At 52.4% G+C, this 58,216-nt stretch overlaps 3 protein-coding genes across 8 annotated transcripts; 2 read left to right on the forward strand and 1 right to left on the reverse strand.

Annotated features, from left to right (window-relative positions):
* Window positions 1-6,707: 6,707 nt before the first annotated feature.
* Window positions 6,708-24,873, forward strand: NEK9 (NIMA related kinase 9). 2 transcript variants are annotated; one of them, XM_056552850.1, is made up of 23 exons: window positions 6,708-7,030; window positions 10,555-10,732; window positions 10,809-10,864; window positions 10,938-11,008; window positions 11,369-11,474; window positions 11,547-11,678; window positions 11,747-11,857; window positions 12,809-12,873; window positions 12,964-13,014; window positions 13,090-13,282; window positions 13,360-13,504; window positions 13,582-13,776; window positions 13,855-13,901; window positions 15,481-15,636; window positions 15,716-15,824; window positions 16,713-16,874; window positions 16,944-17,114; window positions 17,192-17,251; window positions 17,324-17,502; window positions 19,342-19,476; window positions 19,547-19,699; window positions 19,773-19,823; window positions 24,248-24,873. In XM_056552850.1, exons 1-23 carry the CDS (start codon window positions 6,866-6,868, stop codon window positions 24,377-24,379), a joined length of 2,823 nt encoding a protein of 940 aa, XP_056408825.1. In that variant the 5' UTR covers window positions 6,708-6,865; the 3' UTR covers window positions 24,380-24,873. The 2 variants fall into 2 exon arrangements, with proteins under 2 accessions (XP_056408825.1, XP_056408824.1); XM_056552849.1 differs by having other exon boundaries at window positions 6,709-7,030; window positions 19,770-19,823.
* Window positions 24,245-40,043, reverse strand: LOC130317707 (uncharacterized). The gene is made up of 3 exons (XM_056552848.1): window positions 37,680-40,043; window positions 36,184-36,443; window positions 24,245-24,380 (listed from the first exon to the last, which is right to left on the reverse strand). Exons 1-2 carry the CDS (start codon window positions 40,041-40,043, stop codon window positions 36,189-36,191), a joined length of 2,619 nt encoding a protein of 872 aa, XP_056408823.1. The 3' UTR covers window positions 24,245-24,380; window positions 36,184-36,188.
* On the forward strand, window positions 39,962-48,862 carry LOC130317710 (acylphosphatase-1-like). Of its 5 annotated transcripts, none has more exons than XM_056552851.1 (3): window positions 39,962-40,065; window positions 48,175-48,299; window positions 48,396-48,862. In XM_056552851.1, the coding sequence occupies exons 2-3, from the start codon at window positions 48,216-48,218 to the stop codon at window positions 48,609-48,611; spliced, it is 300 nt and encodes a 99-aa protein (XP_056408826.1). In that variant the 5' UTR covers window positions 39,962-40,065; window positions 48,175-48,215; the 3' UTR covers window positions 48,612-48,862. The 5 variants fall into 5 exon arrangements, with proteins under 5 accessions (XP_056408826.1, XP_056408827.1, XP_056408830.1 ...); XM_056552852.1 differs by having other exon boundaries at window positions 40,063-40,103; XM_056552855.1 differs by lacking the exon at window positions 39,962-40,065 and adding an exon at window positions 42,847-42,869.
* The last annotated feature ends 9,354 nt before the right edge of the window (window positions 48,863-58,216 follow it).

Consider the following 58,216-nt stretch of genomic DNA (forward strand, 5'->3'; position numbering starts at 1 on the left):
TTGGGCGGGTACAGTAAGTATTGGGGGGTACAGTCCAGTATTGGGCGGGTGCAGTCAGTATTGGGCGGGGTGCAGTCAGTATTGGGGGGTGCAGTCAGTATTGGGGGGTGCAGTCAGTATTGGGGGGTGCAGTCAGTATTGGGGGGGTGCAGTCAGTATTGGGGGGGTGCAGTCAGTATTGGGGGGTGCAGTCAGTATTGGGGGGGTGCCAGTCAGTATTGGGGGGGGTGCAGTCAGTATTGGGGGGGGGTGCAGTCAGTATTGGGGGGTGCAGTCAGTATTGGGGGGTGCAGTCAGTATTGGGGGGTGCAGTAAGTATGGGCGGGTGCAGTCAGTATTGGGCGGGTGCAGTCAGTATTGGGTGGTGCAGTTAGTATTGGGCGGGTGCAGTCAGTATTGGGCGGGTGCAGTCAGTATTGGGTGGTGCAGTTAGTAAGGGGGGGGTGCAGTTAGTATTGGGGGGGTGCAGTCAGTATTGGGTGGTGCAGTTAGTAGGGGGGGTGCAGTCAGTATTGGGTGGTGAAGTTAGTAGGGGGGGTGCAGTCAGTATTGGTGGGGTGCAGCAAGTATTGAGTGGTGCAGTTAGTAGGGGGGTGCAGTCAGTATTGGGGGGGGGGTGCAGTCAGTATTGAGGGGATGCAGTCAGTATTGAGGGATGCATCAGTATTGGGGGGGGGTGCAGTCAGTATTGGGGGGGGTGCAGTCAGTATTGGGGGGGGTGCAGTCAGCATTGGGTGGTGCAGTTAGTAGGGGGGGGTGCAGTCAGTATTGGGGGGGGTGCAGTCAGTATTGGGGGGGTGCAGTCAGTATTGGGGGGGGTGCAGTCAGTATTGGGGGGTGCAGTAAGTATTGGGTGGTGCAGTCAGTATTGGTGGTGCAGTTAGTAAGGGGGGGGGTGCAGTTAGTAGTTGGGGGGGGTGCAGTCAGTATTGGGTGGTGCAGTTAGTATTGGGGGGGTGCAGTCAGTATTGGGTGGTGAAGTTAGTAGGGGGGGTGCAGTCAGTATTGGGGGGGGTGCAGTTAGTATGGGGGGGGTGCAGTTAGTATGGGGGGAGGGGTGCAGTTAGTATGGGGGGGGTGCAGTTAGTATGGGGGGGGTGCAGTCAGTATTGGGGGGGTGCAGTCAGTATGGGGGGGTGCAGTCAGTATGGGGGGGTTGCAGTCAGTATGGGGGGGGTGCAGTCAGTATGGGGGGGGTGCAGTCAGTATGGGGGGGTGCAGTCAGTATTGGGGGGTGCAGTCAGTATGGGGGGTGCAGTCAGTATTGGGGGGTGCAGTCAGTATTGGGGGGGTGCAGTCAGTATTAGGGGGGGTGCAGTTAGTAGGGGGGTGCAGTCAGTATTAGGGGGGTGCAGTTAGTAGGGGGGTGCAGTCAGTATGGGGGGGGGTGCAGTTAGTAGGGGGGGTGCAGTCAGTATTAGGGGGGGTGCAGACAGTATTGGGGGGGGGGGTGCAGACAGTATTGGGGGGGTGCAGTCAGTATTGGGGGGGGGGTGCAGTCAGTATTGGGGGGGGTGCAGTCAGTATTGGGGGGGGGGTGCAGTCAGTATTGGGGGGGTGCAGTCAGTATTAGGGGGGGTGCAGTTAGTAGGGGGGTGCAGTCAGTATGGGGGGGTGCAGTCAGTATTAGGGGGGTGCAGTTAGTAGGGGGGTGCAGTCAGTATTAGGGGGGTGCAGTTAGTAGGGGGGTGCAGTCAGTATTAGGGGGGTGCAGTTAGTAGGGGGGTGCAGTCAGTATGGGGGGGTGCAGTTAGTAGGGGGGTGCAGTCAGTATTAGGGGGGTGCAGACAGTATTGGGGGGGGGTGCAGACAGTATTGGGGGGGGTGCAGTCAGTATTGGGGGGGGTGCAGTCAGTATTGGGGGGGGGGTGCAGTCAGTATTGGGGGGGGTGCAGTCAGTATTGGGGGGGGGGGTGCAGTCAGTATTGGGGGGGGGTGCAGTCAGTATTGGGGGGGGATGCAGTCAGTATTGGGGGGGGGGTGCAGTCAGTATTGGGGGGGGGTGCAGTCAGTATTGGGGGGGGGATGCGATGCAGTCAGTATTGGGGGGGGGATGCAGTCAGTATTGGGGGGGGATGCAGTCAGTATTGGGGGGGGGATGCAGTCAGTATTGGGGGGGGGGATGCAGTCAGTATTGGGGGGGGGATGCAGTCAGTATTGGGGGGGGGGATGCAGTCAGTATTGGGGGGGGATGCAGTCAGTATTGGGGGGGGAGATGCAGTCATTATTGGGGGGGGATGCAGTCAGTATTGGGGGGGATGCAGCCAGTATTGGGGGGGGGATGCAGCCAGTATTGGGGGGGGGGATGCAGTCAGTATTGGGGGGGGATGCAGTCAGTATTGGGGGGGGGATGCAGTCAGTATTGGGGGGGGGATGCAGTCATTATTGGGGGGGATGCAGCCAGTATTGGGGGGGGGGATGCAGTCAGTATTGGGGGGGGGGGATGCAGTCAGTATTGGGGGGGGGGATGCAGTCAGTATTGGGGGGGGGATGCAGTCAGTATTGGGGGGGGGGATGCAGTCAGTATTGGGGGGGGGGATGCAGTCAGTATTGGGGGGGGGATGCAGTCAGTATTGGGGGGGGGGGATGCAGTCAGTATTGGGGGGGGGATGCAGTCAGTATTGGGGGGGGGATGCAGTCAGTATTGGGGGGGGATGCAGTCAGTATTGGGGGGGGGATGCAGTCAGTATTGGGGGGGGGATGCAGTCAGTATTGGGGGGGGGTGCAGTCAGTATTGGGGGGTGCAGTCAGTATTGGGGGGTGCAGTCAGTATTGGGGGGTGCAGTTAGTATTGGGGGGGTGCAGTCAGTATTGGGGGGTGCAGTCAGTATTGGGGGGGGGGGGGGTGCAGGCAGTATGGGGGGGGGGGGGGGTGCAGGCAGTATTGGGGGGGGGGTGCAGGTAGTATTGGGGGGGTGCAGTAAGTATTGGGGGGTGCAGTAAGTATTGGGGGGTGCAGTAAGTATTGGGGGGTGCAGTCAGTATTGGGGTGGTGCAGTTAGTAAGGGGGGGTGCAGTCAGTATTGGGTGGTGCAGTTAGTAGGGGGGGGTGCAGTCAGTATTGGGTGGTGAAGTTAGTAGGGGGGGTGCAGTAAGTATTGGGGGGTGCAGTAAGTATTGGGGGGTGCAGTAAGTATTGGGGGGTGCAGTAAGTATTGGGCGGTGCAGTAAGTATTGGGCGGGTACAGTAAGTATTGGGGGGTACAGTCAGTATTGGGCGGGTGCAGTCAGTATTGGGCGGGTGCAGTCAGTATTGGGGGGTGCAGTCAGTATTGGGGGGTGCAGTCAGTATTGGGGGGTGCAGTCAGTATTGGGGGGTGCAGTCAGTATTGGGGGGGGTGCAGTCAGTATTGGGGGGTGCAGTCAGTATTGGGGGGTGCAGTCAGTATTGGGGGGGGTGCAGTCAGTATTGGGGGGGGGGTGCAGTCAGTATTGGGGGGGTGCAGTCAGTATTGGGGGGGTGCAGTCAGTATTGGGGGGTGCAGTCAGTATTGGGGGGTGCAGTAAGTATTGGGCGGGTGCAGTCAGTATTGGGCGGGTGCAGTCAGTATTGGGTGGTGCAGTTAGTATTGGGCGGGTGCAGTCAGTATTGGGCGGGTGCAGTCAGTATTGGGTGGTGCAGTTAGTAAGGGGGGGGGTGCAGTTAGTATTGGGGGGGTGCAGTCAGTATTGGGTGGTGCAGTTAGTAGGGGGGGTGCAGTCAGTATTGGGTGGTGAAGTTAGTAGGGGGGGTGCAGTCAGTATTGGTGGGGTGCAGCAAGTATTGAGTGGTGCAGTTAGTAGGGGGGGTGCAGTCAGTATTGGGGGGGGGTGCAGTCAGTATTGAGGGGATGCAGTCAGTATTGAGGGGATGCATCAGTATTGGGGGGGGGGTGCAGTCAGTATTGGGGGGGGGGTGCAGTCAGTATTGGGGGGGGTGCAGTCAGTATTGGGGGGGGGTGCAGTCAGCATTGGGTGGTGCAGTTAGTAGGGGGGGTGCAGTCAGTATTGGGGGGGTGCAGTCAGTATTGGGGGGGTGCAGTCAGTATTGGGGGGGTGCAGTCAGTATTGGGGGGGTGCAGTCAGTATTGGGGGGTGCAGTAAGTATTGGGTGGTGCAGTTAGTAAGGGGGGGGTGCAGTTAGTATTGGGGGGGGGTGCAGTCAGTATTGGGTGGTGCAGTTAGTATTGGGGGGGTGCAGTCAGTATTGGGTGGTGAAGTTAGTAGGGGGGGTGCAGTCAGTATTGGGGGGGGTGCAGTTAGTATGGGGGGGGGTGCAGTTAGTATGGGGGGGGTGCAGTTAGTATGGGGGGGGGTGCAGTTAGTATGGGGGGGGTGCAGTCAGTATGGGGGGGGTGCAGTCAGTATGGGGGGGTGCAGTCAGTATGGGGGGTGCAGTCAGTATGGGGGGGGTGCAGTCAGTATGGGGGGGGGTGCAGTCAGTATGGGGGGGTGCAGTCAGTATTGGGGGGTGCAGTCAGTATGGGGGGTGCAGTCAGTATTGGGGGGTGCAGTCAGTATTGGGGGGGTGCAGTCAGTATTAGGGGGGGTGCAGTTAGTAGGGGGGAGCAGTCAGTATTAGGGGGGGTGCAGTTAGTAGGGGGGTGCAGTCAGTATGGGGGGGGGTGCAGTTAGTAGGGGGGTGCAGTCAGTATTAGGGGGGGTGCAGACAGTATTGGGGGGGGGGGGGTGCAGTCAGTATTGGGGGGGGTGCAGTCAGTATTGGGGGGGGTGCAGTCAGTATTGGGGGGGGGTGCAGTCAGTATTGGGGGGGTGCAGTCAGTATTAGGGGGGTGCAGTTAGTAGGGGGGTGCAGTCAGTATGGGGGGGGGGGTGCAGTCAGTATTAGGGGGGTGCAGTTAGTAGGGGGGTGCAGTCAGTATTAGGGGGGGTGCAGTTAGTAGGGGGGTGCAGTCAGTATTAGGGGGGTGCAGTTAGTAGGGGGGGTGCAGTCAGTATTAGGGGGGTGCAGTTAGTAGGGGGGTGCAGTCAGTATGGGGGGGTGCAGTTAGTAGGGGGGTGCAGTCAGTATTAGGGGGGTGCAGACAGTATTGGGGGGGGGGGGTGCAGACAGTATTGGGGGGGGGTGCAGTCAGTATTGGGGGGGGTGCAGTCAGTATTGGGGGGGGGGGTGCAGTCAGTATTGGGGGGGGGTGCAGTCAGTATTGGGGGGGGGGGTGCAGTCAGTATTGGGGGGGGTGCAGTCAGTATTGGGGGGGGGGTGCAGTCAGTACTGGGGGGGGGTGCAGTCAGTATTGGGGGTGCAGTTAGTAGGGGGGTGCAGTCAGTATTGGGGGGTGCAGCAAGTATTTGGGGGTGCAGTCAGTATTGGGGGGTGCAGTCAGTATTGGGGGGTGCAGTCAGTATTGGGGGGTGCAGTCAGTATTGGGGGGTGCAGTTAGTAGGGGGGTGCAGTCAGTATTAGGGGGGTGCAGTTAGTAGGGGGGTGCAGTCAGTATGGGGGGGGTGCAGTTAGTAGGGGGGTGCAGTCAGTATTAGGGGGGTGCAGACAGTATTGGGGGGGGGTGCAGTCAGTATTGGGGGGGGGGTGCAGTCAGTATTGGGGGGGGGTGCAGTCAGTATTGGGGGGGGGGTGCAGTCAGTATTGGGGGGGGGGGGGTGTGCAGTCAGTATTGGGGGGGGGGGGTGCAGTCAGTATTGGGGGGGGGTGCAGTCAGTATTGGGGGGGGGGTGCAGTCAGTATTGGGGGGGTGCAGTCAGTATTGGGGGGGTGCAGTCAGTATTGGGGGGGTGCAGTCAATATTGGGGGGGGGGGTGCAGTCAGTATTGGGGGGGGTGCAGTCAGTATTGGGGGGGGGTGCAGTCAGTATTGGGGGGGGGGGGTGCAGTCAGTATTGGGGGGGTGCAGTCAGTATTGGGGGGGGTGCAGTCAGTATTGGGCGGGTGCAGTCAGTATTGGGCGGGTGCAGTCAGTATTGGGCGGGTGCAGTCAGTATTGGGGGGGGGGGTGCAGTCAGTATTGGGGGGGTGCAGTCAGTATTGGGGGGGGGGGGTGCAGTCAGTATTGGGGGGGGTGCAGTCAGTATTGGGGGGGGTGCAGTCAGTATTGGGTGGTGCAGTTAGTAGGGGGGTGCAGTTAGTAGGGGGGTGCAGTCAGTATTGGGGGGTGCAGCAAGTATTGGGTGGTGCAGTCAGTATTGGGGGGTGCAGTCAGTATTGGGGGTGCAGTCAGTATTGGGGGGGGTGCAGTCAGTATTGGGGGGGGGTGCAGTCAGTATTAGGGGGGGTGCAGTAAGTATTGGGGGGGGTGCAGTCAGTATTGGGGGGGGTGCAGTCAGTATTGGGGGGGGTGCAGTCAGTATTGGGGGGGGTGCAGTAAGTATTGGGGGGGGGTGCAGTCAGTATTGGGGGGGGTGCAGTCAGTATTAGGGGGGGTGCAGTAAGTATTGGGGGGGGGTGCAGTCAGTATTAGGGGGGGTGCAGTAAGTATTGGGGGGGGGGTGCAGTCAGTATTGGGGGGGGTGCAGTCAGTATTGGGGGGGGTGCAGTCAGTATTGGGGGGGTGCAGTAAGTATTGGGGGGGGGGTGCAGTCAGTATTGGGGGGGGTGCAGTCAGTATTAGGGGGGGTGCAGTAAGTATTGGGGGGGGGGTGCAGTCAGTATTAGGGGGGGTGCAGTAAGTATTGGGGGGGTGCAGTCAGTATTGGGTGGTGCAGTCAGTATTAGGGGGGTGCAGTTAGTAGGGGGGCCCCTAGGTGTCGCTGTGATAGTTCCTTTCATAAATACAAGACAGAAGGGAATCTCTCCTAAAGAAATGGCGCCCGTCGTGTGGTCACATGATCCGTACGCGCCTGCGCCTCAAGCATGTGCTCTTCCAGGTCAGGGGTGACCAATATGGCGGCTGGCGGTGGCCGCTGATTCCGCTATGTCTGCCCTTAGCCGGTATGACCGGCACTGCGACTCCATCAACTCCGACTACGGGGACTCGGTGCGGAGCTGCGGGGCGGAGCAGGAGGAGCTGCACTACATCCCGATCCGGGTGCTGGGACACGGGGCCTACGGCGAGGCCACCCTGTACCGGAGGACGGAGGTCTGCGGGGCCCCGGGGAGAGGGGTATACTGGGGGGCCACCCTGTACCGGAGGACGGAGGTCTGCGGGGCCCCGGGGAGAGGGGTATACTGGGGGGCCACCCTGTACCGGAGGACGGAGGTCTGCGGGGCCCCGGGGAGAGGGGTATACTGGGGGCCACCCTGTACCGGAGGACGGAGGTCTGCGGGGCCCCGGGGAGAGGGGTATACTGGGGGGCCACCCTGTACCGGAGGACGGAGGTCTGCGGGGCCCCGGGGAGAGGGGTATACTGGGGGCCACCCTGTACCGGAGGACGGAGGTCTGTGGGGCCCCGGGGAGAGGGGTATACTGGGGGGCCACCCTGTACCGGAGGACGGAGGTCTGCGGGGCCCCGGGGAGAGGGGTATACTGGGGGCCACCCTGTACCGGAGGACGGAGGTCTGTGGGGCCCCGGGGAGAGGGGTATACTGGGGGGCCACCCTGTACCGGAGGACGGAGGTCTGCGGGGCCCCGGGGAGAGGGGTATACTGGGGGGCCACCCTGTACCGGAGGACGGAGGTCTGCGGGGCCCCGGGGAGAGGGGTATACTGGGGGGCCACCCTGTACCGGAGGACGGAGGTCTGCGGGGCCCCGGGGAGAGGGGTATACTGGGGGCCACCCTGTACCGGAGGACGGAGGTCTGCGGGGCCCCGGGGAGAGGGGTATACTGGGGGGCCACCCTGTACCGGAGGACGGAGGTCTGCGGGGCCCCGGGGAGAGGGGTATACTGGGGGGCCACCCTGTACCGGAGGACGGAGGTCTGCGGGGCCCCGGGTATACTGGGGGCCACCCTGTACTGGAGGACGGAGGTCTGCGGGGCCCCGGGGAGAGGGGTATACTGGGGGCCACCCTGTACCGGAGGACGGAGGCCACAGGGGATATACTGGTGACTTCACTGTATCGGAGGATGGCTGTCTGAGGGGCCCTCGGAGGAAATGGGCATACTGGGTCACATTGTACTGGAGGTCTTAGGGGCCCAGGGGGAATCTAGGGGCCAGACTGTAATGGTGGACAAAGGTCTGTGGGACCGCGAGTGAGGGGGGGGGGGGGGGGGGTGAGATATTGGGGGCCATGCTGTGCCAGAGGATGGAGGTCTGCGGGGCCCTGGGGGATACTGGGGGCCACACTATATTGGAGGAGTGAGGTACTGGGGGCCACTCTGAGGGGCCTTTGGGTTAGGAGGGATACTGGGGGCTGCACTATACCTGAGGACTGATGTCCACCCCGGGGGGTCCACTGTACTGGAGGTCTGCAGGGCCTGGGGGATATCGAGGGCCACACTATACGGCTGCATTCACATCTCGGTTTTACATTACAGGTAGAGATGAGTGAACTTACAGTAAATTCGATTTGTCACAAACTTCTCGGCTCGGCAGTTGATGACTTTTCCTGAGTAAATTAGTTCAGCTTTCCGGTGCTCCGGTGGCTGGAAAAGGTGGATACAGTCCTAGGAAATAGTCTCCAGACACCGGAGCACCGGAAAGCTGAACTAATTTATGCAGGAAAAGTCATCAACTGCCGAGCCGAGAAGTTTGTGACGAATCGAATTTACTGTAAGTTCACTCATCTCTAATTACAGGTGTCGGATCCGGCTGGGGGAGGGGAAAAGCGGGCTCTCCCGTACCCCAGCAGGACCAGCGCTCATTCAGTCAGTGACTCCGGTCGGCTCGTTTTTGACCCGTATCCAGTTTTGTGACCGGACCTAAAACCGAAGTGTAGTTCTGGTCAGGAAACCGCATACGGGTCAGAAATGAGCCGACCGGAGTCACCGTTTGACTGAATGGAGTTCAGCGCTGGTCCTGCTGCGGGTACGGGAGAGCCCGCTTTTCCCCTCCCCCAGCCAGGACAGAGGTCTTCAGGGCCCCGGGGGGGTACTTAGGGCCATACTGGACCCGGAGGACAGAGGTCTTCAGGGCCCCGGGGGGATACTTAGGGCCATACTGGACCAGAGGACAGAGGTCTTCAGGGCCCCGGGGGGTACTTAGGGCCATACTGGACCGGAGGACAGAGGTCTTCAGGGCCCCGGGGGGTACTTAGGGCCATACTGGACCGGAGGACAGAGGTCTTCAGGGCCCCGGGGGGATACTTAGGGCCATACTGGACCAGAGGACAGAGGTCTTCAGGGCCCCGGGGGGATACTTAGGGCCATACTGGACCAGAGGACAGAGGTCTTCAGGGCCCCGGGGGGATACTTAGGGCCATACTGGACCAGAGGACAGAGGTCTTCAGGGCCCCGGGGGGATACTTAGGGCCATTCTGGACCAGAGGACAGAGGTCTTCAGGGTCCCGGGGGGATACTTAGGGCCATACTGGACCAGAGGACAGAGGTCTTCAGGGCCCCGGGGGATACTTAGGGCCATTCTGGACCAGAGGACAGAGGTCTTCAGGGCCCCGGGGGGATACTTAGGGCCATACTGGACCAGAGGACAGAGGTCTTCAGGGCCCCGGGGGGATACTTAGGGCCATACTGGACCGGAGGACAGAGGTCTTCAGGGCCCCGGGGGGTACTTAGGACCATACTGGACCGGAGGACAGAGGTCTTCAGGGCCCCGGGGGGATACTTAGGGCCATACTGGACTGGAGGACAGAGGTCTTCAGGGCCCCGGGGGATACTGGGTGCCATACTGGACTGGAGGACAGAGGTCTTTAGGGCCCCCGGGGATACTGGGTGCCATACTGGACTGGAGGACAGAGGTCTTTAGGGCCCCCGGAGATACTGGGTGCCATACTGGACTGGAGGACAGAGGTCTTCAGGGCCCCGGGGGGATACTTAGGGCCATACTGGACCAGAGGACAGAGGTCTTTAGGGCCCCCGGGGATACTGGGTGCCATACTGGACTGGAGGACAGAGGTCTTTAGGGCCCCCGGGGATACTGGGTGCCATACTGGACTGGAGGACAGAGGTCTTCAGGGCCCCCGGGGATACTGGGTGCCATACTGGACTGGAGGACAGAGGTCTTCAGGGCCCCCGGGGATACTGGGTGCCATACTGGACTGGAGGACAGAGGTCTTCAGGGCCCCGGGGGGATACTTAGGGCCATACTGGACTGGAGGACAGAGGTCTTCAGGGCCCCCGGGGATACTGGGTGCCATACTGGACTGGAGGACAGAGGTCTTTAGGGCCCCCGGGGGGATACTGGGTGCCATACTGGACTGGAGGACAGAGGTCTTTAGGGCCCCCGGGGGATACTGGCTGCCATACTGGACTGGAGGACAGAGGTCTTTAGGGCCCCCGGGGATACTGGGTGCCATACTGGACTGGAGGACAGAGGTCTTTAGGGCCCCCGGGGATACTGGGTGCCATACTGGACTGGAGGACAGAGGTCTTCAGGGCCCCGGGGGAAGTGGGGGATTCTGAGGGCTACATTGTACTGGAGGATGGAAATTTGCGTGGCTCTGGGGCCACACTAGAATGGAGGTCTGTGCTCCCCCTTGCCACATCTATACTGTACATGATCTGTCCATGACCCCCCCCCCCCCCTCTGATCATTGGCTCCTCCCCTTAGGATGACTCCCTTGTGGTGTGGAAGGAGGTGGGCCTGGCCCGCTTGTCGGAGAAGGAGCGTCGCGATGCCTTGAATGAGATCGTCATCCTGTCCCTCCTCCAGCACGACAACATTATCGCTTATTACAACCACTTCCTGGACAGTAACACGCTGCTCATCGAGCTGGAGTACTGTAATGGTGAGCGGGGCTCTCTGCTGTCCGGGGTCCTCTCAGGGGCCCCGCAGCCGCTCTGACATCAGCTTCATCTCCACAGGTGGGAATCTGTTTGACAAGATTGTGCGGCAGAAGGAGCAGCTGTTCCTGGAGGAGGTAAGGGGGCTCCTCGGGGGTGGGGTTAGTAGCTGCCTGTAGGTGTGGTGTCATGCTCCGCCTCTCCCCACAGATGGTTGTCTGGTATCTGTTCCAAATAGTCTCTGCAGTCAGCTGTATCCACCGGGCCGGAATCTTGCATCGGTGAGTACCAACCCTGTGCTGGGCGGGGCTATTTGATCAATGTGGCGATAAGGGACGGGGCTAACAGGTGGTCACTATGAATGAGGGGCGGGTCTAACAGGCAGTCACTGGAGATAAGGGGTGGGGCTAACAGGTGGTCACTGTAGACATGAGGGGTGGGGCTACCAGGTGGTCACTGTGTAGATGAGGGGTGGGGCTAAGAGGTGGTTACTGTGGAGATTAGGAGCGGGGTTAAGAGGCTGTAACTGTAGATGAGATGTGGGACTAACAGGCGGTTACTGTGGAGATGAGGGGCGGGGCTAAGATGTGATTACTGTTTAGATGAGGGGCGGGGCTAATAGGCGGTTCTCTTCCTGGCAGAGACATTAAGACGTTGAACATCTTCCTCACTAAAGCCAACCTGATAAAGCTCGGGGACTACGGACTGGCCAAACAGCTCAACTCTGAGTTTTCAATGGCAGAAACGGTGAGTGCTTGGGTGTGGGCGGGGCGCTGTGTTGGGTGTGGGCGGGGCTCACCTCTCTGTGCTCTGTTGCAGTGTGTCGGCACCCTATACTACATGTCTCCAGAGCTGTGCCAGGGAGTGAAGTACAGCTTCAAGTCTGACATCTGGGCTGTGGGCTGCGTGCTGTACGAGCTACTCACACTCACCCGCACATTCGATGCCACGGTGAGTGCCACTCACTTCTCACCCCATCTCCTCAGGAGCCGCCGTCTCACTGTTCACTCTGCCCCCAGAACCCGCTCAACCTGTGTGTGAAGATCGTGCAAGGAAACTGGGCCATGGAGCTCGACAACAGCGTCTACTCCCAGGAACTGATAGATGTAGTGCAGCTGTGTCTCCAGCAGGTGAGTGTGCACTCAGGAACTGATAGATGTAGTGCAGCTGTGTCTCCAGCAGGTGAGTGTGCACTCAGGAACTGATAGATGTAGTGCAGCTGTGTCTCCAGCAGGTGAGTGTGCACTCAGGAACTGATAGATGTAGTGCAGCTGTGTCTCCAGCAGGTGAGTGTGCACTCAGGAACTGATAGATGTAGTGCAGCTGTGTCTCCAGCAGGTGAGTGTGCACTCAGGAACTGATAGATGTAGTGCAGCTGTGTCTCCAGCAGGTGAGTGTGCACTCAGGAACTGATAGATGTAGTGCAGCTGTGTCTCCAGCAGGTGAGTGTGCACTCAGGAACTGATAGATGTAGTGCGGCTGTGTCTCCAGCAGGTGAGTGTGCACTCAGGAACTGATAGATGTAGTGCGGCTGTGTCTGCAGCAGGTGAGTGTGCACTCAGGAACTGATAGATGTAGTGCAGCTGTGTCTGCAGCAGGTGAGTGTGCACTCCGGAGCTGATCGATGTAGTGCAGCTGTGTCTGCAGCAGGTGAGTGTGCACTCCGGAGCTGATCGATGTAGTGCAGCTGTGTCTGCAGCAGGTGAGTGTGCACTCAGGAACTGATAGATGTAGTGCGGCTGTGTCTCCAGCAGGTGAGTGTGCACTCAGGAACTGATAGATGTAGTGCGGCTGTGTCTGCAACAGGTGAGTGTGCACTCCGGAGCTGATAGATGTAGTGCAGCTGTGTCTGCAGCAGGTGAGTGTGCACTCAGGAGCTGATATAGTGTGGCTGTGTCTGCAGCAGGTGAGTGTGCACTCAGGAGCTGATATAGTGTGGCTGTGTCTGCAGCAGGTGAGTGTGCACTCAGGAGCTGATATAGTGTGGCTGTGTCTGCAGCAGGTGAGTGTGCACTCAGGAGCTGATAGATGTAGTGCAGCTGTTAAACCTGAGGTCATAATCTTAAATACTGTTGTTTCAGGACCCGGAGAAAAGGCCGAGTGCGGATGAGATCCTGGAGCGGTCATTGCTGAGCCGCCGTCGGAGGTAACGAGAGCAGGTGCTCAGGGGCGGGGCTGGTGCTCAGGGGCGGGGCTGTACCGAGAAGCCGTGACATTTCCACTGATTCTTCTACAGGGATATGGAAGAACAAGTGTCTCTCCTGAACAAGTCCAGCAAGAGACCCAGGTGAGGATTGGGCACTGGGCGCCGCTCACTCCCACATCAGTCCTTGCACTCATTGTTGCTCACGTTTCCGCTCAGGCCCGGCACGGTCACTGAAGCCCCGGTCGCGGTGGTCACATCTCGAAGCAGTGAAGTTTACGTGTGGGGGGGTGGAAAATCCACTCCTCAGAAGCTGGATGTGTTTAAGGGGGGGTGGCGGGCGCGGCAGGTCTGTGCCGGAGACGCTCACTTTGCGGTGGTGACGGTGGAGAAGGAGCTGTACACCTGGGTGGTGAGTGCCAAGAATGAAGACCAGTGAAAGCCGCCATCTTGTCTTGTAGCTGATGCAGGATTCTCCTCCCTCCCCAGAACATGCAGGGAGGATCTAAGCTGAATGGACAGCTGGGACATGGCGACCGCGCCTCGTACCGACAGCCCAAACACGTGGAGAAGCTGCAGGGCAAATCTGTCCAACAAGTCAGCTGTGGTGGAGACTTCACCATGTGCATCACCGGTGAGCGAGCGGAGGGGCCCCACCTGGTCAGGACCCTCAGCCCCGCACCACTAGTAACCGCTTGTTCTGTCCTGCAGATGAGGGGCAGCTCTACTCCTTCGGCTCGGATTACTATGGCTGCCTCGGTGTGGGGCAGGGCTCGGAGGTCCTGGAGCCCGTCCTGGTGGATTTCTTCCTGAATGAGCCCATTGAACAGGTGTCCTGCGGGGACAGTCATGTCATGGTCCTGACACGCAGCAAGTGTGTGTACTCGTGGGGCTGCGGGGAGTACGGTAGGTGTGTGCCCCGTGGGCTCCGGCTCACACTGAAGTCTAGAGGGGATGGCTGTGACCTGTGTTTCCTCTGTGCAGGGCGCCTGGGTCTGGACTCGGAGGACGACATCTCCACCCCGCAGAAGGTGACTGTCCTCCCGTCTGTCTTTGTCTGTGGCTCCTCTCTCGCTGTCCTGTACGTGGCTCTGTTGTGACGCACCCTCTCGTCTCTCCTGTACGTGGCTCTGTTGTGACGCACCCTCTCGTCTCTCCTGTACGTGGCTCTGTTGTGACGCACCCTCTTGTCTCTCCTGTACGTGGCTCTGTTGTGACGCACCCTCTCGTCTCTCCTGTACGTGGCTCTGTTGTGACGCTCCCTCCTGTACGTGGCTCTGTTGTGACGCTCCCTCCTGTACGTGGCTCTGTTGTGACGCTCCCTCCTGTACGTGGCTCTGTTGTGACGCTCCCTCCTGTACGTGGCTCTGTTGTGACGCTCCCTCCTGTACGTGGCTCTGTTGTGACGCTCCCTCCTGTACGTGGCTCTGTTGTGACGCTCCTTGTCTCCTGTATGTGGCTGTGTTGTGACTCTCCCTCTCGTCTATCCTGTACATGACTCTGTTGTGCTGCTCTTATGACTCTCCCTCTCGTCTCTTCTGTACGTGGCTCTGCTATGACACTCTTTACCCTGTACGTGGCTCTGTTGTGACGCTCCCTCTCATCTCTTCTGTACGTGGCTCTGCTATGACACTCTTTCCCCTGTACGTGGCTCTGTTGTGACGCGCCCTCTCGTCTCTCCTGTACGTGGCTCTGTTGTGACGCGCCCTCTCGTCTCTCCTGTACGTGGCTCTGCTGTGACGCGCCCTCTCGTCTCTACTGTACGTGGCTCTGCTGTAACGCTGTTTCCCCTGTACGTGGCTCCATTGTGACTCTCTTGTACGTGGCTCTGTTGTGACGCGCCCTCAGTCTCTCCTGTACGTGGCTCTGTTGTGACTCTTCCTCTCAGTCTCTCCTGTACGTGGCTCTGTTGTGACGTGCCCTCTCGTCTCTCCTGTACGTGGCTCTGTTGTGACGCGCCCTCAGTCTCTCCTGTACGTGGCTCTGTTGTGACGCGCCCTCTCGTCTCTCCTGTACGTGGCTCTGCTGTAACGCTGTTTCCCCTGTACGTGGCTCCATTGTGACACTCTTGTCTCTCTTGTACGTGGCTCTGTTGTGACGCGCCTTCTCAGTCTCTCCTGTACGTGGCTCTGTTGTGACGCGCCTTCTCAGTCTCTCCTGTACGTGGCTCTGTTGTGACGCGCCCTCTCAGTCTCTCCTGTACGTGGCTCTGTTGTGACGTGCCCTCTCAGTCTCTCCTGTACGTGGCTCTGTTGTGACGTGCCCTCTCGTCTCTCCTGTACGTGGCTCTGTTGTGACGTGCCCTCTCAGTCTCTCCTGTACGTGGCTCTGTTGTGACGTGCCCTCTCAGTCTCTCCTGTATGTGGCTCTGTTGTGACGCGCCCTCTCGTCTCTCCTGTACGTGGCTCTGTTGTGACGCTGTTTCCCCTGTACGTGGCTCCATTGTGACAGTCTTGTGTCTCCTGTACATGGCTCTGTTGTGACGCGCCCTCTCGTCTCTCCTGTACGTGGCTCTGTTGTGACGCGCCCTCTCGTCTCTCCTGTACGTGGCTCTGCTGTAACGCTGTTTCCCCTGTACGTGGCTCCATTGTGACACTTTCTCGTGGTCAGGTGGAGGTGCAGCGTGGTCTGTGTATCGTGAGCGTCAGTTGTGGCTCGGACGGCAGCTTCCTCCTCACACAGTCTGGTAAAGTTCTCGCATGTGGCTTGAATGAACACAACAAGCTGGGCCTAAACCAGTGCACGGCGGGCATCATTAACCACGAGGTGAGTGCGGGTGCGGGGTGACTGTACACAGCTGGGGTTCTGCTGCTCTGTGTGATGGAATCTCCCTTCTTGCCCTCAGGCTTATCGTGAGGTCCCGTACACCACTTCACTGACACTCGCCAAGCAGCTCTCCTTCTATAAAGTGCGCAACATCTCGCCAGGAAAGACCCATACAGCCGCCATTGACGGTAAGGAGTGGACAGCGTGCCGCACCCCTTCCTCCTCCTTGGTCCCAGCTCTCATTGTGCCGCACCCCCTTCCTCCTGTCTGGTCCCAGCTCTCATTGTGCCGCACCCCCTTCCTCCTGTCTGGTCCCACCTCTCATTGTGCCGCACCCCCTTCCTCCTGTCTGGTCCCAGCTCTCATTGTGCCGCACCCCCTTCCTCCTGCCTGGTCCCAGCTCTCATTGTGCCGCACCCCCTTCCTCCTGCCTGGTCCCAGCTCTCATTGTGCGGCACCCCCTGCCTGGTCCCAGCTCTCATTGTGCCACACCCCCTTCCCCCTGCCTTGTCCCAGCTCTGTGTGCCGCACCCCCTTCCTGGTCCCAGCTCTCATTGTGCCGCACCCCCTTCCTCCTGTCTGGTCCCAGCTCTCATTGTGCCGCACCCCCTTCCTCCTGCCTGGTCCCAGCTCTCATTGTGCCGCACCCCCTTCCTCCTGCCTGGTCCCAGCTCTCATTGTGCGGCACCCCCTGCCTGGTCCCAGCTCTCATTGTGCCACACCCCCTTCCCCCTGCCTTGTCCCAGCTCTGTGTGCCGCACCCCCTTCCTGGTCCCAGCTCTCATTGTGCCGCACCCCCTTCCTCCTGCCTGGTCCCAGCTCTCATTGTGCCGCACCCCCTGCCTGGTCCCAGCTCTCATTGTGCCACACCCCCTTCCCCCTGCCTGGTCCCAGCTCTGTGTGCCGCACCCCCTTCCTGGTCCCAGCTCTCATTGTGCCGCACCCCCTTCCTCCTGCCTGGTCCCAGATCTCATTGTGCCGCACCCCCTTCCTCCTCCCTGGGCCCAGCTCTCATTGTGCGGCACCCCCTTCCTCCTGCCTGGTCCCAGCTCTCATTGCGCCCCCTGTCTCTGCAGAACGTGGCCGTCTTCTGACGTTTGGGTCTAACAAGTGCGGTCAGCTGGGTGTGGGAGACTACCGCAAGCATCTGGGCATCAATCTCCTTGGCGGCCCTCTTGGTGGGAAGCAGGTGATCAGAGTGTCCTGTGGGGACGAGTTCACCATCGCGGCCACAGACGGTGAGTGGATGACGCCTGTGCGGGGCTCACGTGGACTCTCGTGGTCTCACCACAATCTCTCCTCTTCAGATAATCACATCTTCGCTTGGGGAAATGGTGGAAATGGTCGTCTGGCTATGACACCCAACGAGCGGCCCCAGGGCTCGGACATCTGCACCTCCTGGCCCCGCCCTATCTTTGGCTCCTTACACCATGTGACCGACCTCTCTTGCCATGGCTGGCACACCATCCTTATTGTGGGTGAGTGTTCCTCCTGGTGGTCCCCATGGCATCTGCGCTCAGATCTTACAATCTTTTTTTTTTTTTCTTTTTAACAGAGAAAGTTCTGAACTCGAAAACAATTCGTTCTAACAGCAGTGGGCTCTCCATCGGAACGCGTGAGTGTCACCGCGGGCGGGAAGGGTCATTCCACTTCTGTGCTCAAGTCTGATAAATTAACCCCCCCCCAGTTGCACAGAGCTGCTCATCGCAAGGGTCCGCAGTGGGTGAAGGGGACAGTCCCAGTGAGTCCATATCCTCCGAGCCCAGTGATGGCTTCCGGGGAACTATAGAGGCGGAGCCAGAGATGAGCCCATTCAATACCACCGGGAACATGGAGAGCAGCGCGTGCCCCAGCTGGCTGCGACAGGTAATACCCCCGTGTGATGACTGCTCTGTATTGTATCCTCAGGGGCGCCCCTGCTGGTGGTGACTGCTCTGTATTGTATCCTCAGGGGCGCCCCTGCTGGTGGTGACTGCTCTGTATTGTATCCTCAGGGGTGCCCCTGCTGGTGGTGACTGTCCTGTATTGTATCCTCAGGGGCGCCCCTGCTGGTGGTGACTGCTCTGTATTGTATCCTCAGGGGCGCCCCTGCTGGTGGTGACTGCTCTGTATTGTATCCTCAGGGGCGCCCCTGCTGGTGGTGACTGCTCTGTATTGTATCCTCAGGGGCGCCCCTGCTGGTGGTGACTGCTCTGTATTGTATCCTCAGGGGCGCCCCTGCTGGTGGTGACTGTCCTGTATTGTATCCTCAGGGGCGCCCCTGCTGGTGGTGACTGTCCTGTATTGTATCCTCAGGGGCGCCCCTGCTGGTGGTGACTGTCCTGTATTGTATCCTCAGGGGCGCCCCTGCTGGTGGTGACTGTCCTGTATTGTATCCTCAGGGGCGCCCCTGCTGGTGGTGACTGCTCTGTATTGTATCCTCAGGGGCGCCCCTGCTGGTGGTGACTGCTCTGTATTGTATCCTCAGGGGCGCCCCTGCTGGTGGTGACTGCTCTGTATTGTATCCTCAGGGGCGCCCCTGCTGGTGGTGACTGTCCTGTATTGTATCCTCAGGGGCGCCCCTGCTGGTGGTGACTGCTCTGTATTGTATCCTCAGGGGCGCCCCTGCTGGTGGTGACTGCTCTGTATTGTATCCTCAGGGGCGCCCCTGCTGGTGGTGACTGTCCTGTATTGTATCCTCAGGGGCGCCCCTGCTGGTGGTGACAGGTAATACTCCTGTGTGATGACTGCTCTGTATTGTATCCTCAGGGGCGCCCCTGCTGGTGGTGACTGCTCTGTATTGTATCCTCAGGGGCGCCCCTGCTGGTGGTGACTGTCCTGTATTGTATCCTCAGGGGCGCCCCTGCTGGTGGTGACTGTCCTGTATTGTATCCTCAGGGGCGCCCCTGCTGGTGGTGACTGCTCTGTATTGTATCCTCAGGGGCGCCCCTGCTGGTGGTGACTGTCCTGTATTGTATCCTCAGGGGCGCCCCTGCTGGTGGTGACTGCTCTGTATTGTATCCTCAGGGGCGCCCCTGGTGGTGACTGCTCTGTATTGTATCCTCAGGGCGCCCCTGCTGGTGGTGACTGCTCTGTATTGTATCCTCAGGGGCGCCCCTGCTGGTGGTGACTGTCCTGTATTGTATCCTCAGGGGCGCCCCTGCTGGTGGTGACTGTCCTGTATTGTATCCTCAGGGGCGCCCCTGCTGGTGGTGACTGTCCTGTATTGTATCCTCAGGGGCGCCCCTGCTGGTGGTGACTGTCCTGTATTGTATCCTCAGGGGCGCCCCTGCTGGTGGTGACTGTCCTGTATTGTATCCTCAGGGGCGCCCCTGCTGGTGGTGACAGGTAATACTCCTGTGTGATGACTGCTCTGTATTGTATCCTCAGGGCGCCCCTGCTGGTGGTGACTGCTCTGTATTGTATCCTCAGGGTGCCCCTGCTGGTGGTGACTGCTCTGTATTGTATCCTCAGGGGTGCCCCTGCTGGTGGTGACTGCTCTGTATTGTATCCTCAGGGGCGCCCCTGCTGGTGGTGACTGCTCTGTATTGTATCCTCAGGGGCGCCCCTGCTGGTGGTGACTGTCCTGTATTGTATCCTCAGCGGCGCCCCTGCTGGTGGTGACTGTCCTGTATTGTATCCTCAGCGGCGCCCCTGCAGGCATATATTTGTATTGCAGTGACTTCCCCCAGCACATGTTCAGGATGTGGCTTTCTGTGTCTGCAGGAGCTGGAAGAGGCAGAGTTCATCCCGATGCCGGATACGCCGGCCTTTCAGAGTATGGATTTCTCACAGGATGCGTCTCCGCCATTGGAGGAGCTGCAGACGACCTCCTCAGATGCCCCAGCTGTGGCCCCTCAGGTAAGGGGCTCCTGAGTATGTGGGGGCTCTCCTGTGGTGACATGACATGATGACTCCATCTTTTCTGCAGCCCTGTGTGTGCAATGCTCTGCAGGAGGAGGTGAGGAGGCTGCAGGCCCTGGTGGGCACCTGTATGAGTGAGCAGGAGAGTCTGCGCAGGGACAACACTCGGCTGACGCTGCAGGTGCAGGAGCTGGAGGAGAAGCTGCAGGCGCTGGTGCAGGTAGGTAGGGGGCGCTGTGCGGGGTGCCGGCCGTCCATCCTGGAAATGTGACCACCTGTTTGTCTTCCAGCAGGGTCAGATGGTCAGTAAACAAGGGGAGGTCATCCAGGTGCTGCAGAGACAGGTAACATAAAGGAGCGCTCCGGGCGCTGCATGGTCACGCTCCGCACATCTGACTCTTACGGGTAGTTTTTCCTGCAGTGTTTTTTAACCCCTTAAGGTTTTCCGTTTTTGCTTTTAAATTTTTTCCTCATCACCTTCTAAAAAACATAACGCTTTCAATTTTCCATCTAAAATTCCATATTATGGCTTATTTTTTGCGTCGCCAATTCTACTTTGCAGTGACATTAGTCATTTTACCCAAAAATCTACGGCGAAACGGAAAAATAAATCGACGTGCGACAAAATGGAAGAAAAAATGCCATTTTGTAACTTTTGGGGGCTTCCGTTTCTACGCAGTGCATATTTCAGTAAAAATGACCCCTTATTATTCTGTAGGTCCATACGGTTATATTGATCCCCGACTTATATAGGTGATTTTGTCTTCTGGAAAAAATCCTAACTACATGCAGGAAAATGTATACGTTTAAAAATGTCATCTTCTGACCCCTATAACTTATTTTTCCGCGCACAGGCCGGTATGAGGGCTCATTTTTTGCGCCGTGATCTGAAGTTTTTAGCGGCACCATTTTTGCATTGATCGGTCTTTTTGATCGCTTTTTATTAAAAGTTTTTATGATATAAAAAGTGACCACAAATACGCTATTTTGGACTTAGGAATTTTTTTTTGCGTGTACGCCATTGATCGTGCAGTTTAACAATATATTTTTATAATTCGGACATTTCCGCACGCAGCGATACCACATTTTTTAATTTACACTTTTTTTTTTTTTTTTTCATGGGAAAAGGGGGGTGATTCAAACTTTTATTAGGGAAGGGGTTAAATCACATTTTACTTTTTTTTTTGCAATATATATACCAGACTATAACACTGCATTCACTGATCTCTTATACTGATCATTGTTATGCCATAGGAGACTATAACACTGCACACACTGATCTCTTATACTGATCATTGTTATGACATAGACTATAACACTGTACACACTGATCTCTTATACTGATCATTGTTATGCCATAGGAGACTATAACACTGCACACACTGATCTCTTATACTGATCATTGTTATCCCATAGGAGACTATAACACTGCACACACTGATCTCTTATAGTCTCCTATGGGATAACAATGATCAGTATAAGAGATCAGTGTGTGCAGTGTTATACTGATCATTGTTATCCCATAGAAGACTAACACTGCACACACTGATCTCTTATACTGATCATTATTATCCCATAGGAGACTAGAACACTGATCACACTGATCTCTTATACTGATCATTATTATCCCATAGGACACTAGAACACTGCACACACTGATCTCTTATACTGATCATTGTTATCCCATAGGAGATGATAACACTGCACACACTGATCTTTTACACTGATCCCTGCAAAGCCATAGCTTTCCATGGATCAGCGTAATAGGGGGTTGATTGCTCAAGCCTGTAGCTCAGAGCAATCAAAATCCGATCGGACGCGACGGAGCAAGGTAAGGCGGCCTCCGCTCGCATCCTAGCTGATCGGGACATCACAATTTTATCGCGATAGTCCTGATCAGCCCGACTGACCTGCCGGGAAGCTTTTACTTTCAATTTCTGAAGGGTTTATAGCGCACGGCTTAACAATTGTTGTGCCGTGCGCTATTAGCCCAGGGTCCCGGCTATCATTAGCAACTGGGACCGACCCGATGTTTTAGGGACCGGGCGCAGAGCGTACAGGTATGCCCTGCGTCCTTAAGAGGGTAAGGGCTGCTTCCATCTTTTTGTGAGCTCGTATATCACCAGACTGAAAAATGACACCAGTCATGTGTGAGCGGCGCCCGCGCTTCATGTGTGAGCATATTTTCTCTCTGGACCCCTATATTTCTTGATCATTATAATAAATGAATCCCAATAGCTGCAGCTTCACCTCTGACTCCTATACAGATCACTCGGGTCAGCAGTCATGGCGTCATCAATCATTAGGGGGCGGCAGAGTCATGGCGTCATCAATCATTAGGGGGCGGCAGAGTCATGGCGTCATCAATCATTAGGGGGCGGCAGAGTCATGGCGTCATCAATCATTAGGGGGCGGCAGAGTCATGGCGTCATCAATCATTAGGGGGCGGCAGAGTCATGGCGTCATCAATCATTAGGGGGCGGCAGAGTCATGGCGTCATCAATCATTAGGGGGCGGCAGAGTCATGGCGTCATCAATCATTAGGGGGCGGCGTAGTCATGGCGTCATCAATCATTAGGGGGCGAAGTCAGTAGTCATGGCGTCATCAATCATTAGGGGGCGGCAGAGTCATGGCGTCATCAATCATTAGGGGGCGGCAGTCATGGCGTCATCAATCATTAGGGGGCAGCAGAGTCATGGCGTCATCAATCATTAGGGGGCGGCAGAGTCATGGCGTCATCAATCATTAGGGGGCGGCAGAGTCATGGCGTCATCAATCATTAGGGGGCGGCAGAGTCATGGCGTCATCAATCATTAGGGGGCGGCAGAGTCATGGCGTCATCAATCATTAGGGGGCGGCAGAGTCATGGCGTCATCAATCATTAGGGGGCGGCAGAGTCATGGCGTTATCAATCATTAGGGGGCGAGGTCAGTAGTCATGGCGTTATCAATCATTAGGGGGCGAGGTCAGTAGTCATGGCGTTATCAATCATTAGGGGGCGGCGTAGTCATGGCGTTATCAATCATTAGGGGGCGGCGTAGTCATGGCGTCATCAATCATTAGGGGGCGAGGTCAGTAGTCATGGCGTTATCAATCATTAGGGGGCGGCGTAGTCATGGCGTCATCAATCATTAGGGGGCGAGGTCAGTAGTCATGGCGTCATCAATCATTAGGGGGCGAAGTCAGTAGTCATGGCGTCATCAATCATTAGGGGGCGGCAGAGTCATGGCGTCATCAATCATTAGGGGGCGGCAGTCATGGCGTCATCAATCATTAGGGGGCGGCAGTCATGGCGTCATCAATCATTAGGGGGCGGCAGAGTCATGGCGTCATCAATCATTAGGGGGCGGCAGAGTCATGGCGTCATCAATCATTAGGGGGCGGCAGAGTCATGGCGTTATCAATCATTAGGGGGCGAGGTCAGTAGTCATGGCGTTATCAATCATTAGGGGGCGAGGTCAGTAGTCATGGCGTTATCAATCATTAGGGGGCGAGGTCAGTAGTCATGGCGTTATCAATCATTAGGGGGCGAGGTCAGTAGTCATGGCGTCATCATTAGGGGGCGGCAGAGTCTGTGCTGTGGGCTGCATGAAGAGTTCTGCTCGAGAGTAGTTCAGTCCCCTTCATTAACCCATTGCCCTGTATCTTTCTCTGTGCTCTACAGCAGCACAATAATGGGGAATGAGCAGGTAGAACCCCCATTGGGCGGCCTCACAGTCTGGCAGTCTTAGCCATCTCTATGGAAAATCACACTGTGTATGAGTCATCACCTGACCAATAAGCAAACAGAAATTTTTCATCTGACTGGAGTTACTGCTCATGTGTGATATTCCACTGTGGTCACACAGCATGCTCACTACACTCTCCTACAGAAGTGTATAGAAAATGACTACACATCCCCCTCCATATCCTTTATGCACAGGTCACACAGCATGCCCACTACACTCTCCTACAGAAGTGTATAGAAAATGACTACACATCCCCCTCCATATCCTTTATGCACAGGTCACACAGCATGCCCACTACACTCTCCTACAGAAGTGTATAGAAAATGACTACACATCCCCCTCCATATCCTTTATGCACAGGTCACACAGCATGCCCACTACACTCGCCTACAGAAGTGTATAGAAAATGACTACAAATCCCCCTCCATATCCTTTATGCACAGGTCACACAGCATGCCCACTACACTCGCCTACAGAAGTGTATAGAAAATGACTACACATCCCCCTCCATATCCTTTATGCACAGGTCACACAGCATGCCCACTACACTCTCCTACAGAAGTGTATAGAAAATGACTACACATCCCCCTCCATATCCTTTATGCACAGGTCACACAGCATGCCCACTACACTCGCCTACAGAAGTGTATAGAAAATGACTACAAATCCCCCTCCATATCCTTTATGCACAGGTCACACAGCATGCCCACTACACTCGCCTACAGAAGTGTATAGAAAATGACTACACATCCCCCTCCATATCCTTTATGCACAGGTCACACAGCATGCCCACTACACTCTCCTGTATAAGTTATTGAGAAATTGTAATCGGGGATTTAAAACCAAATGAGTTTAATTAGTAAAATAATGTCATCAATTTGCGTAGAGAACCACTCCTGTAACACAGAAGCAGTGGCTGCTGGGCCCTGGCTTCATATCGAGTTCTGCTCTGGCTGGGCCCATTTGCCAGCTTTCAGATGCTACATAGGCTCTCTCTATCCCAGGACCTCATCCCCTGACCACGCTTTTCTTCCTCCAGGTGGCGCTTTGTATGAAGGGCATTTCCTCTGCTGGTGGCAGCACAGAGACTTCCAGAGAAGACTGTGATGAGGGATCGTGGTGTTTCTTGGGCGCAGACCCCTGCCGCGTGGCGTCTGGGACTTCAATGTGATCTGTGGATTAACAGAGACTTGTCAGTGCCTTATATGAGCACAGTGCCCCCTATGTGTCTGGTGTCATGGAGAGCCCTGGATGTGGGGAGGGGTATTTTATTGCCAGACTGGACGGTTTGTTCTGCACGGTGGCCCCTTTACTTTGCCAAAGATGTACAGGCTGTGAGTGAATGTGGAGCGCGGCTCCCCCCCGGCCGGCAGGCCACTGCAGTATTGCGCCATGCTTCCAGGCCTTCTCACACTAAATGTGAAATAAAACACTGTGTGAAGCTGAGCGGCGGATGTCTTACTCCTGGAAGAAGTGGACGCGGCGGTCAGGAATAGGTGAGGTTTATGGCGTCACTTAAGCTGGGAAGGGTTTGGATAGACGGGAGCCGACTCCTGCAATAGCACCTCTTCTGGTTATATCTAACCATAGGGATGCGCCAAAATTCTGGTAACCAAAAATGGTGATTTCAGTATTTTGACAAAAGTAAAATGAGCAACATTGTAATTGTTGGGAATTATTTCTTTAGTAATCCACCAATATCATGGCGGACAGCTCAGAGCAACAAGACTGTAAGGCCACCGCCGCTCTGCAGCCTGCTTACCATGACTTGTGTACATCCGGGTCAGGACTACCGGGACTTGTTCTTCACCCTCTAGAGCAGTGTTTCCCAAACAGCGTGCCTCCAGCTGTGGCAAAACTACAACTCCTAGCATGCCCGGATAGTTTTGCCACAGCTGGAGGTGCGCTGGTTGGGAAACACTGCACTAGTGTCTGTCATGACTTGATATCCAGAAAGGAGCGACGTGCTCTACAGTGTCATGTGGCTGCATTGCTCTCCCAGATATACAGAACCTGAGGATGGAGGGGGAACTGGGGGAGGGACGACGGGGGGGGGGGGGGGGGGGGGACTGGGTGGGGGGAACGGTTTGGAGGACTGGGGACGGGACTGGGTGGGAGGACCGAGGGGCCACAACTACTGGAAAAAACCTTCCACCTCCCTGAGATCCTGACCGCAGGGGCCCCCAAGGGCTGAACCACATCTATACATATCCATGTATAATCACGCAGACCAATGACCTCTATAATGTCGTCCTGTGTTCAGCGACTGCTCGGCCTCGTCTCCTATAGGGTCCCAAGACCGGCTCGGAGATCAGGAACTGTCTGCACTTTAGGTGAATAATATTTTCTATTAAACATTGATTGTATTTGGAAAAAAAGATAAAACCAAAAACTTTAAGAAACTGACATTGGTCTTTAGTCTGCAGGATTATACAGGAATCGGTCTGGATGAATTGGCAGAACCTCCGTCCCATTCACTCTAACACAGTGCTAAAGGGGTCCTCTGTCTACTGATCTATACCACAGCGGGTGATTAGGATAGCGCTCCCACGTGGGGCTCAGTGCACATTCATACCCTCCATTGTCACGTTCTTAGCTAGTTATCGCCTATTCTTTGTATTACGGGAAGACTTGGGGCTCTAATACACGGAGATTATCAGCGGCTGATCCTGGGGTTACCTGACTTCACTGTGGTCTGCTGCTGCCCGTCATCTCTGGGGAGCCATAGCTGTGCCCCAAATACTTAAGCACCACCCCCAGTGCACTAAGTAGCTTTAATATTGAATAACAGACATTTTCCTGGTTGTCAGCACTATGTAATAATAAAGGGATCATAGATTATTTAGCAGGATAATTGCCCAGAAATGGTGGTAGATGCCCCTGAAGGAAGGGAGAAGTTATAATGGAGGACAGGAGGCGTATGGCAGAGAGGGCCCCGACCCCAAAGGAATGAATCTGACTCATTCCTGGGACTCCAGAGGATGAGCACCCGATGTCACCTGCCAGTGTAAAATGGTGCTGGACTGATCAACGAGCGCAGGCCCCAATACACAGGGCACAACTACTAACTGGATGGGCGCAGGCCCCAATACACAGGGCACAACTACTAACTGGATGGGCGCAGGCCCCAATACACCGGGCACAACTACTAACTGGATGGGCGCAGGCCCCAATACACCGGGCACAATTACTAACTGGATGGGCGCAGGCCCCAATACACCGGGCACAACTACTAACTGGATGGGCGCAGGCCCCAATACACTGGGCACAACTACTAACTGGATGGGCGCAGGCCCCCACTACACCGGGCACAACTACTAACTGGATGGGCGCAGGCCCCAATACACTGGGCACAACTACTAACTGGATGGGTGCAGGCCCCAATACACCGGGCACAACTAACTGGATGGGCGCAGGCCCCCACTACACCGGGCACAACTACTAACTGGATGGGCGCAGGCCCCAATACACCGGGCACAACTACTAACTGGATGGGTGCAGGCCCCAATACACAGGGCACAACTAACTGGATGGGCGCAGGCCCCCACTACACCGGGCACAACTACTAACTGGATGGGCGCAGGCCCCAATACACCGGGCACAACTACTAACTGGATGGGCGCAGGCCCCAATACACAGGGCACAACTACTAACTGGATGGGCGCAGGCCCCAATACACCGGGCACAACTACTAACTGGATGGGTGCAGGCCCCAATACACCGGGCACAACTACTAACTGGATGGGCGCAGGCCCCAATACACCGGGCACAACTACTAACTGGATGGGTGCAGGCCCCAATACACCGGGCACAACTACTAACTGGATGGGCGCAGGCCCCAATACACCGGGCACAACTACTAACTGGATGGGCGCAGGCCCCAATACACAGGGCACAACTACTAACTGGATGGGCGCAGGCCCCAATACACCGGGCACAACTACTAACTGGATGGGTGCAGGCCCCAATACACCGGGCACAACTACTAACTGGATGGGCGCAGGCCCCAATACACCGGGCACAACTACTAACTGGATGGGCGCAGGCCCCAATACACCGGGCACAACTACTAACTGGATGGGCGCAGGCCCCAATACACCGGGCACAACTACTAACTGGATGGGCGCAGGCCCCAATACACCGGGCACAACTACTAACTGGATGGGCGCAGGCCCCAATACACCGGGCACAACTACTAACTGGATGGGCGCAGGCCCCAATACACCGGGCACAACTACTAACTGGATGGGCGCAGGCCCCAATACACCGGGCACAACTACTAACTGGATGGGCGCAGGCCCCAATACACCGGGCACAACTACTAACTGGATGGGCGCAGGCCCCCACTACACCGGGCACAACTACTAACTGGATGGGCGCAGGCCCCAATACACCGGGCACAACTACTAACTGGATGGGCGCAGGCCCCAATACACCGGGCACAACTACTAACTGGATGGGCGCAGGCCCCAATACACCGGGCACAACTACTAACTGGATGGGTGCAGGCCCCAATACACCGGGCACAACTACTAACTGGATGGGTGCAGGCCCCAATACACCGGGCACAACTACTAACTCGATGGGCGCAGGCCCCAATACACCGGGCACAACTACTAACTCAATGGGCGCAGGCCCCAATACCCAGGGCACAACTACTAACTGGATGGGCGCAGGCCCCAATACACCGGGCACAACTACTAACTGGATGGGCGCAGGCCCCCACTACACCGGGCACAACTACTAACTGGATGGGCGCAGGCCCCCACTACACCGGGCACAACTACTAACTGGATGGGCGCAGGCCCCAATACACTGGGCACAACTACTAACTGGATGGGCGCAGGCCCCAATACACCGGGCACAACTACTAACTGGATGGGCGCATGTCTCTTCTCAGCCTTATAAACTATGGGGAAAATGTGTGATTATAGAGGTAAATATTGGGATTATAATCTAAATATCTACCTCTATAATCCCAATATTTACCTCTATAATCCCAATATTTATTTCTATAATCCCAATATTTACCTCTATAATCCCAATATTTATTTCTATAATCCCAATATTTACCTCTATAATCCCAATATTTATTTCTATAATCCCAATATTTATTTCTATAATCCCAATATTTACCTCTATAATCCCAATATTTATTTCTATAATCCCAATATTTATTTCTATAATCCCAATATTTACCTCTATAATCCCAATATTTATTTCTATAATCCCAATATTTATTTCTATAATCCCAATATTTATTTCTATAATCCCAATATTTACCTCTATAATCCCAATATTTATTTCTATAATCCCAATATTTACCTCTATAATCCCAATATTTATTTCTATAATCCCAATATTTATTTCTATAATCCCAATATTTAACTCTATAATCCCAATATTTATTTCTATAATACCAATATTTATCTCTAATCTCAATATTTACCTTTATAATCCCAATATTTATCTCTAATCCCAATATTTACCTCTATAATCCCAATATTTCTATAATCCCAATATTTATCTCTAATCCCAATATTTATCTCTATAATCCCAATATTTATCTCTATAATCCCACTATTTAACCTCTATAATTCCAATATTTACCTCTATAATTCCAATATTTACCTCCTATAGAGGTATATATTTGGTTTTCAATATAATAAACAAAAATCCCCGTCATGTCCAAACGCCCACATTTCACGTCCACACTGCCTCATTTCATGTCTATCCTTCACTTTTACACCCTCCCCCCCATTTCATGTCAATCTCCCAATGTCACATCCCCCCCCCCCCCCCCCCCCACTGTCACATTTCCCTCCCCATTACTGTTGTGCCGGGGCGCAGGGGAAACATAAAGTTTCCATTCTCCATACAGTCAGGTGTCTTATGGGACCTACAGGACCTTCCTGCTCAGCCAATCGCTAGCCTGACACCTCTGCAACCACTGATTGGCTGAGCGGAAAAGGTCCTGGTACCAGCTGATGGACTGCATGGATGAGAACAGGATATGCGGTAGATCAATGGGATCTGGGGCTAGGGGAGCATCAGGTTTTTCATGTTTCCCCCGGTCCCTTATTACGTAGGACAGTGTTTTCCAACCAGGGTGCCACCAGCTGTTGCAAAACTACAACTCCCAGCATGCCTGGACAGCCAAAAGCTGGCTGGGCATGATGGAATTGTAGTTTTGCAACAGCTCGTGGCGCCCTGGTTGGGAAACACTGACTTAGCATTTGAATTCCAGTGGTGGTCCGGTCCCAATCCCCGTGTGCGTTGTATGGGGCCAAGCATTAATGTATAATACATTCCTCCCATGCTTTCTTTAGGACTAGAGAGATCCTATGGGGCTGCGGTTTTATTATCTTAGGCATCTTGCGCACCAGGACTGCTCGGAAATGAATAGTCTCATACACCGCAATGCATTTCCGAACGAATGGGACTTTGCTGCAGTATAATGTCCGTGCAGAATATTTCACCCAAATAAAATGTAGGACTCAAATCCTTCTAGGAATCCATGAAGCTCCAGTATAGAGGAGGAACGCTCCTCATCCTGGTGTGTGACTGGTTGGTTTGCTTGTAATATTGAACATTCAATCCCCGGGTTGTACGGGTGAACAGATTCAGATTGAGGCAAAGCCACGAGACACCACAAAATATGACGATTGCTGTAACCGAGGCCTGAATCCTCAGATCTTCAGCCAGACCCTTGGTATTGTGGAAGGTGACAGTAACCTGTATTGCAGCCCGAACCAAGACAGGAGGTATCCACTCCCATCGGACTGTCTGCAACATAAAGGGAGCAGAACATCTTCACTTCTCCATTGGTTTTTGTTGCCATCACGTGTATTTTGGTAAACCCAATGGACTGATGATCTTAGTTTAGAGACCATTCTCCCAGTCGATGTGCAGAAACATTCCAGACCCCTCTTGTATGGACAGCCTATAATCTGGTTACTGTGGGTTAGGTTGATTTCTGGCATCAGAAGTCTTGTTTCTTTCCATGCTTCTTTTGGATGTACCTTTACACGAGGCACCTCTCCTCCTGCCCTGAAAACAACCACATCTGGATCTTTGTGGGGACCAGTTGCCCTAAAACTTCTGCAGGAGGCTTCGCCTTTGTGTTGGACAATTCTTCTGAATCCAGTTCTGAACTAAAAAACCAAAGTTCCTTATTTGGAGGGAATATCAGCAGACACGATGCCCGTGTAATGGTGGAGGTGGCTGTGGAGTGAGCTTAACCTGTAGGGAAATGGCATCACATAATCAGAGAATCTCTGCAGAGTCCTCCTATATTTGGGAGACACATTTTCTAAGGGCCCTTATGACCTCATATGATGCTGTGGGCACAAAATTCTGACCTGAGACAGCAGTATGAGCCAATGTCAAGGAAACTTCTGTCAATGGGGCTATCCACAGGGTTATACAAACTAAGCCTATTTTCTTTGGACGACTGTCTAAGTCCAATCTTTAGATTGATCTTAAACAATAGGTTATAGTGTTTAAAACATTCAATATGGGAGATTTTTCCTGTGTTATTCCCTCTGCCGTTATCAAATCTTGTGGCATCTTCAATTTTAACATCTCTAGGCCCTTTGGGGAGAAGCCTCATCTATCAAACTCTATCCCAACCCCCATAAAGGGGGGACCTCCAAGAGTATGGCTCTTATCTCGTTGGGTCATAGATCCTTGTGACTCAAGCCTTAGGTTGCAGTTAACGCCACCAAGTATAACTTATGCAGCTTCCCGTTTCAGCCAGAAAGATTATTCGGGACTGAATAAGATAAGATCATTCAGGGGCTCTAGTCACCCCTGTGCTAAGTCCATCTCCAGACAGGGTCATTATAACTGGTCTTCTGCCTTGGACGAGGCAAGAATCCCTAGAGGCTTCTTTCAGATCCTCTTTGGAGAGGTATTCTTAGACTGAAGTTCCCCCTGCTCAACAAGGATTAGAAATATACAGTGTGAAGAAAGAAATGGATGCACTCACCCAGGGGTCTTGCCAGATGAAATCTTTATTCAATAGTCCATATAGCAATACAGCGGGTAGACGCAGAGGAGCAGCCTCGTTTCCTGCGCCCTAAGCGCACTTCCTATGGCTGCCGGTCTGTGGCGCCGCTCACAGGTGGGTATTAAATAGACAATCATGGGGTTTACCATGGAGCAGTCTAAACAAATACAAGCAGCAGAACGTAATTAAAACCAATTCACAAAAATGAGCTATGGTCGTTGCTAGAGATGACCAAACTTACAGTAAATTCGATTAGTCACAAACTTCTCGGCTCGGCAGTTGACTTTTCCTTCTTAAATTAGTTCAGCTTTACGGTGCTCCGGTGGGCTGGAAAAGGTGGATACAGTCCTAGGAGACTGGAAAAGTCAGCGACCGCCGAGCCGAGAAGTTCGTGACTAATCGAATTTACTGTAAGTTCGCTCATCTCTAGGTGAGAACTATCAAAATGCAAGAGCAAATTTTTTGCAGTGGGTTTTCTAAAGCCCGAGGTGACCAACCTTTTTTGGAGAACCTGGATCTTCACATCTAGGAAATCAATTTCCTGATCCCCAAAGACTGAGGTGAAGAGTATGTTCAGGTCATTAGATATTTAAATTTATTGACATTCATTGAACATGGCCTCACCCCCGTCCCAGACGACCAGGATATCGTCCACATAACGCAGCATAAGTCTAATAATGCTGCAAAAGCGATTTTTGTAAGAAAATACAAACCTCTCAAATATTGAGAGAAAAAAGTGGCCCCTTTAGGAGGCGCACCCAGAGGGTTGGAAGAAGGAAGAAAAAGATTTAGAGCCATGGAGGAAGCACAAGGGAGGAAGCCGGAGAGACTGAGTCCCCTGAATAATGTGATTAACACCACGGACGTGGACTTACCTACTGATGTATTAACCCTTCTCTCCAAGGGCCCTAATTTCGGATTAAATGACACTTTTGACACAGTGCAATTTGAGGTGGATTTATTAAAATCCTTGAGGAAGATTAATCTACATAAGTTTTTCAAGAAAGGAGATTTTACCACCTCTAGGAATTTAGAGGTTAAAGATGGAGAAGTTCCCTGTCAGATAGAAACCTCAGGTTTTATTCTGGTTGAAATCTTCAGCCCAGCTAGAATGAGATGGTTGAGCAGCTTGCCGGATTAGCCAGCGATATAGGTACTGATACTGAGAGTAGCGTAGTTTCCCCCTTTTGGGGGGGGGGGGGGGGGGGCAATAGCTCTACTTTCTACATAGCTCTACTTTCTCCCCTCCTATTTTACCTGGCACCTCCCTTGACCTTTTCAAAAAGGCTGTTGTTAGAGAAGGTAAAGCTCTCATTTATCCCCCTACTTACTCCAACCTGTCCGTATCTGAGCAGGGAGCTCTTAAATGGCATAAGAACAGACCTGACCGGTAGTGCTATCCTCTACCTATTATGAAGAAGAGGCTTTACGCCTCTTGGGTGATAGCTCTGTGTATGTCCCCCTTCAAGGGGTACTCTGCCCCTAGACATCTTATGCCCTATCCAGAGATTTCCCAAACAGAAAATTCCCTTGATTTGCTTTCCCTAATTGCAGCAATGACGACAGAATTCATGTTGCTATCAGGCGCAACTGGTTTAGGTTACAGAGAGATCCTTTGCTCGAACAAGCATCTGACAGCCAGCTCCTCATTACCTTCAGAAGAAGCACAACACTAGGTGACATTTTTAGAAAAAATGCTAGACATAGTGCACACCAGGAGGAAACTAGAGGCGTTAGCTGGCTCAGAGAAAGCTTGCCGAAAGGCTACTTTTCTTGCAAACATTGTTAGTTTTGTGCAAAACTCTGGCACAAAAGACTGTCAGTAGGTGGCATTAAACATACAGTACAACAATTGATAACTTGTAGGACTACATATGTTGTGTACATACTGATCTGCCCCTGTGAATTCGTTTATGTGGGGGAAAACCATTAGGAGCCTGTTCATACGGGTGAGAGAGCACCTGCGGTCCATTCACACTGGAAAAGGTTCTCCCAGGCTCATTGATCAGATAAACGGGGTTCGCAGAGGTGACGGATCAGTATTAAAGATTTGCTGGTTTGGAAAAAATTGAGTGCCCAAGAAATGGTGGCGACCACCACAAATTATTATTACAATGTGAGGCACATTGGATTCTCTGACTGGAAGCCTTAGGGCCAACCGGCCTGAACGATCGCAACGACCTTAGCTCATTTTTGTGAATTGGTTTTAATTACGTTCTGCTGCTTGTATTTGTTTAGACTGCTCCATGGTAAACCCCATGATTGTCTATTTAATACCCACCTGTGAGCGGCACCAGACCGGCAGCCAGGGGGAAGTGTGTTTAGGGTGCAGGAAACAGTCTGTCGCTGCGAGGCTGCTCCTCTGCGTCTACCCGCTGTACCGCTATGTGGACTATTTAATAAAGATTTCATCTGGCAAGACCCCTGGGTGAGTGCATCCATTTCTTTCTTCGCACTGTATGCATCAATTTGCCTAGTTTGGAGTGCACCCCCACAAGTGTTTTTTGTCGGAGTCTCATTTCCCAGATGGTGCTCATTGTGGATTGCAGTGCCGGTTGCATTCTGTCTCTATTAGCTGTTAAGGATTAGAAATATATTCTCCAGGAGACTGGAGGATAATCGTCAACCTACGCTATTTAAATAGTTTCTTAAGAGAAATTGAGACATCCTAGAACTGGGGGATTTTATGGTGACACTGGGCTTGAAGGATGCCTACCTGCATATCCCTGTTAATCCCGCTCACAGGAGATATTTCAGGATCCTGTTCACTCCAAAGGATTCTGGTGCAGCTCCAGTTTGCAGCCCTTCCCTTTGGTATATCCTCTGCCCCTCACACTTTTACGAGGGTTGTGGTGGAGGTTGTAGCAGCTCTAAGACTCCAAGGCCTCGAGATTATCCCATATCTGGAAGACTGGCTCATAAAGGTATCTTCAGAGGCCGTCCTCCTCAATCATCTTCATTCTAGGCTGGTTAATAAACTGGCAAAAGTCAAGTCTTCAAAGGTTTCTAGGGTTTATTCTAGATTCCATCCAGATGTCCCTTTATCTCTCTCTTCAGAGGGAAGAGAGAGTTATAGAGGCAGCAAAACTTCTCTGCTGTCAACATCAATTTACCTTTTTGACAATGATGAGGATGTTGAGGTTGATGTCAGCAATCGTGGACACTGTTCCGTGGGCGCTATGGCACCTTCGTTCTCTTCAAGCAGAGGTCCTAGGCAAGTGGAATCACAGCCCCTCTGGGCTAGACAAGTTCTCCATATCTCCAAGAGCACATCATTCTCTTCATTGATGGAGTCTGCCAAGAGATGGGAGGTCTTTGGTTTAACCTCAGTGGATCATGTTGACCACAGACACACCCCTAGTAGGCTGGGGAGCCCATCTAGATCTTCCAGTACAAGTTACCTGGACGTCTCAGGAACAGCTCTTTTCATAGAATCTGACAGAACTCAGAACTGTTCACCTGGTGCTTCTTTACTTACCCCCTTAAATCCAGGAGCAAAGCTGTGAAGATCCAATCAGATAATATGACGGCTGTACTCTATATCAACAAGCAAAAGGTCACAACCTCTCCTCTGAGAGGTAGAAATGATCTTTCATTGGACAGAGTCAAACCTGTCCCACCTATCTGTTGTTCATATTCGGGAGATATCCAACGTTGCAGCAGATCGTCGAGTCCAGGTCTATGTTCAGGGGAGTGATCTCTTCATCCAAACATATTCCATCAGATCTGCCTACAGTTGGGAGTAAAGAACTTCTGCTCACTACCGAGAGGACAATCGCTGCTCTGTCCATACCATGGAGGTTCAGGCTGGTATACATATTTCCTCCAGTGTCCTTAATACCCAAGGTATTGATGAAAATCAGGCAAGAACAGCTCTCAGTCATCACTCCATTCTGGCCAAAGAGGTCATAGTTCATCCAGCTCATGCAGATGAATCAGTGTCAATATTGGAGACTTCCCCCGACAGCAGAACCTGGTGTCTCAGGGCACTCAGCTATGTCTGGATCTTCACAGATTCAACCTGACAGCCTGGAGGTTGACCAATTCCTCTTACAATCTAACGGCCTATCAGAGCCTGTCTGGCTAGATTCAAAGCCGGACTTGAGGACATTATCCTACTCCAGAGTGGAGTCCACGAATAGAGCCTATGCCAGTATGTGGAAACTCATAGAGGTGTTATAGTCCAGAGAGAGTCTCTCCTGAGGACCTGAGACTGTCACTGAGGTGGTGGGTGCGGCACAGGCGCTGTAGGAATACTGAAGATGTGGTGATAGATTGCAGCTCGTCTCTGTGGGGTATGACCTGCGCTTCTATTCATGGGGCTGTAAAGGTTCCCGATCCAGGTTCACGCCATGTCTCCCCATATAGCAGATGTTTAAATCAAATATATAGCAAGTATTATGCAAAAATTGATAAAAATGTAAGAATGGACAGAGGGGCGAGCCTGCCATGTTACCGGACCTTATACTTGTCTGTCATCACTGATGGACACCGCATGGGAGAGCTCAGCTACTAAGATCAGTATAGCTGGGTTCACACTACAGAATTTCCAACCAGCATTCCGCTGCAAGAAGGTTAACATGCAGGTAAATGGGGTTTCCATTAACCCTTTCACGCTGCAGAATTTTTTAGTCCGACAGAATTCCGATCAAATAATTCAGCCAAACCATTGAACTTGCTCAATGTTCTGGCGGAATCCGCTCCGCAGACATGGCCGTCTATGGGGACGCCAAATGTGTGTGAGGTCCTAGCGTCGACATATTCAGAATCTCTGTCTGAAAATTTTCCGGATGTGAATTCTATAGTGTGAACTTGACCTAAGGAGACACTTCCTGCTTCTCAATCCCTCAATATGTTCAGTAGAATATGGCCAGGAAAGAAACGAGTGGAGATACATTAGGGATATGTTTGGGGTATAAAACTCAAACATTTTGTGCACACACTACCTCAGGTCCATGTCCTACCTGTATCAGCGATGGCGGCGGGGTGGAGGGCGGGGCTTGCTTTTAATTGTCTCACACTTGGGAATATGTCGTTCGGCTGCCCGTGGAGCAAATCGCCGGCTGCAGTGAGGACAAGCCACATAATCCGGGTACTCCTCAGGGGGAGGAGGTGGCAGATCAGATATCTTTCCCCCTTTAGCGACAACATCCTGCACTACACGAGCCTGACGGATTGTTCTCAGGAAAGACTCATGCTTCTGACGCCAGGAGGCGACATGGACCTGTGAAAAATAAGAACGGAGAGATGGAGGAGGGAAGAGGAAATATGAGACCAGTCAGATATCTAAAGTGGTGGGGATGATGTGATGGGAGAAAGGAGGAGGGAAGGTGCAGGAGCTATGGGGAGAAAGGAGAAGAGAAGGTGCAGGAGATATGGGGGAAAGGAGGAGGGAAGGTGCAAGAGATATGGGGAGAAAGGAGGAGGGAAGGTGCAAGAGATATGGGGAGAAAGGAGAAGGGAAGGTGCAAGAGATATGGGGAGAAAGGAGGAGGGAAGGTGCAGGAGATATGGGGAGAAAGGAGAAGGGAAGGTGCAAGAGATATGGGGAGAAAGGAGGAGGGAAGGTGCAGGAGATATGGGGAGAAAGGAGGAGGGAAGGTGCAGGAGATATGGGGAGAAAGGAGAAGAGAAGGTGCAGGAGATATAGGGGAAAAGGTGGAGGGAAGGGGCAAGAGATATGGGGAGAAAGGAGGAGGGAAGGTGCAGGAGATATGGGGAGAAAGGAGAAGAGAAGGTGCAGGAGATATAGGGGAAAAGGTGGAGGGAAGGTGCAAGAGATATGGGGAGAAAGGAGGAGGGAAGGTGCAGGAGATATAGGGGAAAAGGTGGAGGGAAGGTGCAGGAGATATAGGGGAAAAGGTGGAGGGAAGGTGCAGGAGATATAGGGGAAAAGGTGGAGGGAAGGTGCAGGAGATATAGGGGAAAAGGTGGAGGGAAGGTGCAGGAGATATAGGGGAAAAGGTGGAGGGAAGGTGCAGGAGATATAGGGGAAAAGGTGGAGGGAAGGTGCAGGAGATATAGGGGAAAAGGTGGAGGGAAGGTGCAGGAGATATAGGGGAAAAGGAGGAGGGAAGGTGCAGGAGATATAGGGGAAAAGGAGGAGGGAAGGTGCAGGAGATATAGGGGAAAAGAAGGAGGGAAGGTGCAGGAGATATGGGGAGAAAGGAGGAGGGAAGGTGCAGGAGATATGGGGAGAAGAGAAGGTGCAGGAGATATGGGGAGAAAGGAGGAGGGAAGGTGCAGGAGATATAGGGGAAAAGGAGGAGGGAAGGTGCAGGAGATATAGGGGAAAAGGAGGAGGGAAGGTGCAGGAGATATGGGGAGAAAGGAGGAGGGAAGGAGCAGAAGATACAAGAGGAGGGTCACTGGACCAATGGTTGAGCTGGAATTTGCTAACATATTACACTAATGTAAATCTAGCCTATAAAGGAACATAATGTAAGGCGGGGTGACTAACCTGGGGCGGTGGGGAGGGCCGTCGCCCTTTCTTATGCAGGTATTGTTCTAGATCTGTTCCTTTGGCCCGGGCCTTAGAGGAGTCAAACACTTTTCTTCGGGAGCTGTGCATCTTCTCACATACTGCGCTGTGCTTCTGCAGGCGATGTTTCATAAAGCATCGTCCACACAACGGACATGGAACCAGTACTTGCCCAGGACTCTGGGGGTTGTCTACCTCATCTAAGGTCTGAGATGATGGGTACCCACTGTGCTGTACCCCCTGAACGTCCAGTCTCAGCTGATGAAATGAGTCTTCAACATGTGACAGAGGAGGGCGCTGTGAGGAGGCAAAGACCAGATCCCTTGCTTCAGCCTTCTGGTGATTGTACTGGTCTATGGAGAGGGGACTGTCCTTCCTGGGCTTGACCCCACCCCCGCTGTACTGGTCTATGGAGAGGGGACTGTCCTTCCTGGGCTTGACCCCACCCCCGCTGTACTGGTCTATGGAGAGGGGACTGTCCTTCCTGGGCTTGACCCCACCCCCGCTGTACTGGTCTATGGAGAGGGGACTGTCCTTCCTGGGCTTGACCCCACCCCCGCTGTACTGGTCTATGGAGAGGGGACTGTCCTTCCTGGCTATGACCCCACCCCCGCTGTACTGGTCTATGGAGAGGGGACTGTCCTTCCTGGGCTTGACCCCACCCCCGCTGTACTGGTCTATGGAGAGGGGACTGTCCTTCCTGGGCTTGACCCCACCCCCGCTGTACTGGTCTATGGAGAGGGGACTGTCCTTCCTGGGCTTGACCCCACCCCCGCTGTACTGGTCTATGGAGAGGGGACTGTCCTTCCTGGCTATGACCCCACCCCCGCTGTACTGGTCTATGGAGAGGGGACTGTCCTTCCTGGCTATGACCCCACCCCCGCTGTACTGGTCTATGGAGAGGGGACTGCCCTTCCTGGGCTTGACTCCACCCCCGCTGTACTGGTCTATGGAGAGGGGACTGTCCTTCCTGGGCTTGACCCCACCCCCGCTGTACTGGTCTATGGAGAGGGGACTGCCCTTCCTGGGCTTGACTCCACCCCCGCTGTACTGGTCTATGGAGAGGGGACTGTCCTTCCTGGCTATGACCCCACCCCCGCTGTACTGGTCTATGGAGAGGGGACTGTCCTTCCTGGCTATGACCCCACCCCCGCTGTACTGGTCTATGGAGAGGGGACTGTCCTTCCTGGCTATGACCCCACCCCCGCTGTACTGGTCTATGGAGAGGGGACTGTCCTTCCTGGCTATGACCCCACCCCCGCTGTACTGGTCTATGGAGAGGGGACTGTCCTTCCTGGCTATGACCCCACCCCCGCTGTACTGGTCTATGGAGAGGGGACTGTCCTTCCTGGCTATGACCCCACCCCCGCTGTACTGGTCTATGGAGAGGGGACTGTCCTTCCTGGCTATGACCCCACCCCCGCTGTACTGGCCTATGGAGAGGGGACTGTCCTTCCTGGGCTTGACCCCACCCCCGCTGTACTGGTCTATGGAGAGGGGACTGTCCTTCCTGTGCTTGACCCCACCCCCGCTGTACTGGTCTATGGAGAGGGGACTGTCCTTCCTGGCTATGACCCCACCCCCGCTGTACTGGTCTATGGAGAGGGGACTGTCCTTCCTGGGCTTGACCCCACCCCCGCTGTACTGGTCTATGGAGAGGGGACTGTCCTTCCTGGGCTTGACCCCACCCCCGCTGTACTGGTCTATGGAGAGGGGAATGTCCTTCACATGGCCTCCCCCCTCCAGCCTGGCTCCTCTGGGCCGGGTCGTGCGTTCTTCCCGTTCGGCCTCTTCTCTTTCCTTCTGGATCCGCCTCAGCTCTTCCTCCGTCCTCCGCAGCTTTTCCCGGAGCAGGGTCTCCTTCCTGCGGATCTCGGCCTCCAGGTTCTTCTCCTTCTTCTCCAGCTCCTGCCATCGGTCAGGCCCAGACTTGGAGCGGACATGGGGCGGCGGGTGTTTGTTGGCGGACGGGGGGTGGAGGGGGTGCACGGGCTGGAGGGGGTGCGCTCGGTCCACCCCGGCCGTCCTTTTGGCTGTGGCCCATGCCCGCTCCTGTGGGGGGCCCCTGGAACCCTTCATGCGCTCCTGTGTCAGCAGCTGCAGCATCTTGTCCTCCTTCTCCCGCAGGGCCCGCTCCTGGTACTCGCTCCTCAGCAGCTCCAGGCGGGACAGGCCCGGGGGCCCCTGGGTGTACGGGTGCGGAACCATCCTCAGCCGGGACATCCCGCTCATAGCTCCGGCGCTGTTGTACTGGTTGCTAGGAGACCGCTTCCTCTGACGTAGCTGATAGGCGGGTCCTGATGGCGTCATCATCCAGCGCCGTCTTCCGGATTCTGTTGTCATAGAGACAAGCGGTGCACGGCGGGTGAGTGCTGGAACCTTCCCGTGTGTATAATATCTCATGTATGTGACTGCGGGGGTCACGTGTGTGTAATATCTCATGTATGTGACTGCGGCGGTCACGTGTGTATAATATCTCATGTATCTGACTGCGGCGGTCACGTGTGTATAATATCTCATGTATGTGACTGCGGGGTCACGTGTGTATAATATATCATGTATGTGACTGCGGCGGTCACGTGTGTATAATATCTCATGTATGTGACTGCGGGGGTCACGTGTGTATAATATCTCATGTATGTGACTGCGGGGTCACGTGTGTATAATATATCATGTATGTGACTGCGGGGGTCACGTGTGTATAATATATCATGTATGTGACTGCGGGGGTCACGTGTGTATAATATCTCATGTATGTGACTGCGGGGTCACGCGTGTATAATATCTCATGTATGTGACTGCGGCGGTCACGTGTGTATAATATATCATGTATGTGACTGCGGGGGTCACGTGTGTATAATATATCATGTATGTGACTGCGGGGGTCACGTGTGTATAATATCTCATGTATGTGACTGCGGGGGTCACGTGTGTATAATATATCATGTATGTGACTGCGGGGGTCACGTGTGTATAATATATCATGTATGTGACTGCGGGGGTCACGTGTGTATAATATCTCATGTATGTGACTGCGGGGTCACGTGTGTATAATATCTCATGTATGTGACTGCGGGGGTCACGTGTGTATAATATCTCATGTATGTGACTGCGGGGGTCACGTGTGTATAATATCTCATGTATCTGACTGCGGGGGTCACGTGTGTATAATATCTCATGTATCTGACTGCGGGGGTCACGTGTGTATAATATCTCATGTATCTGACTGCGGGGGTCACGTGTGTATAATATCTCATGTATCTGACTGCGGGGGTCACGTGTGTATAATATATCATGTATCTGACTGCGGGGGTCACGTGTGTATAATATATCATGTATGTGACTGCGGGGGTCACGTGTGTATAATATATCATGTATGTGACTGCGGGGGTCACGTGTGTATAATATATCATGTATGTGACTGCGGGGGTCACGTGTGTATAATATCTCATGTATGTGACTGCGGGGGTCACGTGTGTATAATATCTCATGTATGTGACTGCGGGGGTCACGTGTGTATAATATCTCATGTATGTGACTGCGGGGGTCACGTGTGTATAATATATCATGTATGTGACTGCGGGGGTCACGTGTGTATAATATCTCATGTATGTGACTGCGGCGGTCACGTGTGTATAATATATCATGTATCTGACTGCGGGGGTCACGTGTGTATAATATCTCATGTATGTGACTGCGGGGGTCACGTGTGTATAATATCTCATGTATGTGACTGCGGGGTCACGTGTGTATAATATATCATGTATGTGACTGCGGGGGTCACGCGTGTATAATATCTCATGTATGTGACTGCGGGGGTCACGTGTGTATAATATCTCATGTATGTGACTGCGGGGGTCACGTGTGTATAATATCTCATGTATGTGACTGCGGGGGTCACGTGTGTATAATATCTCATGTATGTGACTGCGGGGGTCACGTGTGTATAATATATCATGTATGTGACTGCGGGGGTCACGTGTGTATAATATCTCATGTATGTGACTGCGGGGGTCACGTGTGTATAATATCTCATGTATCTGACTGCGGGGGTCACGTGTGTATAATATCTCATGTATGTGACTGCGGGGGTCACGTGTGTATAATATCTCATGTATGTGACTGCGGGGGTCACGTGTGTGTAATATCTCATGTATGTGACTGCGGCGGTCACGTGTGTGTAATATCTCATGTATCTGACTGCGGGGGTCACGTGTGTGTAATATATCATGTATCTGACTGCGGGGGTCACGTGTGTGTAATATCTCATGTATGTGACTGCGGGGGTCACGTGTGTATAATATCTCATGTATCTGACTGCGGGGGTCACGTGTGTATAATATCTCATGTATCTGACTGCGGGGGTCACGTGTGTATAATATCTCATGTATGTGACTGCGGCGGTCACGTGTGTATAATATCTCATGTATGTGACTGCGGGGGTCACGTGTGTATAATATATCATGTATCTGACTGCGGGGGTCACGTGTGTATAATATCTCATGTATGTGACTGCGGGGGTCACGCGTGTATAATATCTCATGTATCTGACTGCGGGGGTCACGCGTGTATAATATATCATGTATGTGACTGCGGGGGTCACGCGTGTATAATATCTCATGTATGTGACTGCGGGGGTCACGTGTGTATAACATATCATGTATGTGACTGCGGGGGTTACGTGTGTATAATATATCATGTATGTGACTGCGGGGGTCACGTGTGTATAATATCTCATGTATGTGACTGCGGGGGTCACGTGTGTATAATATCTCATGTATGTGACTGCGGGGGTCACGTGTGTATAATATCTCATGTATGTGACTGCGGCGGTCACGTGTGTAATATCTCATGTATGTGACTGCGGGGGTCACGTGTGTGTGTATAATATCTCATGTATGTGACTGCGGCGGTCACGTGTGTATAATATCTCATGTATGTGACTGCGGGGGTCACGTGTGTATAATATCTCATGTATGTGACTGCGGGGGTCACGTGTGTGTAATATCTCATGTATCTGACTGCGGGGGTCACGTGTGTGTAATATCTCATGTATCTGACTGCGGGGGTCACGTGTGTGTAATATCTCATGTATGTGACTGCGGGGGTCACGTGTGTATAATATCTCATGTATCTGACTGCGGGGGTCACGTGTGTATAATATCTCATGTATCTGACTGCTGGGGTCACGTGTGTATAATATATCATGTATGTGACTGCGACGGTCACGTGTGTATAATATATCATGTATGTGACTGCGACGGTCACGTGTGTATAATATATCATGTATCTGACTGCGGGGGGTCACGTGTGTATAATATATCATGTATGTGACTGCGGCGGTCACGCGTGTATAATATCTCATGTATGTGACTGCGGCGGTCACGCGTGTATAATATCTCATGTATCTGACTGCGGGGGTCACGCGTGTATAATATATCATGTATCTGACTGCGGCGGTCACGCGTGTATAATATATCATGTATGTGACTGCGGGGGTCACGCGTGTATAATATCTCATGTATGTGACTGCGGGGGTCACGCGTGTATAATATCTCATGTATGTGACTGCGGGGGTCACGCGTGTATAATATCTCTTGTATGTGACTGCGGGGGTCACGCGTGTATAATATCTCTTGTATGTGACTGCGGGGGTCACGCGTGTATAATATCTCTTGTATGTGACTGCGGGGGTCACGCGTGTATAATATATCATGTATGTGACTGCGGGGGTCACGTGTGTATAATATATCATGTATGTGACTGCGGGGGTCACGCGTGTATAATATCTCATGTATGTGCTGTCTCCTCCCCTGTATGATCCCAGTATACTCTCCTCCCCCAGAAGCTGTGCGGTGCTGTCTCCTCCTCTGTATGATCCCAGTATACTGTCCTCCCCCAGAAGCTGTGCGGTGCTGTCTCCTCCCCTGTGTGATCCCAGTATACTGTCCTCCCCCAGAAGCTGTGCGGTGCTGTCTCCTCCTCTGTGTGATCCCAGTATACTGTCCTCCCCCAGAAGCTGTGCGGTGCTGTCTCCTCCTCTGTGTGATCCCAGTATACTGTCCTCCCCCAGAAGCTGTGCGGTGCTGTCTCCTCCTCTGTATGATCCCAGTATATTGTCCTCCCCCAGAAGCTGTGCGGTGCTGTCTCCTCCTCTGTATGATCCCAGTATACTCTCCTCCCCCAGAAGCTGTGCGGTGCTGTCTCCTCCTCTGTATGATCCCAGTATACTCTCCTCCCCCAGAAGCTGTGCGGTGCTGTCTCCTCCCCTGTGTGATCCCAGTATACTGTCCTCCCCCAGAAACTGTGCGGTGCTGTCTCCTCCTCTGTGTGATCCCAGTATACTCCCCTCCCCCAGAAGCTGTGCGGTGGTGTCTCCTCCTCTGTGTGATCCCAGTATACAGGAGGAGACCGCACCGCACAGCTTCTGGGGGAGGACAGTATACTGGGATCATACAGAGGAGGAGACAGCACCGCACAGCTTCTGGGGGAGGACAGTATACTGGGATCATACAGAGGAGGACACAGCACCGCACAGCTTCTGGGGGAGGACAGTATACTGGGATCATACAGAGGAGGAGACAGCACCGCACAGCTTCTGGGGGAGGACAGTATACTGGGATCATACAGAGAAGGAGACAGCACCGCACAGCTTCTGGGGGAGGACAGTATACTGGGATCATACAGAGGAGGAGACAGCACCGCACAGCTTCTGGGGGAGGAGAGTATACTGGGATCATACAGAGGAGGAGACAGCACCGCACAGCTTCTGGGGGAGGACAGTATACTGGGATCATACAGAGGAGGAGACAGCACCGCACAGCTTCTGGAGGAGGAGAGTATACTGGGATCATACAGAGGAGGAGAAAGCACCGCACAGCTTCTGGGGGAGGACAGTATACTGGGATCATACAGAGGAGGAGACAGCACCGCACAGCTTCTGGGGGAGGAGAGTATACTGGGATCATACAGAGGAGGAGACAGCACCGCACAGCTTCTGGGGGAGGACAGTATACTGGGATCATACAGAGGAGGAGAAAGCACCGCACAGCTTCTGGGGGAGGAGAGTATACTGGGATCATACAGAGGAGGAGACGGCACCGCACAGCTTCTGGGGGAGGACAGTATACTGGGATCATACAGAGGAGGAGACGGCACCGCACAGCTTCTGGGGGAGGAGAGTATACTGGGATCATACAGGGGAGGAGACAGCACCGCACAGCTTCTGGGGGAGGAGAGTATACTGGGATCATACAGAGGAGGAGACAGTACCGCACAGCTTCTGGGGGAGGACAGTATACTGGGATCATACAGAGGAGGAGACAGCACCGCACAGCTTCTGGGGGAGGACAGTATACTGGGATCATACAGAGGAGGAGACAGCACCGCACAGCTTCTGGGGGAGGACAGTATACTGGGATCATACAGAGGAGGAGAAAGCACCGCACAGCTTCTGGGGGAGGACAGTATACTGGGATCATACAGAGGAGGAGAAAGCACCGCACAGCTTCTGGGGGAGGAGAGTATACTGGGATCATACAGAGGAGGAGACAGCACCGCACAGCTTCTGGGGGAGGAGAGTATACTGGGATCATACAGGGGAGGAAACAGCACCGCACAGCTTCTGGGGGAGGAGAGTATACTGGGATCATACAGAGGAGGAGACAGTACCGCACAGCTTCTGGGGGAGGACAGTATACTGGGATCATACAGAGGAGGAGACAGCACCGCACAGCTTCTGGGGGAGGACAATATACTGGGATCACACAGAGGAGGAGACAGCACCGCACAGCTTCTGGGGGAGGACAGTATACTGGGATCATACAGAGGAGGAGACAGCACCGCACAGCTTCTGGGGGAGGACAATATACTGGGATCATACAGAGGAGGAGACAGCACCGCACAGCTTCTGGGGGAGGACAATATACTGGGATCATACAGAGGAGGAGACAGCACCGCACAGCTTCTGGGGGAGGACAGTATACTGGGATCATACAGAGGAGGAGACAGCACCGCACAGCTTCTGGGGGAGGACAATATACTGGGATCATACAGAGGAGGAGACAGCACCGCACAGCTTCTGGGGGAGGACAATATACTGGGATCATACAGAGGAGGAGACAGCACCGCACAGCTTCTGGGGGAGGACAGTATACTGGGATCATACAGAGGAGGAGACAGCACCGCACAGCTTCTGGGGGAGGACAGTATACTGGGATCATACAGAGGAGGAGACAGCACCGCACAGCTTCTGGGGGAGGACAGTATACTGGGATCATACAGAGGAGGAGACAGCACCGCACAGCTTCTGGGGGAGGAGAGTATACTGGGATCATACAGAGGAGGAGACAGCACCGCACAGCTTCTGGGGGAGGACAGTATACTGGGATCATACAGAGGAGGAGACAGCACCGCACAGCTTCTGGGGGAGGACAGTATACTGGGATCATACAGAGGAGGAGACAGCACCGCACAGCTTCTGGGGGAGGACAGTATACTGGGATCATACAGAGGAGGAGACAGCACCGCACAGCTTCTGGGGGAGGAGAGTATACTGGGATCATACAGAGGAGGAGACAGCACCGCACAGCTTCTGGGGGAGGACAGTATACTGGGATCATACAGAGGAGGAGACAGCACCGCACAGCTTCTGGGGGAGGACAGTATACTGGGATCATACAGAGGAGGAGACAGTACCGCACAGCTTCTCAGGGAGGACAGTATACTGGGATCATACAGAGGAGGAGACAGCACCGCACAGCTTCTGGGGGAGGAGAGTATACTGGGATCATACAGAGGAGGAGACAGCACCGCACAGCTTCTGGGGGAGGACAGTATACTGGGATCATACAGAGGAGGAGACAGCACCGCACAGCTTCTGGGGGAGGACAGTATACTGGGATCATACAGAGGAGGAGACAGCACCGCACAGCTTCTGGGGGAGGACAGTATACTGGGATCATACAGGGGAGGAGACAGCACCGCACAGCTTCTGGGGGAGGACAGTATACTGGGATCATACAGAGGAGGAGACAGCACCGCACAGCTTCTGGGGGAGGAGAGTATACTGGGATCATACAGAGGAGGAGACAGCACCGCACAGCTTCTGGGGGAGGACAGTATACTGGGATCACAGAGGAGGAGACAGCACCGCACAGCTTCTGGGGGAGGAGAGTATACTGGGATCACACAGAGGAGGAGACAGCACCGCACAGCTTCTGGGGGAGGACAGTATACTGGGATCATACAGAGGAGGAGACAGCACCGCACAGCTTCTGGGGGAGGAGAGTATACTGGGATCATACAGAGGAGGAGACAGCACCGCACAGCTTCTGGGGGAGGACAATATACTGGGATCATACAGAGGAGGAGACAGCACCGCACAGCTTCTGGGGGAGGACAGTATACTGGGATCATACAGAGGAGGAGACAGCACCGCACAGCTTCTGGGGGAGGAGAGTATACTGGGATCATACAGAGGAGGAGACAGCACCGCACAGCTTCTGGGGGAGGAGAGTATACTGGGATCATACAGAGGAGGAGACAGCACCGCACAGCTTCTGGGGGAGGACAGTATACTGGGATCATACAGAGGAGGAGACAGCACCGCACAGCTTCTGGGGGAGGAGAGTATACTGGGATCATACAGAGGAGGAGACAGCACCGCACAGCTTCTGGGGGAGGAGAGTATACTGGGATCATACAGAGGAGGAGACAGCACCGCACAGCTTCTGGGGGAGGAGAGTATACTGGGATCATACAGAGGAGGAGACAGCACCGCACAGCTTCTGGGGGAGGAGAGTATACTGGGATCATACAGAGGAGGAGACAGCACCGCACAGCTTCTGGGGGAGGAGAGTATACTGGGATCATACAGAGGAGGAGACAGCACCGCACAGCTTCTGGGGGAGGACAATATACTGGGATCACACAGAGGAGGAGACAGCACCGCACAGCTTCTGGGGGAGGACAATATACTGGGATCACTCTGAGGCTTCAGCTTTTATAGTACAGGTGTGTAACTCTATAAAACAATTATGAGAATTGCTTTGATTTCCCTTGAATTTTATCTCTCCAGAGATATCCTTGATTTGTTTGTTTTCCTGTGTCTGGTGACCCCGGTTAGGAGGGGACCCCTGTTAGGTGAACAATCTGTTCTTTGTGGATGATGGTGAGATGGTCCTTCATCTTTTGATGACCTTATATCATGTGGTTTAATAAGAATGGATATAGGTTGGATATTGTGGGTACCTGTGGCCCTCCCATTACTTGTTTATACTGGAGGTGGAGGCGTCACTGGTTTATTTGTATTTTGTATCTGGCAGTGCCCTCCATATTGTATCATCCCAACATGGTGTGCCCAGCGGGGCTGATCCTTGTGCATATGTTCTCCATTTCGGTTATCATTGGAAAGTATCGGTTTATCTGTGTGGAGCCAGGTGTCAGTCCATTGTCTGTTGTGTCCCATTTTCAGGTGGCCCTTGTTTCCAGGATTTTTCAGGTGGCTCCAACACCATGACAGAGGCTGACTCTCTTATCTCTCAGGATTTTGAGGTGTTTGGGAAGGTTCAAGGAGTTTTCTTTCGCAAGTACACCCAGGTAAAGGAGCCAGTCAGATAGCAGGCTGCCGCTGCAGTGATGGTCCCCTCCTGACTGGACCTCTGTTGACGCAGTCTTTATGTTTACCCATTGCAGGCGGAGGGGACTCGTCTGGGTCTGGTCGGATGGGTACAGAATACAGAACATGGGACTGTCAAGGGTCACTTACAAGGCCCTGTAACCAAAGTGCGGGAGATGCAGCAATGGCTGCAGGAAACAGGGAGCCCAAAGTCCAGAATCACAAGGGCCCAATTCCACAATGAAAAGAAGATCCAACATCTGGAACACGGCAGCTTCCAGATCCGCAAGTGACAGCTCATTCCTCCCTGATGGTCTCTTTCAGGATCCATGACCTATCTAGTACCAGACTGGTCTGATCCATTAGAGCAGCCCCATACAATAACCTGGAGGGACAAAACTAACTGCCCCTCCCCATGTATCCGGCCGCTTGCTCCGATCCCATAAATACATAAGCTGTGTGCCCCCGTGAGAGGCCGTGCATGCCATGTGTCACCCCTCTCCAGTGTATAGTGACTGAATAAAAGTGTCGCTATGTGATATCCGCACTGTGTGAGATGTGTGTCTGTGACCCCAGTCTAGGGATTCAAATATCCCATCATCCTCTCCTGCCTCTCTTGTGTTTGTGATTCGCATGGTGGTCTCTGTCCATGGTATATACGCATCACTGTATACAGAAGGGGTTCTATACTGAGCCCCCAGTATTGACATTATCAGGGGTGTGGAAATTTTATAAAAAACTACTTGTCCACGGGACTAAAATGGAGCAAAATCTACTTGTCCCTCCTGATGATCCACTTGTCCGGCCAATTTTCGCTTTTACGCTCTCGTTTTTTCCTCCTCGCCCTATAATAGCCATAACTACCTACTATAATGACACCTACCTACTATAATGATACCTACCTACTATAATGAGACCTACCTACTATAATGATACCTACCTACTATAATGATAACTACCTACTATAATGATAACTACCTACTATAATGACACCTACCTACTATAATGATACCTACCTACTATAATGATAACTACCTACTATAATGATAACTACCTACTATAATGACACCTACCTACTATAATGACACCTACCTACTATAATGATAACTACCTACTATAATGATACCTACCTACTATAATGATATCTACCTACTATAATGATAACTACCTACTATAATGACACCTACCTACTATAATGACACCTACCTACTATAATGATAACTACCTACTATAATGATAACTACCTACTATAATGACACCTACCTACTATAATGATACCTACCTACTATAATGATAACTACCTACTATAATGATAACTACCTACTATAATGACACCTACCTACTATAATGACACCTACCTACTATAATGATAACTACCTACTATAATGATACCTACCTACTATAATGATATCTACCTACTATAATGATATCTACCTACTATAATGATATCTACCTACTATAATGATATCTACCTACTATAATGATATCTACCTACTATAATGATATCTACCTACTATAATGACACCTACCTACTATAATGACACCTACCTACTATAATGATAACTACCTACTATAATGATAACTACCTACTATAATGATAACTACCTACTATAATGACACCTACCTACTATAATGACAACTACCTACTATAATGATACCTACCTACTATAATGATACCTACCTACTATAATGATAACTACCTACTATAATGATATCTACCTACTATAATGATATCTACCTACTATAATGATATCTACCTACTATAATGATATCTACCTACTATAATGACACCTACCTACTATAATGACACCTACCTACTATAATGACACCTACCTACTATAATGACAACTACCTACTATAATGATAACTACCTACTATAATGATAACTACCTACTATAATGATACCTACCTACTATAATGATACCTACCTACTATAATGACACCTACCTACTATAATGACATCTACCTACTATAATGACATCTACCTACTATAATGACATCTACCTATTATAATGATAACTACCTACTATAATGATAACTACCTACTATAATGATACCTACCTACTATAATGATACCTACCTTCTATAATGATACCTACCTTCTATAATGATACCTACCTACTATAATGATATCTACCTACTATAATGATAACTACCTACTATAATGATAACTACCTACTATAATGATATCTACCTACTATAATGATAACTACCTACTATAATGATAACTACCTACTATAATGATAACTACCTACTATAATGATACCTACCTACTATAATGATAACTACCTACTATAATGATAACTACCTACTATAATGATAACTACCTACTATAATGATAACTACCTACTATAATGATAACTACCTACTATAATGATAACTACCTACTATAATGATAACTACCTACTATACTGATAACTACCTACTATACTGATAACTACCTACTATAATGATAACTACCTACTATAATGATAACTACCTACTATAATGATAACTACCTACTATAATGATAACTACCTACTATAATGATAACTGTCTACTATAATGATAACTGTCTACTATAATGATAACTGTCTACTATAATGATAACTGTCTACTATAATGATAACTGTCTACTATAATGATAACTACCTACTATAATGACACCTTTTAATTTTTCAATAACATATTCTCTGAACCAAAAAAATATATATATATTATATTAAGGGAAGTGAAATTGAAATAGTAAAAGATAATTTGCAGATTTGGTGTTTTTCTTTTCTGCGCCATTTACCTTGTGGTTGAGGTAACATGTTAGTTTTATACTTTGTCGCCTGATTACAGCGATATCAGATTTGTATCGTTTACGTCATGTTTTACTAATTCTGGACTTTTTCTAATTTTTTTTAATTGCCATTTTTTAACCCCTGTAGCTTTATTTTTTTTTTCCGCATACCAGGCTGTATGAGGGCTCATTTTTTGCGCCATAATCTGTTTTTTGTATCGGTACCATTTTGGTATTCATCTGACTTTTTAATCGCTTTTTTACTTTTTTTATGGGATATTATAAAAATTTCAAATCTGGTATTTTTTTTACATTTACCGTACGGGATACATATTGTTATATTTTAATAGGTTGTACAATTACGCACGAAGCGATAACGAATAGGTTTATTTTTATTATGTTTACATGTTTTTATATAGGTAAAGGGGGTGATTTGAACTTTTAACATGGAAGGGGTTAATGCAGCGGTCTTCAAACTGTGGCCCTCCAGATGTTGCAAAACTACTACTCCCAGCATGCCCGGACAGCCAACGGCTGTCCTGGCATGCTGGGAATTGTAGTTTTGTAACATCTGGAGGGGCACAGTTTGAAGACCACTGAGTTAATATGTGTCTTTCAAACTTTTATTAAAACTTTTATTTATTATGATTTTTTTTTTAACACTTTATTACACTTATATGAGGAATCATTCGATTCCTCAGACAGATGAATAGATTCTATTGAACTCTATTAATCTGTGTGCTCTGTGATCCATTGATAGAGCCTGGTCCAGCCAGGATATATCAATGACAGAGCCACGGGACAGGAGGAAGCAGAGGTAAGTCCTCCGGCTACCTCCATAGTGGATCACCCCCCTGCGATCGCGCTGCGGGGGGGCGATCCACCCCACTAGCCCACCAGGCAGCATTCACATGTCCCTTTAGACGCCGCTGTCAGCTTTGACAGCGGCGATCTAAAGGGTTAATAGCCAGCCACGGCGATCGCTGCATGCTGGCTATTAGCGGCGGCCCCCGGCTACTGAGAACAGCCGGGGGCTGCAGAGTATGGAGCTGGCAGGAATCCGGAGCCCGCTCCATACTCCCCTGTGAGCACCGCATACAGTCTCCCCGTGCAGACGTGCGGAGAGCGAAGGCAGAGGACGCAGGTCTGCACGGGGAGAAATAAGCCACGCCCCCTTCATCTCCCCCCGCACGTCTGCAGAGCAGGGGAGAGAAGACAAATACTGTACACAGCTTCTCATCTCCCCTGCTCTGCTACACAGGCTGCAGAGTATGGAGCGGGCAGGAGTCGGGTGCCCGCTCCATACAGACTGCAGATCGCCGCGGCACTTGTCAGGTCCGGCCCTGCTTGCCCGAAGCCGGGCTAAGGGCCGGACAAATTCACCTGCCCGGCGCCCAAAACTGCTAGTCCGGGGCGTCGGGCGATAGAAATTCCACATCCCTGCATTATAGTATAGGGGATGCTTTATATACAAAGAAGGGAAGAGGCCACAGATAGCCAGATAACCCCCTAAAGAGGCCTCAGACAACCCCTAAAAGGGATGAAGAGGCTGCAGACAGCCAAATAACCTCTCAAGGGGAGGAATAGGCCACAGACAGACAACCCCCTAAATGGAAGAAGAGGCCGCAGACGGCCAAACCACCCCCTAAAGGGAAAAAGAGGCCACAGATGGCCAGACCACCCCTAAAGGGAAAAAGAGGCCGCAGACGGCTAGACCACCCCTAAAGGGAAAAAGAGGCCGCAGACGGCCAGACCACCCCTAAAGGGCAAAAGAGGCTGCAGACAGCCAAATAACCTCTCAAGGGGAGGAATAGGCCACAGACAGACAATCCCCTAAATGGAAAAAGAGGCCACAGACCCCCTAAAGGGAAAAAAAGGCTGCAGACGGCCAAACCACCCCCTAAAGGGAAAAAGAGGCCGCAGACGGCCAGACCACCCCCTAATGGGAAAAAGGGGCCGCAGATGGCCAGACCACCCCTAAAGGGAAAAAGAGGCCGCAGACGGCCAGACCACCCCTAAAGGGAATAAGAGGCTGCAGATGGCCAGACCACCCCCTAAAGGGAAGAAGAGGCCGCAGACAGTGACTCTACTTATGCTGCCCGATTCTTGAATTTTTACAAGATGTAGTCATACATCCCACCATGACATAATACAAAACCAAAAGCATGGCCAGCAATAAGGCTACAGATGCCATTAATATCAAGAAGGCAAATATAATAGAGCATTGGCCTGTGTGTGACTGGATATGACCCGATATCTGAAGGACAAATATTATTAATGTTATTATTAAAGTTATAGGAATGACCAAATGGAACCAAAATCATAGAACTAATAAAAACACGACCCAGGTGAACGATGTTGGGCTGATCCACTAGGACTATCCTTGGTACGTACTGGTGTTTTTTTCTCTCTCTGGACCTTTAAGGCTCCCAGCATTTCCTTCAGGTTCTCCAGGAAATAACCTTGGGTGCAGGTAAAAGGGTCATAATGAGAGTCGGCTCTGCTGGGCTATAATATAGAAAAAGAAACAATTTCCATGGCAGAACCTTTTCACCTCCCTGTCAAAAATAACACCCCGTCCTTTCAGGTGATCAAAGGCTTTTCCATCTAAGATGAGATTGGGCAGGAGGATCTTTTCTAGGGTTGCTGGTTCTGGGTCACTTCTGGCAGCATAAAGTGATAAGTGCTGTCCAGTATCTCCAGGATATCCGCTCCATACTTTTTTTTTTTTTTTGGTCTCCCAGCAACTTCTCAAAACCAAGAAGCAGATGCCTGAACATGGGCCAATACAGGAGGAGAACTGGATAGGGGTGAAGGAGGGAGTCAACCCAGAACGAGGACAGGTGGACCATACAGAATGACCTCAAGCAGGAGACTGGTGTGAGGAGGACAGGTGGACCCTACAGAATGATCTCCAGCAGGTGACTGGTATCAGGAGGACAGGTGGACCCTACAGAATGATCTCCAGCAGGTGACTGGTATCAGGAGGACAGGTGGACCCTACAGAATGATCTCCAGCAGGTTACTGGTATCAGGAGGACAGGTGGACCCTACAGTATGATCTCCAGCAGGTGACTGGTGTGAGGAGGACATGTGGACCCTACAGAATGATCTTCAGCAGGAGACTGGTATCAGGAGGACAGGTGGACCCTACAGTATGATCTCCAGCAGGAGACTGGTGTGAGGAGGACAGGTGGACCCTACAGAATGATCTCCAGCAGGAGACTGGTGTGAGGAGGACAGGTGGACCCTACAGAATGATCTTCAGCAGGTGACTGGTATCAGGAGGACAGGTGGACCCTACAGTATGATCTCCAGCAGGAGACTGGTGTGAGGAGGACAGGTAGGACCCTACAGAAGGATCTCCAGCAGGTGACTGGTATCAGGAGGACAGGTGGACCCTACAGAATGATCTCCAGCAGGTGACTGGTATCAGGAGGACAGGTGGACCCTACAGAATGATGTCCAGCAGGTGACTGGTATCAGGAGGACAGGTGGAGCCTACAGAATGATCTCCAGCAGGTTACTGGTATCAGGAGGACAGGTGGACCCTACAGTATGATCTCCAGCAGGAGACTGGTGTGAGGAGGACAGGTAGGACCCTACAGAAGGATCTCCAGCAGGTGACTGGTATCAGGAGGACAGGTGGACCCTACAGAATGATCTCCAGCAGGTGACTGGTATCAGGAGGACAGGTGGACCCTACAGAATGATCTCCAGCAGGAGACTGGTGTGAGGAGGACAGGTGGACCCTACAGAATGATCTCCAGCAGGTGACTGGTATCAGGAGGACAGGTGGACCCTACAGTATGATCTCCAGCAGGAGACTGGTGTGAGGAGGACAGGTGGACCCTACAGAATGATCTTCAGCAGGAGACTGGTATCAGGAGGACAGGTGGACCCTACAGTATGATCTCCAGCAGGAGACTGGTGTGAGGAGGACAGGTGGACCCTACAGAATGATCTCCAGCAGGAGACTGGTGTGAGGAGGACAGGTGGAGCCTACAGAATGATCTCCAGCAGGTGACTGGTATCAGGAGGACAGGTGGACCCTACAGAATGATCTCCAGCAGGTGACTGGTATCAGGAGGACAGGTGGAGCCTACAGAATGATCTCCAGCAGGTGACTGGTGTGAGGAGGATAGGTGGAGCCTACAGAATGATCTTCAGGAGGAGACTGGTATAGGAGGACAGGTGGAGCCCTACAGAATGATCTCCAGCAGGAGACTGGTGTGAGGAGGACAGGTGGAGCCCTACAGAATGATCTCCAGCAGGAGATTGGTGTAAGGAGGACAGGTGGACCCTACAGAATGATCTCCAGCAGGTGACTGGTGTGAGGAGGACAGGTGGACCCTACAGAATGATCTTCAGCAGGAGACTGGTATCAGGAGGACAGGTGGACCCTACAGAATGATCTCCAGCAGGAGACTGGTATCAGGAGGACAGGTGGACCCTACAGAATGATCTCCAGCAGGAGACTGGTATCAGGAGGACAGGTGGACCCTACAGAATGATCTCCAGCAGGTGACTGGTATAGGAGGACAGGTGGAGCCCTACAGAATGATCTCTAGCAGGAGATTGGTGTAAGGAGGACAGGTGGAGCCCTACAGAATGATCTCCAGCAGGAGACTGGTATCGGGAGGACAGGTGGAGCCCTACAGAATGATCTCCAGCAGGAGACTGGTATCAGGAGGACAGGTGGACCCTACAGTATGATCTCCAGCAGGAGACTGGTGTGAGGAGGACAGGTGGAGCCTACAGAATGATCTCCAGCAGGTGACTGGTATCAGGAGGACAGGTGGAGCCTACAGAATGATCTTCAGCAGGTGACTGGTATCAGGAGGACAGGTGGACCCTACAGAATGATCTCCAGCAGGAGACTGGTGTGAGGAGGACAGGTGAAGCCTACAGAATGATCTTTAGCAGGAGATTGGTGTGAGGAGGACAGGTGGAGCCTACAGAATGATCTCCAGCAGGAGACTGGTGTGAGGAGGACAGGTGGAGCCTACAGAATGATCTTTAGCAGGAGATTGGTGTGAGGAGGACAGGTGGACCCTACAGAATGATCTTTAGCAGGAGATTGGTGTGAGGAGGACAGGTGGACCCTACAGAATGATCTTTAGCAGGAGATTGGTGTGAGGAGGACAGGTGGACCCTACAGAATGATCTCTAGCAGGAGATTGGTGTGAGGAGGACAGGTGGACCCTACAGAATGATCTCCAGCAGGTGACTGGTATCAGGAGGACAGGTGGAGCCTACAGAATGATCTCCAGCAGGTGACTGGTGTGAGGAGGACAGGGGGAGCCTACAGAATGATCTCTAGCAGGAGATTGGTGTGAGGAGGACAGGTGGATCCCTACAGAATGATATCCAGCAGGCGACTGGTGGCCAGCACTATACCGCTTGACACTGTGTGAAACAACTCTTCGTAAACACAACAGCGTAAGAGTCTGGAGATGCTGTGGTAAATAACAACATCTTTAGGCGTGATTGGTTTGGTGGGGGGTCAGAGATGGTATGGGGAGGTAGATCCTTTAGAGTCACACGATAGCTGTACCCTGACTGTGAAGCACCATGATGAAATCCTCCTGGTGCAGGACAGTAACCGACCTCATGTGAATTGAGGCTGTAGGCAGCTCCTGGATGACCTGGACAGATCTGAATCTGACCTCTGGGACATTGTATATATAACGCCAAGGAGCACCAAAGGCTGTGCCGGATCACCGATACCCTGATCCAGGTCTGGAAGAGATTCCCCCGAGGGCACCGTCCGCCATCTTGCGAGGAGCATGACCAGACCTTTCGGGGATAGCATTGGCCTTATACACATAATCATCACGATATGAAGGAAATAGTAGTAGTTTGCGCTCACTGTCGATCGTGTTCTAATCTTCAAATGACAGTGGAGCAAAAAAGTATTCAGTCAGCCACCAATTGTGCAAGTTCTCCCACTTATAAAGATGAGGCTGTCATTTTCATCATAGGTTGAAAAAAATCCATAAAATCACATTGTCTGATTATTAAAGAATTTATTTGCAAATTATGGTGGGAAATAAGTATTTGGTCACCTACAAACAAGCAAGATTTCTGGCTCTCACAGACCTGTAACAACTTCTGCAAGAGTCTCCTCTGTCCTCCACTAGTTACCTGTATTAATGGCTCCTGTATGAACTTGTTATCAGTATAAAAGACATCTGTCCACAACCTCAGTCACACTCCAAACTCCACTATGGCCAAGACCAAAGAGCTGGCGGAGGACACCAGAAACAAAATTGTAGACCTGCACCAGGCTGGGAAGACTGAATGTGCAATAGGCAAGCAGCTTGGTGTGAAGAAATCAACTGTGGGAGCAATTATTAGAAAATGGAAGACATACAAGACCACTGATAATCTCCCTCCATCTGGGGCTCCACGCAAGATCTTACCCCGTGGTGTCAAAATGATCACAAGAACGGTGAGCAAAAATCCCTGAACCACACGGGGGACCTAGTGAATGACCTGCAGAGAGCTGGGACCAAAGAAACAAAGGCTACCATTAGTAACACACTATGCCGCCAGAGACTCCAATCATGCAGTGCCAGACGTGTCCCCCTGCTTAAGCCAGTACATGTCCAGGCCCGTCTGAAGTTTGTTAGAGAGCATTTGGATGATCCAGAAGAGGATTGGGAGAATGTCATATGGTCAGATGAAAACAAAGTAGAACTTTTTGGTAAAAACTCAACTCGTCATGTTTGGAGGAGAAAGAATGCGGAGTTGCATCCAAAGAACACCACCTACTGTGAAGCATGGGGGGCGGGAACACCATACCTACTGTGAAGCATGGGGGTGGAAACATCACCCTTTGGGGTTGTTTTTCTGCAATGGGACCAGGATGACTGATCCGTGTAAAGAAAAGAATGAATGGGGCCATGTATCGTGAGATTTTGAGTGAAAACCTCCTTCCATGAGCAAGGGCATTGAAAATGAAACGTGGCTGGGTCTTTTGGCATGACAATGATCCCAAACACAGCGCCCGGGCAACATCACACAGCCCCAAAACATCACTGCTCTAGAGGAGATCAGCATGGAGGAATGGGCCAAAATACCAGCAACAGTGTGTGAGAACCTTGTGAAGACAGAAAACATGTGACCTCT

Source organism: Hyla sarda, unplaced genomic scaffold (assembly GCF_029499605.1).
Source record: "Hyla sarda isolate aHylSar1 unplaced genomic scaffold, aHylSar1.hap1 scaffold_2009, whole genome shotgun sequence".
NCBI lineage: Eukaryota > Metazoa > Chordata > Amphibia > Anura > Hylidae > Hyla > Hyla sarda.

Coding starts and splice junctions, on each gene's coding strand:
- LOC130317710 (XM_056552851.1), top strand. CDS start 48,216: ATGACAGAGGCTGACTCTCTTATCTCTCAGGATTTTGAGGTGTTTGGG. Junction 48,300..48,395: donor TCTTTCGCAAGTACACCCAG/GTAAAGGAGCCA, acceptor TACCCATTGCAG/GCGGAGGGGACTCGTCTGGG.
- NEK9 (XM_056552849.1), top strand. CDS start 6,866: ATGTCTGCCCTTAGCCGGTATGACCGGCACTGCGACTCCATCAACTCC. Junction 13,505..13,581: donor CTTCACCATGTGCATCACCG/GTGAGCGAGCGG, acceptor TCTGTCCTGCAG/ATGAGGGGCAGCTCTACTCC. Junction 13,902..15,480: donor ACATCTCCACCCCGCAGAAG/GTGACTGTCCTC, acceptor TCTCGTGGTCAG/GTGGAGGTGCAGCGTGGTCT.
- LOC130317707 (XM_056552848.1), bottom strand. CDS start 40,043: ATGACAACAGAATCCGGAAGACGGCGCTGGATGATGACGCCATCAGGA. Junction 36,444..37,679: donor GGCCCTCCCCACCGCCCCAG/GTTAGTCACCCC, acceptor TATTTTTCACAG/GTCCATGTCGCCTCCTGGCG.